The following is a 72,089-nucleotide window of genomic DNA, read 5'->3' as shown; positions in this document are numbered from 1 at the left end:
AGGACCTTGGGCCTTTCCCTTGCAGCCTGGAGGAGCATCCTCAGGGACACATCGCTAAACTGTATGGCCACCCAGTGTCTTGCCTTGGACATGGTCCCAGTTGGCTCCGCTCTGTTCGTTCAGTCTGCAGTCCTGGTGCAGGGACACAGGGACGTCCATCAGCAGCAGAAGCAGTGTGGTGGGGGGTGTGGGGGTCCAGCAGCAGCATCAGCAGCAGAGGGGGCATCCAGGGGCTACAGCAGCAATGGGAGGCGGGGGTGAACAGGAATAACAGCAGCAGTAGAGGGGGGCAGCAGCACTCCATATTCACTGCATCAGCGAGAGGCAGCAGTACAAGTAGGGCTGCCATCAGTGCCTCAAAGCCCGCACCCGTCCGACAATAGGACAGGCCTCCTGCCTTGGTTATATTAATTGAACAACAGCCTGCTTCCGGTGCCGTCACCGGGACCTCCAATGGGCTGACAAAATTCAGCCCAATGGCCCTGAACTTGAAGGGGAGAGGGGTGAGTGCGGCATGCGTCAGCCCCGAAGTGGGTGAGAAACCTGGGACTCCATCAATATGGAGATCTGGCCAATATTAACAACTGGGCCTCGGTTGCATAAGTTTTGCTGGAGTCCTGCCTGAATCCAGCCAGTTCTGCTGCCTGCCTGGTGGGCAGGGGCCAGAAATTCGGAGGCAGAAGGTACCAGACAGCGACCCTTGGGAACATTCCTTCTCCCCTCCACCCCACCTGGCACACAAGGAAGTCTCAAAAGAAATGTAAAACTTATTGACTGGGCCTGTCCTGACCCACAACCTAGCATCCAAGAGGTTTGGTCATCGATCAGACCTCCATGTCCCATTGACGTCATCAGACCCATCTGTGTATTTAATCTACTTATTTAAAAAAGAACCCGCTGCCTTCCTGCTGGTGTCCCATTACCTTGCTCTGAAAAGAAGGTTAACATCGGACCACGATGGGATGGAAGCAGCATCAGAAAGGTGGAAGACACAGGCCTTATTTTAAAATAGGGGCCAATGCATGACGATTCATTTGCAATGTTTATTTTTTTTTTAGTGAATCTACATGTTTGACAAGTCAGGATACTTAAAAACATAAAGGCTTGAAATGAAATTCTTGCATAAAGAATTTTAAGTCGTTCAGGCATTCAGTGCTAAAAAGTTATCTGTAGAACAGGGACCTGTCATTGGCACAGAGGATGTCAAACGTCTGAAATGTAGAATTTCAAAGGAAAAGTTAAACAGCTGTTTGAGTAATCAAGTAAATGCCAAGCTCGTTGATCAAATCCCTATTAATTAAATTGTTTAGTAGAGAATGAAGAAAAACTTTGGACTGCTACCAGCAGTCAGGTCAATTTAAAAGGCCAACTAAATTTACCCATAATTGGTAGTTTTATGACCAGACTGATCTGTCAGTCCTTGATTCTGACTGAAACATTAAATATTCTGAATGCATAAATGGCATATCTAAAATATTATGAGGCTCAACTGTTGAATTTTAGAAAGTGATGTCTGCTCTGAATTATCAAGAATGGGCACTACAATGATGTTTAGTGTATTTCTTTTATTGAGACCAGTTTCAGAGAGTATGCCAGATGTATTCTTATTTAAACACTTTAAATAAGCTGCTGAATATGTTTAACAAACATTTTGAAATTCCCGTATGTTTCTGTAAGTATCTTTTATTTTATTAACCTGCAACCTTTGACATGGGTGACCATGGTTGACCACACCATCCTCCTCCAATGTTTCTCTGCTGTCATCCAGCTGGGTGGAACTACACTCACCTAGTCCCATTCTTAGCTATCCAGTCATGGCCAGAGAATCACCTCCATTGACTTCCCTTTCTGTTCCTGCACCATTGCCTTTGGTGTCCTCAAGGATCTATCTTTGACCGCTACTCCCTATTTCTCATCTATATGCTGCCCCTCAGCAATGTCACACAAAAATATGTCAGGCTCCACGTTTTTTTTTGTTCATTCAAGGGATTTGAACATCGCTGGCAAGGTCAACATTTGTTGCCCATCCCTAATTGTCATTGAGAAGGTACCTTCTTATTTAACCACTGCAGTCTATGTGGTGTAGGTATACCCACAATACTGATAGAAAGGCAGTTCCAGGTTTTTGACCTAATGACAGTGAATTTCCTTAATTTCCTCACTCTTTTTAGCCCTAAGTTACTGTCTGTTTCTGGTATGAAACTTGTCTCTTCTACTGTGAAGACAGACACAAAATATTTGTTCAATGCCTCTGCCATTTCCTCATTCCCCATGATAATTTCTCCTGTCTCTGCTTCTAAGGGACCGATGTTTACTTTAGATACTCTCTTCCTTTTTATATACCTATAATAGATCTTACAATCTGTTTTTATATTACTGGCTAATTTACTCTCATATTTAATTTTCCCTTTTTTATCAACTTTTTGGAGGCCCTTTGCTGGTTTCTAAAACGCTCCCAATCCTCAAACTTGCTACTCTTTGTTCGAAATGTTGTAAGCCTCTTCTTTTAATCTCATACTGTCCTTACGTTCCTGAGTGAGCCATAGATGGGTCTTTCTTGCTGAGTTTTTGTTTTTCAATGGAATGTATTTTTGTTGAACATTTTGAATTGTCTCTTTAAAGGTTTCCAACTGTTTAGTTACTGTCATACCTTTTAGTCTATTTACCCAATTACCTTAGCCAGTTCTCCCCTCATACCTATGTAATTGGCTTTGTTTAAGTTTAAGATTCTTGTTTGTGATTGGAGTATGTCACTTTCAAACTTAACATGGAATTATTATGATCTCTATTTCCCAATGGCTCTTTTACCATGACATTACTGATTAAACCTGCTTCATTATATAATACTAAATCTAAGATAGCTTTATCCATAGTCGGTTCCACAATGTACTGAAATACTTACCTGCTCCCCCCTCTACGCCTGTGTCCCGCATCGGTTCTCCGAATGGGTATCCAAAGGCATGGGAGTGCCAGCCACCGGCAGCAATATTGCTGCGGAACACAGGGCAGGAGTGAGTAAGTAATTAATTCATTTATTTAAATAAATTAACATATTTAGATTTGGCACCTGTCGCTGAGCGACAGGTAGAACCACCACAAGGCCTTGCGCTGCTAGCGCCAATATCGGCCAGGCCTTCCCCATGGTGGGCCTCTTCTGGAGCCATTTTCCGGCCCCCCCCCTCAATCCCCCCCGCCATGAACCCCGACATCGGGAGGGGGGGGGGGCGGGAGTGGGGGCTGTAAAATTCAGCCCCATGTCTCTGTAATGGCAATTAGATCTAAATCATTTACCTCTATTTGTGTGATTAGTTCATCTACCTTATTGCAGATGCAGATAAAGAACCTTTTATTTCATTTTTTTAACATCTATTCCCTGCAAATACATTATTCGCTGATGTACATTTTTTGTCAAACTCTCCTTCCCTTCCTGTCCCATTCTGCTTGTCTTTACCAAAACGCTGTATTGTTCCCATGCCTCGACCTTTCTCTTTGGATTTCGTAGTGGTTAGCACCGCAGTGGCGCAGTGGTTAGCACCGCAGCCTCACAGCTCCAGGGACCCGGGTTCGATTTCGGGTACTGCCTATGTGGAGTTTGCAAGTTCTCCCTGTGTCTGCGTGGGTTTTCTCCGGGTGCTCCGGTTTCCTCCCACAAGCCAAAAGACTTGCAGGTTGATAGGTAAATTGGCCATTATAAATTGTCACTAGTATAGGTAGGTGGTAGGGAAATATAGGGACAGGTGGGGATGTTTGGTAGGAATATGGGATTAGTGTAGGATTAGTATAAATGGGTGGTTGATGTTCGGCACAGACTCGGTGGGCCGAAGGGCCTGTTTCAGTGCTGTATCTCTAATCTAATCTAATCTTCACCCGAACCCTCCTGTGGGCAAAACTCAGGGTACTAGCTGATGGAGGGAATGGTCACAGTCATGGGGGCAGTTGGATTTGGCAGGTCTAGACTCAGGGTTGGGTATTCGATGGAATCATAGGGAGGTGAACAGGACTCGGCAATGAAATTGAGGTGGAGAACTGAAGGATCAAGGGTGAGGGTGGGCATATCAATGGTGACTGGTGGAGGAACAGGGGGGAGAGATTGCATGTATAAGTTAATAATGATCCAGTCCAAGGTAATTGGGGGAGGTTCAAGCTTCACATAAGGAAGATGCAATGTAACTTTGGACGGGTCAAGGGTGATGGGCGCAGGCTGGAATGTGGCAGGAGGAGGGTGGAAGATGGGAAAACCCGCCTCGATTGTAACATGCACCAGTTTTCCGAATGAGACTGCAAACCATGTGGCCTTCCTAGGAATGCAAATCGAAGTGAGAGCAGATTAATGGTAGGTGGGTGGATTTTAGACGGTGTACAATGTTAGGTGCATACAAGCTTTCTGCTCATTACTTCAATGGTTGAACTCTGTGACCAAACAACACTGAATTTTAGTGCTTGTCTCATTACAATCATTGCAAAGCAAGGATATGGGTCTCATAAATCCAATATTTTTCTACCTCGGGAAGAAGAGCAGAGGATGTGACCGAGGAGGGCTCTTGCTGCTCAGCAGCTGATGCTGCAATGCCAGCAGTGGGCAGCACAAGAAGTGGAGGCAGCTATGAATTATGCCAAACAAGGCAGGCATCAGAGAAGACGGATGCTGGCGTGTCAGCACATCCTCAGGACTAGGACAAACTATCTTCAGATGTCTGATAGGCAATGCCAGAGACATCTGAGGATGTCACGTGAGAAGGTCATTGAAATTTGTGGGATCATTCAGCATGACCTGCAACCATGTGGTTTTGGTGGGAACCCCATGCCAGTTTCCCTCAAGGTGACTACTGCAATCAATTTTCTTGCCAGCGGTGCTTTCCAGAGCTCAACAGGCAACATATGTGGCATCTCACAGGCTGCCACTTACAGGCACATCAAAGAGGTGACCAATTCCCTTGTCCGCTGTGTCAATGATTTCTTCTATTTTCCAGTAGTCGAGGAGAGCCAGGCATCAACGTTAGTGGCCTTCAGCACCATCACTCATTTCCTTGGAGTGTAAGGGATGATCGGCACTCATGTGGCCATAAGAGCTCCATGGGGTCAGCTAGTTGCATTTGTTAATTGTAAAGGCTTTCACTCTTTGAACGTTCAACTAGTTTCTGACCACAGGTGAAAGATCATGCAGGCCTCCGCTCATTTCACAAGGAGCTGTTACAACGCATACATATTGCGAAACTCACAACTGCCAGAAGTTTTTGAAGCCCAAGTTGATGGCTGGATCCTGGGTGACAAGGCCTAACCCCTTTGGGCATGGCTAATGACACCAGTGAGGAATCCCCAAAGCGCAGGAGAAGAGCAATACAATTCTGCTCATGCATCCACCAGAGCCATCATCGAACACACCATTAGCTTATTGAAAATAAGGAGGGACTCTTCAGTATGAAGCACAGAGGGTCTTGTGAATAATCATAGTCTGCTGTGCACTGCACAACCTGGCAATTCCATGCAGACATATTTTGCATGAGGAAGAACGAGAGGAGCTGCAGTCCTCCTCAGATGAGAATAAACTTGAAGAGCCTGAGGAAGAGGCCAATAATGTGAATGAGAATTTAATGGATGCAAGGGCCATGGAGAGATGTGCAAGGGACATCAGAGACAACCTTATCTTTGGACGGTTCAGCCAAGAGTGAGGCACATACATGATTAACGTTCAAACTCCAAAAATACTTTACCTTCCTGGAATGTTCACATGCCCCTGTGAGATTAAACATTGCTGCAATCTAAAAGATAGTGTCATATACAACAGCAATTGCACCTGCAGTGGAGCTGTGCTGAATGCCCTGGCTGTACGAAACTGCATTTGAAACAACCTGTGGCTCACTGCATCCAGGCATTACCCCTTGATCAGAAAATGTTACACCTTACATCACTATGAATAGACCTGCACCTTCTAACTGATTTGGGTTGTGATAGAGCCACAGCAGCTCCTATACAAGGACATACATTTGAAGGCATGTCCCTATGGAAAACTGTTACAACACTTCAAGTTACAACCAGCTGTCAGTGAAGACTGAAGGATCAAATGTCAGCATGGACAAAACAATGGCCATGTCTGAAAACCCTTTGTAAGCGTCAAAGCATGCCAGCCATAAGGAATCCATGATCATTATCCTTTTTCTCTTCAACAACTTTTAATCAGATACAAGAATGCTCAAAGAATAAATCAAGTAAATGTATTGAAAAATAGTAACATTTGCACGGAAACTATTTTGAACACCCATGCCAACTTCGTGCTCATAGTTCCTTCAGTTTCCATTTCCTCCCAGTACGTCTTGGTACTATCCCGACATTAGCAGCTGAGGTGGAGGCAGCCTACTCATTGTGCTGCCCTGTTGCCCTGGATGACCATGGTGGGTGTCCTCTGGAGGTATGGGGCCTTGAAGGCTCCATACTACTGGGGGGCTTTGGCACTGATTTTTGAGCATCAACTTGGGCTCGTCTGCTGGAGGTAGGGGGGTTGATGTCAGATTGGTGGGGGGGGGGAGATGAGACACTGCTTACCTTGTGAGTCTCCTGAGAGGAAAGTTCCGGGACAGTTGGCATATGCTCCTCTCCATCTGGGTGCACAATGGCACCTGCTTGACTCCCTGAAGAGAACGGTCACCCGGAGGGAGGTCCAGATTCCTCTTCCCCTCTCACTTAGACACAGTTGCATAGAGCCCATGGCTACAGCGATGGAGTGCAGGTCAGAGCGCATATGGATCAGGTAGTCAACCAGACTCGCCACAGAGCTTTCCATACTCTCCATGGAGGAACCCAAACACTCATATGCCTGGGGTAAAAGCAGAAATTGCTGGAAAAACTCAGCAGGTCTGGCAGCATCTGTGGAGAGAGAAGCAGAGTTAACGTTTCAGGTCAGTGACCCTTCTTCAGAACTGGCAGATATAAGAAATGTAAAAGATTTTAAGCAAGTAAAGCAGGGGTGGGGCAAGAGATAACAAAAGAGAAGGTGTTGATGGGACAAGGTCACAGAATAGCTGACCAGAAGGTCATGGAGCAAAGGCAAACAATATGTTAATGGTGTGAAAAGGAAGACATATCAGAAGTGCTGTCATGGAAGGTTGTATCATCAGAGCAGATGCGTCAGAGACGGAGAAACTGGGAGAATGGAATGGAGTGCTTACAGGAGGCAGGGTGTGAAGAAGTGTAGTCGATGGGTTTATAATGGATATTAGTAGACAGCCTATCCCCAGAGATAGAGAAGTCGAGGAACAGAAGGGAAGTGTCAGAGATGGACCATGTAAAGGTGAGAGAATGGTGGAAATTAGAAGCAAAGTTGATAAAAGTTTTCCAGTTCGAGGCGGGAGCAGGAAACGGCACCAATACAGTCATCAATGTACTGGAAAAAGAGTTGGGGGAGGGGGCCTGAGTAGGACTGGGACAAGGAATGTTCGACATACCCCACAAAAAGACAGGCATAACTAGGGCCCATGCGGGTCCTCACTTGAAGGAAGTGAGTGGAGTTGAAGGAGAAGTTGTTCAATGTGAGAACAAGTTCAGCCAGGCGAAGGAGGGTGGTGGTGAAGAATGGTCAAAGATGCTGCCAGACCTGCTGAGTGGTTCCAGCATTTCTTGTTTTTATTTCAGATTTCCAGCATCCGCAGTATTTTGATTTTATTGGGCCTTTGCTAAAGGAAGAAGCAGAGAGCCCTCAGACTGTCCTGGTGGGGGATGGAGGTGGAGAGAGATTGGACGTCCATAGTGAAGAGGAGACGGTTAGGGTCAGGAAACTGGAAATTGTCAAAATGACGTAGGGCATCAGAAGAATCACGGATGTAGGTGGGAAGAGACTGGACATGGCCCACGTAAAGATGGCACATGGCACACCTGGCAGACGTCATGGTTTGCATGGATTCCTCCGTGACACACGTAAAGTCAAGCATGACCTCAGGCATCTCTGACCTATTTTCTCCATGAAATCGCTGCATTTCCAACAGATTTCTTGTAGTCTCAAACAGAGGATTATCATCAGCTTGGGGCTGACCAGGCACCTGGTCCCCAGCGGTCCTCTGACTGTCAGGGGACCAGGAGCCCAGAAGCGTGGTAGGAGTGAGAAAGTGAGTGTTCGGGGAGTCCAAGAGTGTTCTAGGTGTGCCCAAGTGTGTTCTATGTGTGCTGGAGGGTGTGCTGCAGGACGGCATGTGTGTGATAGGAGTGCCCAGAAAATGTTATGTGTGCCCATGAGTGTGATGGGAATGAGCAAGAGTGTTCTGGTGGTACCCATGAGTGTACAAGTGTAAGAGAGGGGTGCAAAGAGTATATTAGGGGTGACCAAAGTGTGATAAGGTCAGGGGACCGGACTGGCAAATGCTCCCTTAGCTGCTGGGTCGTGTCTGTGCTGTGCCCACCAGATTGTGACCCTGATTCTAATCGAAAGCCCCCGCAGACCATGTGGATGTATCTGTGCTGGCAATGGTGAAAGAAGAAGCAGGCGACAGTGCACTCTCTGGGGCATTGGCATCATCTCTCCAGAGGCAGTGTCTTCGTGTTCATGGTGTCTCAACAGTCGAGTGTAGGCACAGAAGCACATTAAGCATCATCACAACATGAGGTCATCACATTTTCACATGATCCTCCTGTGTGCACAGATGACTACAACAGTAAAGTTGACACTTCATCCTTGCGCCGTCATGATCCTGCCTCGTCATCTGCTATTGCTGTTCCTCCTTCCTGTCTAGCTATCTGTGCTGCTTCCTTCTCTGTTAGGGTCAGGAAACAGAGAGTGGGGACACCATTCCCTGTCTTGGTCCACTCCCTTTTGTTGTGGGTCTGCTTGTCCTGCAGGAGAATATTCTGATTTAATGACATGTCAAAAGTGGCTTAATACCCATTGTCTACATGCATCGAAGACAGTCATTCTGGCCTGTCAGTCGCAGACCGCATCCAAGGGCAAACAGATACCAGACATAAATATTCTCCAGAATTAATTGCAATATGGCACCAGGGCTTAACATGCATCTGAAACAAGGCATGGCTGCCCACTGACAGATGTAAAGCTTCACGGAGTCCATGAGATAAATATTTGTACAGCTTTGGCCACATCACTTACGCTCACCGATCTGAGCAAGTCATTCACCTGTTTCCGACACTGAACTCAGCTTTACGAGTAACCCCAATGTTTGTCACCTCCTACGCAATCTCCATCCAGACCACCTTGGTCGGGCGGGAGGAACTTCTGAGTCCATTTTTTTAATTCATTCATGGGATATGGGCATCGTTGGCGAGACCAGCATTTATTGCCCATTCCTAATTGCCCTTGAGAAGGTGGTGGTGAGCTGCCTTCTTGAACCGCTGCAGTGCATGTGGGGTAGTTACACCTACAGTGCTGTTAGGAAGGGAGTTCCAGGATTTTGACCCAGCAACAGTGAAGGAACGGCAATATAGATCCAAGTCAGGATGGTGTGTGGTTTGAAGGGGAACTTGCAGATGGTGGTGTTTTCATGCATCTGCTGCCCTTGTCCTTCTAGGTGGTAGAGGACACGGGTTTGGAAGGTGCTATCTAAGGAGTCTTGGTGCATTGCTGCAGTGCATCCTGTAGATGGTACACACTGCTGCCACTGTGCATCGGTGGTAGAGGGAGTGAATGTTTGTGGATGGGGTACCAATCAAGCGGGCTGCTTTGTTTTGGATGGTGTCAAGCTTCTTGAGCATTGTTGGAGCTGCACCCATCCAGGCAAGTGGAGAATATTCCATCACACTCCTGACTTGTAACTTGTAGATGGTGGACAGGCTTTGGGGAGTCAGGAGGTGAGTTACTCACCGCAGAGCTCCTCGCCTCTGACCTGCTCTTGTAGCCACAGTATTTATATGGTATTATAACCAGATGAGAAAGGGGTCTAGGGGTTCCCTCTCAGCCTTTTCCTGGTTTGACCGTAAAAGGGTTTAATTTTTAAAATACCGTGTTTTAACTTCCGCTCAGTGAATCCTTGTTCACTGCTCTCCAATTGTAATGGCAAAGGAATCAACCAGACAGGTTTTCTTAGATTTAAACAAGAAAGGTGTAAGTTTATTAACCTTATAACTCTAATTCGGTTAAAACTACTAAAAATACGCGATGCGACCATGCTAGCATGCATACGCAATAAACACACAGGCAGATAGAGATGGAAGAGGAGAAAGAATAAAGGGGAAATGTGAAATGTTTGAAGCAATAGCTGGAGTTCATTTACTGTCTTTTGAGTTCGATGTAGAATCTTTGATTGCAGTTAAGGTACTATAGCCAAATTTTCAGATGACACTAAAATAGGTGGGATAGTAAGTTGCAATAAACAAATAAGACATTTACAAATGGATATGGATAGGTTAGGTGAATGGGCCAAAATTTGGCAGATGGAGTTTAACGTGGATAAGTGTGAGGCTATCCATTTTGGTTGGAAGAATAGAAAGGCAAATTATTATCGAAATGGAGAGAAACTTCCGAGTGCTTCGGTGCAGAGGGATCTGGGTGTCCTTGTGCATGAATTGCAGAGAACTAGTATGGAGGTACAGTAGGTAATAAGGAAGACAAATGGAATTTTGGCATTTATTGCTAAAGGAATCGAGTATAAAAGTAGGGAAATGTTGCTGCAACTGTACAAGACATTAGTGAGACTGCATCTGGAGTATTGCGTACAGTTTTGGTCCCCTTACTTGAGGAGGGATGTAGTTGCATTGGAGGCAGTTCAGAGGAGGTTCACTAGATTGATTGCAGAGATGAAGGGTTTGGGCAGATGAAGCAGATTAGGCCTTTACTCTCCAGAGTTTAGAAGAATGAGAGGAGATCTAATTGACGTATATAAGATGATGAAGGGGATTGACAAAGTAGATGTAGAGAGGATGTTTCCTCTTGTGGGGCAATCTAGAACAAGAGGTCGTAGTTTTAGGATAAGGAGTTGCAGATTTAAAACAGAGATGAGGAGAAATTACTTCTCTCAAAGTATCGTGAGTCTGTGGAATTCATTACCCCAGAATGTGGTGGATGCCGGGACATTGAGTAAATTTAAGGAGGTGATAGACAGATTTTTAATTAGTAAAGGGTTGAAGGGTTATGGAGAATGGGCAGGAAAGAGAAGTTGAGGCCGAGATGAGATCATCCATGATCGTATTGAATGGCAGAACAGGCTTGAGGGGCTGAATTGCCTACTGCTGCTCCTAGTTCTTATGTTCTTAAATCTTGCCATTTTGTTGGGGCCCAGTGCACACTTTCAAACTTATTTCAATGTAGAAGTCTTCTCTATTGAGGTTTAAATGGCTTCAGTGGATCTGGAAATTTGTGTGAGAGAGAGAGAGAGCCAGGGAAATACCTTCCTTCCCCTTTGTCTTCACACTGCAGTCTCTGTCTTCAAACTGTTCTGTGAACACAATTCAAAAACCCTGGGCCAGCAGGTTGGTCATGTGACTAGATTTTTTCAAGAAACTCTCCTGCATTTTTTTGTGGATTCTCCATCTTAGCAGATACTCTCAGTGGTTGGGGGAGGGGGGGGGGGGTGGAATGGAATGCTGGCTTGTTACACATTCAAAGCCTGGTGATCAAAATCCATTTGGGTTAATTGGATCAGGGAGCAGTTCCATTGTCTCCTCCAGGTAACTGTCTCTTAGAATGCAAATGTTTCCTGCCACTGCTGTGATCTCTTTAAACAAGTCATCTTTTCAGTCCAGCAACAGTTTAAAACTAATGTTCCATATGACAAAATTAATATGCCTCATTCTTGGCAGGCAGGGTTTTCATGACACCTCCACCCCTAGCAGAATGAAATGTGATTTTTAGAAGAGCATTTCATTAAAAAAGACTAGAGAGAAGATTAAGTGCAGAAAAACACATATGCATCTCTTTCATATATTCTCATTAATTCAGAAATCCTGAAAAATGTTACCACCTCTCTTTTCTTGGCAGCAGTGCTACTTTAAACTGCCCATTTGGCATCCCATTTAACATGTGATATTTGGGGAAGTTTTTCAGCTTCCACATTTCCATGACTGCCGAGGGTGTCTTTATTCCTGTTGAGGTCTGCAGGGGTAGGGTTAGATTTAATTAGCCATAAGTTGGAGCTCTGCTCAGGAGAGTCAGTAGTGGGTGGATCCATTCTGAACTCTGTGCTTTGATGAGTCATGCAAGAGGTTTTCACCTTAGAGGATGGTTGTTTCCCTTTTCTCCTGACTGTGAGGGTGGATAGGCCTAGGTCGCGTAGTGGTATTGTCACTGGATTAAGAGCCCAGACACCCAGGGTATTTCTCTGGGGACATGGGTTTGAATCCCACCACAGCAAAACATGAAATTTGAATTCAATTAATAAGTTTGGACTTAAAAGCTAGTCTAATGATCTGATGATGGCCATGAAACCATTGTCGATTGTGTAAAAACCCAGCTGGTTCACTAATATCCTTTATGGAAAGAAATCTGCTGTCCTTACCTGGTCTGGCCTACATGTGATATCAAACCCACAGCAATGTGGTTGACTCTTAAATGCCCTCTGATATGGCCGAGCAAGCCACTCAGTTGTATCTAGCCACTACAAAGTCAATGACACAGAACGAAACAGGACATACCACGCGGCATTGACCTGGGCAAGGGAAACGACAATTGCAAACCCATCCCTGTCGACCCTGAAAAGTCCACCTGACTAACATCTGAGGGCTTGTGCCAAAGTTGGGAGAGCTGTCCCACACGCTAGTCAAGCAACAGCCTGACATAGTCATACTCACAGAATCATACCTTACAGACAATGTCCCAGACACTGCCATCACCATCCCTGGGTATGTCCTGTCCCAGCAGAGGTGGCGGCACAGTGGTATACAGTTGGGAGGGAGTTACCCTGGGAGTCCCCAACATTGACTCTGGACCCCAGGAAGTCTCATGGCATCAGGCCAAACATGGGCAAGGAAACCACCTGCTGATTACCACCTATTGCCCTCCCTCAGCTGATGAATCAGTACTCCTCCATCTTGATCACCACTTGGAGGAAGCACTGAGGGTGGCAAGGGCGCAACATGTACTCTGGGTGGGGGACTCCAATGTCCAACACTAATAGTGGCTCAGTAGCACCACTCCTAGCCGAGTCCTATGGGACATTGCTGCTAGACTGGGTCTGCAGCAGGATACCCTCCATTGTGTTGTGTGGCACTACCACCGTGCTAAATGGGATAGATTTCGAACAGATCTAGCAGTGTAAAACTGGGCATTCATGAGGCGCTGTGGGCCATCGGCAGCAGAAGAATTGTACTCAACTACTATCTGTAACCTCATGACCTGCCATAATCCCCACTCGACCGTTACCATCAAGCCAGGAGATCAACCCTGATTCAATGAAGAATGCAGGAGGGCATATCAGGAGCAGCACCAGGCATACCTCAAAATGAGGTGTCAACCTGGTGAAGCTACAACACAGGACCACTTGCATGCCAAACTGCGTAAGCAGCATACAATAGACAGAGCTAAGCAGTCCCGTAACCAACAGATCAGATCTAAGTTCTGTCACATCCAGCCGTGAATGGTGGTGGACAATTAAACAACTAACTGGCGGAGGTGACTCCACAAATATCCCCATTCTCAATGATGGGGGAGCCCAGCACATCAGTGCAAAAGATAAGGCTGAAGCATTTGCAACAATCTTCAGCCAGAAGTGCCAAGATGATGATGCATCTCGGCCTCCTCCTGAAGTCCCCAACATTACAGATGCCAGTCTTCAGCCAATTCGATTCACTCCGCGTGATATCAAGAAATAACTGAAGGCACTGGATGCTGCAAAGACTACGGGCCCTGACAATATTCTGGCAATAGTACTGAAGACCTGTTCTCCAGAACTTGCCGCGCCCCTAGCCAAGCTGTTCCAGTACAGCTACAACACTGGCATCTACTCTACAATGTGGAAAATTGCCCAGGTACGTCCTGTGTATAAAAAGCAGGACAAGTTGAACCTGGCCAATTACCGTCCCGTCAGTCTACTCTCAATCATCAGTAAAGTGATGGAAGGTGTCATCGACAGTGCCATCAAATGGCACTTGCTTAGCAATAACCTACCCAATGAAGCTCAGTTTGGGTTCCGCCAGGGCCACTCAGCTCCTGACCTCATTACAGCCTTGGTTCAAACATGGACAAAAGAGCTGAATTCACAAGGTGTGGTAAGAGTGACTGTCCTTGACATCAAGGCACCATTTGACCGAGTATGGCATCAAGGAGCCCTAGCAAAACTGGACTCAATGCAAATCAAGGAGAAAACTCTCCGCTGGTTGGAGTCATACCTGGAGCAAAGGAAGATGGTTGTGGTTGTTGGAGGTCAATTATCTCAGTTCCAGGACATTACTCCAGGAGTTCTTAGGTCCAACCATCTTCAGCTGCTTCATCAATGAACTTCCTTCAGTCATAAGGTCAGAAGTGGGGATGTTCGCTGATGATTGCACAATGTTCAGCACCATTCGCAGCTCCTCAGATACTGAAGCAGCTGGTGTTGTAATGCAGCAAGACCTGGACAATATCCAGGCTTGGTCTGATAACGACAAGTATCATTCACACCACACAAGTGCCAGGCAATGACCATCTCCAACAAGAGAGAATCTAACCATCTCCCCTTGACATTCAATGGCATTACGATTGCTGAAACACTCACTATCAACATCCTCGAGGTTACCATTGACCAGAAACTGGTCATTGTCTGTAGGTATGACTTGGTGCATATGACTATGTCAGTCTGTTGCTTGACTAGTCTGTGTGACAGCTCTTCCAACTTTGGCACAAGCCCCGAGCTGTTAGTAAGGAGGACTTTGCAGGGTCGGCAGGGTTGGGTTTGCTGTTGTCCTTTCTGGTGCCTCGGTCTGGTTTTATTCCTTATTGACTTCATAGCAGTTAGATACAACTGAATGGCTTGCTAGGTCATTTCAGAGGGCATTTAAGAGTCAACCACATTGCTGTGGGTCTGGAGTAACATGTAGGCCATACCAGGTAAGGACAGCAGATTTTCTTCCCTAAAGGACATTAGTGAACCAGATGTGTTTTTACAACATCAACAATGGTTTCATGACCGTCGTTAGACTAGCTTCTTTTTTAATTCTAATTTTTTATTAATTGAATTCAAATTCCACCTTCTGCCATGGTGGGATTCAAGCCTATGTCCCCAGAAAAATAGCCTGGATTTCTGGGTTACTAGGTCCAGTGAATATACCACTATGCCACCGCCTCCCTTGAATTACCTGAATCTCATCTTGAGCAGATCAATAGCCTGCTTGATGGTCACTCGTGCTGACCTGTGGCAGGTGTTATACCTCTCCTCCTCATCCGTGTGGAGTTTCCTTACAGGCATCAGTAGCCATGCCCTCAGTGGTGAGCATTTGTCTCCAAGGATCCATCCCTGGAGGTGCATGGGGGAGGATAAATGTCTGGCACCAGGGACTGGCAAAATATGTAGGCATTGTTCCTGCTTCCCAAGAATCATGCACACACCTGTATGATCCATTTGTGATGGTCACAGACCAGTTGTACATTGAGAGACTGTAAGCCCTTGCAGTTAATGAAGGCAGTAGGCTGGTCAGTGGGAGCCTTGATGCCATATGTGTGCAGTCAATGATCCCCTGCACTTAGATGAGGGGAGCGATGGCATGGTAACTAAATTTACAGATGACACAAAGATAGGTGGGAAAGTATGTTGTGAAGAGGACATAAGGAGGATACAGACCGATATAGGTAAGTTGAATGAGTGGGCATAAATCTGGCAGATGGAGTACAATGTGGAAAAATGTGAAGTTGTTCACTTCGGCAGGAAGAATAAAGCAGACTATTACTTAAATGGAGAACGACTGTAGAATTCCGAGGTGCAGTGGGATCTAGGTTTTCTACTGCACGAGTCACAAAAAGTTAGTTTGCAGGTACAGCAAGTCATAAAGAAGGCTAATGGAAGAAGAGGAATTGAAAAAAGTAAGGATGTTATGCTTCCATTATAAAAGGCATTGGTGAGACCTCATTTCGAATACAGTGCGCAGTTTTGGTCTCCTTGTTTGGATGTAAATGCGTTGGAGGTGGTTCAGAGGAGGTTTACCAGCTTGATACCTGGAGTGAGTAGGTTGTCTTTCGAGGAAAGGCTGGACAGACTGGGTTTGTTTCCACTGGAGTTTAGAAGAGTGAGGGGAGACTTGATTGAAGTTTATAAGAGCCTGAATGATCTTGACAAGATGGATGTGGAAAGGATGTTTCCTCTTGTGGGGAGTCCAGAACTAGGGGGCACTGTTTTAAAATTAGGACAGAGATAAGGAGAATGTTTTTTCTCTCAGAGGGTTGTGCAACTTTGGAACTCTGCCTCAGAAGATGGCAGAGGCGGGGTCGTTGAATATTTTTAAGGCAGAGGTAGATAGATTCTTGTTAGGCAAGGGAATAAAAGGTTATCGGGAGTAGATGGGAGTGTGGAATTTGAGAAACAAACAGATCAGCCATGATCTTATTGAATGGTGGAGCAGGCTCGAGGGGCCGAATGGCCTACTTGGGCTCCTAATTCATATGTTCATATGCAGCTGGGAGAATCCACCGATGGCTTTCCAGTGAGGCTGACCCTTCTGTGTGCCCTTAGATGGCGCGGTGTCCCTGCTGGTTCATGCTCCTCCCTCCCTCTCTGCTGCTCCTCCTCCTCAAAGAGAGCCTTGAAACCAAGGTGAATGTGATCCATGGGAGGTTGCCTCTCCCAGAGCGCAAGGCCTTCAAGATAGTTGGACCCTTCCCCCCTCCCCTCACATGATTTCCAAGGAGGTGGCACAGCCCCAGTAGCACACTGCTATTGGCTCCCCCACAGTCCTGCCACCTCAGCCCCCATTCCTGACAGTCTTTCCTGATGCCCTCTCCCCACCCTTTTTGCCAAGTGATGCTGCCTCACGCAATTGCTTCCCAGTGAAGCCAACACTAAGCGTCCACATCCTTATCGCCCCCTTTCACCAGGCGAGGTCCTGAAGCCCCGTGGTTCCCGAGCACCATACGGAAAATTTTAAATGAACTTATTAGCGAGAGACAGCATGGTTTTGTGAAGGGGAGGTCGTGTCTTACTAACTTGATTGAGTTTTTTGAGGAAGTGACGAAGATGATTGATGAAGGAAGAGCAGTGGATGTTATCTATATGGACTTTAGTAAAGACTTTGACAAGGTCCCGCATGACAGACTGGTACAAAAGGTGAAGTCACACGGGCTCAGAGGTGAGCTGGCAAGATGGATACAGAACTGGCTCAGTCATAGAAGACAGAGGGTATCAGTGGATGGGTGTTTTTCTGAATGGAGGGATGTGACTAGTGGTGTTCTGCAGGGATCAGTGCTGGGACCTTTGCTGTTTGTAGTATATATAAATGATTTGGAGGAAAATGTAGCTGGTCTGATTAGTAAGTTTGCGGACGACACAAAGGTTGGTGGAGTTGTGGATAATGATGAGGATTGCCAGAGGATACAGCAGGATATAGATCGGTTGGAGACTTGGGCGGAGAAATGGCAGATGGAGTTTAATCCGGACAAATGTGAGGTAATGCATTTTGGAAGATCTAATACAGGTGAGAGGTATACAGTAAATGGCAGAACCCTTCGGAGTATTGACAGGCAGAGAGATCTGGGCGTACAGGTCCACAGGTCACTGAAAGTGGCAACGCAGGTGGATAAGGTAGTCAAGAAGGCATACGGCATGCTTGCCTTCATCGGTCGGGGCATAGATTATAAAAATTGGCAAGTCATGTTGCAGCTGTACAGAACCTTAGTTAGGCCACACTTAGAATATTGCGTGCAATTCTGGTCGCCACACTACCAGAAGGGCATGGAGGCTTTGGAGAGGGTACAGAGGAGGTTTACCAGGATGTTGCCTGGTCTGGAGGGCATTAGCTATGAGGAGAGGTTGGAAAAACTCTGATTATTTTCACTGGAACGATGGAGGTGGAGGAGCGACATGATAGAGGTTAACAAAGTTATGAGTGGCATGGACAGAGTGGATAGTCAGAAGCTTTTTCCCAGGGTGGAAAAGTCAGTTACTAGGGGACATAGGTATAAGGTGCGAGGGGCAAAGTTTAGAGGGGATGTGTGAGGCAAGCTCTTTACACAGAGGGTGGTGAGTGCCTGGAACTTGCTGCCAGGGCAGGTGGTGGAAGCAGATACGATAGCAACGTTTAAGAGACATCTTGACAAATATATGAATAGGAAGGGAGTAGAGGGATATGGGCCCCGGACGTGCAGAAGGTGTTAGTTTAGGCAGGCATCAAGATCGGCGCAGTCTTGGAGGGCCGAATGGCCTGTTCCTGTGCTGTACTGTTCTTTGTTCTTTGAATAAAATTGCTGACATTTGGACTCTTCAATAACTTAATTGCCTTCCCGCCTCATGAGAGTGCAAAGTCCGCCCTCCATGAGGGCCACCGACAGTAAAATCTGGAAGGGACGTCACGATGTCGGACTTCCTATCTTCCGTCAGTATTTTATGCCCCGAGCCTCCACTTCCATCTCAACCCGTCCTGTAAAATTCAGTCCAATAACTCCACGCTCCCGAAGAAGTAGCACAGGAGCAGGAATAAGCCATTCAACCCCTCAATCCTGCTCCGTCATTCAGTTAGATCATAGCTGATCTATAACCAACTTTATTTACCTCCCTTAGCTTCATTTTCCTTGATAGCCTTACCAAACAAAACTCTGTTGATCACAATTTCCACAGTCTTTCAGGGCAGGGAACTGCATATTTCTACTATCCTTTGTGTGAAAATGTGTTTCCCTCTTAAATGGCCTAGCTCTAATGTTAAGATTATGTTCTCTCCTTCTTGATTCCACCACCACAGGAAATAGAGGAGGAGAATCACTCGTGCTTCAGTGATGTGTCCTATCTCCAACTCATGCTTTCATCAAAGACAATCACCGACTGGGAGCATCGAGTTGGTGAATTTACCCAATGAAGCTTGTGTCACCGGTGGAAATTAATTTACAGCCTCCTGGATCCTATTATCTTTCTATATGTATCACATATTACATGGAAAAGAGCACAAGTCTGTCAATCTGGTGGGACGAATGTGAAGTATTGTAACTGGGGCTGATAACATGAACCGAGATGAAACCAGATCAACTGGAAAAGGCATTGACTTTCTGGCCGATGAAGGAGCCATCTGTAGCTAATTAGAACAGGAAATTGCACTCCATAGGCGAAATGCTGCTTACTGATGTTCAGATTATCTTCATGAGCTAATCTAAAACCTGCTCTTCAAATCTGGTGCCAAAGAGTAAACACATCCCAGGCAGTGTTAATGAATTCATATGTCACTCACTTCTCATAAAGGAAGACTTCTAGACAATCGGATTATTTAATTTGTGTACTCAGCCCTCAGCACAACTTATTTTTTCATTAGGGCCAAGACACAATTTGCTTTCACATGATAAGGGCAACTGAGTTTATGCGTTCACATCCTGGATTGTGTTCACGTTCCGCTCCAGAGGCCTGAACACATAATCTCAGCTGATATTTCATTTCGGTTTTGAAGCAGAATTGCATTGCTGAAGAAACCATTCTTTAGATAAGATAATAAACTGAGGTCCTGTCAATCTGTTTAAATGGACATTCCACACTTCAAAAGAGAAATGCAAAGAGCTCTCCGACTGTCCTGGCCAACATTCACCACTGTCCCCTTTTGCCAAACCAATGCCACCACAAAACAAATGAGCTGGTCATTTATCTCATATGCTGATTGTGGGATCTTGGCATGTGCTAAATGGCTGCCATATTATCCACATTGTGATGGCACTTCAACCTAATTAATGATACATGAAGCTCTTTGGGACAGGCTTGTGGCATGCCTTCTGGTGGTCAGCCAGAGGATAGCACCTACAAAGAACAAAGAACAAAGAAAATTACAGCACAGGAACAGGCCCTTCGGCCCTCCAAGCCTGCGCCGATCCAGATCCTCTATCTAAACATGTCGCCTATTTTCTAAGGGTCTGTATCTCTTTGCTTCCTGCCCATTCATGTATCTGTCTAGATACATCTTAAAAGACGCTATCGTGCCCGCGTCTACCACCTCCGCTGGCAACGCATTCCAGGCACCCACCACCCTCTGCGTAAAGAACTTTCCACGCATATCCCCCCTAAACTTTTCCCCTCTCACTTTGAACTCGTGACCCCTAGTAATTGAATCCCCCACTCTGGGAAAAAGCTTCTTGCTATCCACCCTGCCTATACCCCTCATGATTTTGTACACCTCAATCAGGTCCCCCCTCAACCTCCGTCTTTCTAATGAAAATAATCCTAATCTACTCAACCTCTCTTCATAGCTAGCACCCTCCATACTAGGCAACATCCTGGTGAACCTCCTCTGCACCCTCTCCAAAGCATCTACATCCTTTTGGTAATGTGGCGACCAGAACTGCACGCAGTATTCAAAATGTGGCCGAACCAAAGTCTTATACAACTGTAACATGACCTGCCAACCCTTGTACTCAATACCCCGTCCGATGAAGGAAAGCATGCCGTATGCCTTCTTGACCACTCTATTGACCTGCGTTGCCACCTTCAGGGAACAATGGACCTGAACACCCAAATCTCTCTGTACATCAATTTTCCCCAGGACTTTTCCATTTACTGTATACTTCACTCTTGAATTGGATCTTCCAAAATGCATCACCTCGCATTTGCCCTGATTGAACTCTATCTGCCATTTCTCTGCCCAACTCTCCAATCTATCTATATTCTGCTGTATTCTCTGACAGTCCCCTTCACTATCTGCTACTCCACCAATCAGTGTCATCTGCAAACTTGCTAATCAAACCACCTATACTTTCCTCCAAATCATTTATGTATATCACAAACAACAGTGGTCCCAGCACGGATCCCTGTGGAACACCACTGGTCACACGTCTCCATTTTGAGAAACTCCCTTCCACTGCTACTCTCTGTCTCCTGTTGCCCAGCCAGTTCTTTACCCATCTAGCTAGTACACCTTGGACCCCATGCGACTTCACTTTCTCCATCAGCCTACCATGGGGAACCTTATCAAATGCCTTACTGAAGTCCATGTATATGACATCTACAGCTCTTCCCTCATCAATCAACTTTGTCACTTCCTCAAAGAATTCTATTAAGTTGGTAAGACATGACCTTCCCTGCACAAAACCATGTTGCCTATCACTGATAAGCCCATTTTCTTCCAAATGGGAATAGATCCTATCCCTCAGTATCTTCTCCAGCAGCTTCCCTACCACTGACGTCAGGCTCACCGGTCTATAATTACCTGGATTTTCCCTGCTACCCTTCTTAAACAAGGGGACAACATTAGCAATTCTCCAGTCCTCCGGGACCTCACCCGTGTTTAAGGATGCTGCAAAGATATCTGTTAAGGCCCCAGCTATTTCCTCTCTCGATTCCCTCAGTAACCTGGGATAGATCCCATCCGGACCTGGGGACTTGTCCACCTTAATGCCTTTCAGAATACCCAACACTTCCTCCCTCCTTATGCCGACTTGACCTAGAGTAATCAAACATCTGTCCCTAACCTTAACATCCGTCATGTCCCTCTCCTCGGTGAATACCGATGCAAAGTACTCGTTTAGAATCTTACCCATTTTCTCTGAATCCATGCATAACTTTCCTCCTTTGTCCTTGAGTGGGCCAATCCTTTCTCTAGTTACCCTCTTGCTCCTTATATATGAATAAAAGGCTTTGGGATTTTCCTTAACCCTGTTTGCTAAAGATATTTCATGACCCCTTTTAGCCCTCTTAATTCCTCGTTTCAGATTGGTCCTACATTCCCGATATTCTTTCAAAGCTTCGTCTTTCTTCAGCCTCCTAGACCTTATGTATGCTTCCTTTTTCCTCTTAGCTAGTCTCGCAATTTCACCTGTCATCCATGGTTCCCCAATCTTGCCATTTCTATCCCTCATTTTCACATGAACATGTCTCTCCTGCACGCTAATCAACCTCTCTTTAAAAGCCTCCCACATATCAAATGTGGATTTATCTTCAAACAGCTGCTCCCAATCTACATTCCCCAGCTCCTGCTGAATTTTGGTATAGTTGGCCTTCCCCCAATTTAGCACTCTTCCTTTAGGACCACTCTCGTCTTTGTCCATGAGTATTCTAAAACTTACGGAATTGTGATCACTATTCCCAAAGTAGTCCCCTACTGAAACTTCAACCACCTGGCCGGGCTCATTTCCCAACACCAGGTCCAGTATGGCCCCTTCCCAAGTTGGACTATTTACATACTGCTCGAGAAAACCCTCCTGGATGCTCCTTACAAATTCTGCTCCATCTACCGACAGCTTCAAGCATGTTTAACTGTATATCCTTTTGTTGGCAAATATCCTGCATGATGGAAGAGTCTATGAAGGGCAGAATGTGAAAGTAAAATGGATACAAGTAGCCAGGATGGTACTAACTATATAAATAAAGGCAATATACTGCGGATGCTGGAAATCTGAAATAAAAACAAGAAATGCTGGAAATACTCAGCAGGTCTGGCAGCATCTGTGGAGAGAGAAGCAGAGTTAACGTTTCAGGTCAGTGACCCTTCTTCAGAACTGTATAACTCCTGATCTGCAACTAATGTGCATGTGTCATGGTGTCATTAATAAAAAAGGCATAATGTTCTAATGCAGTTTTCACTGGTAACGGAATTCAAAACTAGGAGTCATAATTGTGATGTCACTATAAAATCCAAAAGAGAATTCAGGAGAAACTTCTTTACTCAGAGAGTGGTGAGAATATGGAACTTGCTACCATATGTAGTAGTTGAAGCAAATAGAATAGATGTATTTAAAGGAAAGACAGATAAGTATTGGATGGAGAAAGGAATAGGAGGATATGCTGACAGGCCGAGATGAATTAGGGTGGGAGGAGACCTATGCAGAGAATAAATACCAGCATAGACCGAATGGTCTAGTTCTGTGCTGTAAATTCTACATAATTCCATCGAAATGTAAGAACTATGATGAGGTGATAGATTATTGCAAGCTTTATTTCTGTAAGCTGGTTTGAAAGAAAAACTGTCATACTTTGAGATTTTTACCTGAGGAAGGAAGGAAGGAAATTTGTTTTATACTACTGAAAATCTTTGTATTTATTCTTCATACTCAGGTTTTGGATGCTGCTGGCTAGTTGCCCTGAGAAGATGATGGTTGGCCACTGATTGCAAATTAATGCAAATCGTTGCTCGTCTACTTCAGAAGTTAGTTAAGAGTCAACCAAATTGGTATAGGACTGCAGTCACATAGGCCAGAATGGGTAAGGAAAGCGGGATTGCTTCTCTAAAGGACATACGTGAACCAATTGGGTTTATTACAGCAATGCAACAGCATCATAGTCATCTTTCTTATACCAGTGTTTTATTTCTAGATTATACCTTAGAGAAGAGAGATTGAAGACGATAGAGACTGCAACCAATTTGGAAAAAGCATGGCAATATTCCTCTAATTTCCTAAGCAATAAAACAAATCTTTAGGAGTTTTGAGGGGCGAGCTGGCAAAAATAGATAGGAAATTAGATTAAGATTAAAAGATATGACAGTAGATAAGAAATGGCAAACATTTAAAGAAATTATTTCAATTTTTCTCAATGGATTCCCCTGAGAAATCAAAAACTTTGCTGGAAAAGTAGTACAACTATGACTAACTTGAGAAGTTAAGGATAGAATTAGATTAAAAGAGGCTTACAAGGTTGCCAAAAATGTATTAGGAGGATTTTAAAAATCAGCAAAGGATCACCAAAAAATTGATAAAAAGGAAGAAAATAGAATAAGTAAACTAGCAAGAAATATCTCAACTGGTTGTAGTAGCTTTTGCAAAAAGGTAAAAAGGAAAACTAATATGAGTAAAGAAAATGTACTGGAAAAATTCATCACACTAAAAGCCAGCAAATCCTCTGGACCTGATGGCCAACATCCTAGGGTTTTAAAAGTGGTGGCTACAGAGATAGCGGTGTATTGGTTTCAATCTTCCAGAAGTCCCTAGATTCCAGAATAGTGCCCGTAGCTTGGAAGGTTGTAAATGTAATCCTGCTGTTCAAGAAAGGAGAGAGGGAAAAAACAAGGAACTATAGGTCAGTTAACCTGACATCAGTAGTAGCAAAAATGCTAGAATTTATTACTAAGGACGTGACAATAGGCCACTTGGAAAATCATAATATAATTAGGCAGTGTCACCAAGGTTCATGAAAGTGAAACTGTCTTTGACAAATCTATTAAGAGGTTTTTGGGTGTAACTAACAGGGCAGAGAAAGGGGAACCAGTGAATGTAATATGTTTGGATTTTCAGCAGGCATTTGATAAAGTGTCACACCATACATTCTTGCACAAGATTAGGGCTCATGGGGTAGGGGATAATATATCAGCATGGACTGAGGATTGGTTAATGGACAGAAAACATAGAGATAAATGGGAAATTTTCATGGTGGCATAGTGGGGCACTGCAAGGATCAATTCTTGGGCCTCAGCTATTTACTATCTATATCACTGACTTAGATGAGGGGACTGAATGTAAAATATCCAAGTTTTCTGATGATGCTAAGCTAGGTGGGAAAGTAAGCTGTGAGGAAGATGAAAAAGACTGCAAAGGGATATAGACTGGTTAAGTAATTGGGCGACATAGTGGCAGATGGAGTATATATTTTTAAAGTGTGAGGCAGTGAATATTGGAATTCAGAGAGATTTGGGTTTCCTTATACATGAATCACAGAAAGTTAACAAGCAGGTACAACAAATAATTAGGATGGCAGATGGTATGTAAGCCTTAAAGGGGTAACAATATAAAAGTAATGAAGTCTTGTTGCAATTATATTATTATTATTGGCTATCCCTCGCAGGCGAGGATGATTGTGTTCTGTGAGTCTGAAGATGGCTGATGAGACCAATTCAGGATCTACAGACTTTAGGGCACGTGGGCCATTTGTTGTCATGTGGGATGTCTGGTCATGTATTATTAGTTCGGGTCATGGCTTGTTCTTTTCGCCACTCTTGCTTTTCCTCTTCATTTTGTTGTTGTTAGGTCGCAGAATGCTGGGATCCTTCCCACAGACTCTGACTCCATCTGGTTCGGTCCAGAGTGACAGTCTCCCAGGAGTTAATGTCACTGTGTGCAGCCTTTGGCCACCTGAGGAAGTGAGTGTTTGAAGATTGAGACATCAAAACTGAAACCAAGCTCATGGTCTACCATGCGAACGTGATCCCTACCTTACGATACAGGGCTGAAACATGGACAATGTGCAGGAGGCACCTCAAAGCACTGGAGTCATATCATCAACGCTGCCTGCGGAAGATCCTACATATCAAGAGGGAGGACAGGTGCACCAACATCAGTGTCCACTCACAAGCAGGCACCACAAGCATCGAGGCCATGGTTATCCGCCATCAGCTTCGTTGGGTTGGTCATATAGTTCGGATGCCAGATACCAGGCTCCCAAAGTAGGTCTTCTTCTCTCAGCTCAGTCAGGGCAGACGTACCAGAGAAGGACAAAAGAAGCGCTTCAAGGATGTGCTGAAAGCCAACATTGAGAAATGCATTGCAATTATATACGGCTTTGGTGAGATCACACCTGGAGTATTATGTACAGCTTTGATCGCCATACTGAAGAAAGGATGTACTTGCCTTTGAGGGGGTACAGTGAAGGTTTATTAGATTGATTCCTTGAATGAGAGCGTTGTTGTATAAGGAGAGTGAGTAGAATGGGTCTATATTCTATAATCAATATTCTATGTTGAGTTTGGAAGAATGAGAGGTTATCTGATTGTTACGAACGACCACTCCTGTCAAAGCCCCCAATCAAAATATACGATTCTGATTGTGGTGGGACCAACGCACTGTTAATTCAATCCCGTTGCTCCACAGATCAGTTAACATATCATTTAAAACTTTCCAAATTAAAGAAAGACCCAGCCAAATTGTACCATCTATTAACCCTGAATGAGGCTAACCAAACCAAGTGTCTTTAAATCAACAAGTTAGCTCTTTAATTAGAACTAAATTCTTAAACACTATGAAGATATAAACAACATTTAATATAGAAAAAAATTAGAGTCCTTGCAAATTTTCAGTCCAATGTTGCTTGAAGTCCTCACAGGATGTTGCTCGAAGTGCTCACAGGATGCTGCTTGAAGTCCTCACAGGATGTTGCTTTCCTTCTAAGGTAAATTTCAACAATTAGCGACTTGCAAACACTTTCAACAGAATCAATTTGACTTTAGAGTTTTTGAGAGATAAAAGATTGTCACAGTCTAACTTCCCTTTGTTCAATTTAAATTACCAGAGATCTCTGTCTTTAGAATTTTGAGAGATAATAATTAAACAGACTAAATTCATACTCCTTGAGTTTAAATAGTTGAGAGCTCTTTTTCAGGTGTGCTCATCACAGCTGTCTGTGACTTCTGTCTGTGTGTTCTGTTAGGACAAACTGTCTTCAACTCATAAGCAAGTTCAAAACTGAATTGTAACAAATGTATCGCATCAGACTCACTCCCAGTAGCTATATCTATGGTAACGAGAATGCACCCTTTGAATTGCAGTCTCCAAATGGCTGTTTCTAACGGCAACCGAAAATGTACCTTTCTATAACTCCTGAGGCTTGCCGGCTCTTAAAGCAATACTGATCACTTGCAAGCCTTAAAGGCAAACTGCATATTCCCGAAAAAACTACAGGACTGTGACATCATTGAAACGTATACAATTCTTACAGGGATTGACAGGGTAGATGCTGAGAGGCTGTTTTTCCTGGCTAAAGAATCTAACACTAGGGGGTCATTGCCTCAGGATAAGTGGTCTGCCATTTAGAGCTGAGATGAGGAGAAATTCCTTCACTCAAAGGTTGTGAATCTTTGGAATTCTCTACGCAGAGGGCTGTGTATACTCAGTCATTGAATACATTCAAGACTGAGATCAATAGATTTTTCGGCATAAGGAATCAAGGGCTTTGGGGAAAGTGAGTTGATGCAGAAGTTCATCCATGATCTTATGAAATGGCAGAGCAGCCTTGAAGGGCCATATGGCCTACTCCTGCTCCGATTTCTTATGTTCTTTCTTATGTTCTTATGAGTCTAGAGTAACCCAAAAATATTTCTAAATCCTGCAACCTATCCCCTATGAATGGAAAAATCCTTCTCTTGTTTAGCTCCCCTTTTGAAAGCTTGCAGGGAATGCATACTTCCCACGAGCTGTGGTAATCCAGAGGGTGATGGCTCTGGAAAAGAAATACTTCATAATGTCTCACCTGACTTCATCCCTAAGGATTTCACATCCATGCTCCTTATTCTGATCAATCCCATCCATTTCAAATAACATATCCCACTAGTCAGAACCTAATGGCCTCATCATTTTAAAAACCTCAAACTTATCCCCTCTAAGCCAATATTTCTTTAATGGAAATATGCCATCTATTCCTGGAGCCTCTTCTGATAGCTAAACTGTAGGTGTCAGTTTTGGTTTGCCTCCTTTGTACCTCCTCCAAAACCTTGGTATTTTTGCCATGTGTGATGACCACAATTGAACACAATACTCAAACAGCAATTGTTGTATGGTTGCCTTTAAGAGTGATGTCCCTTTAAGATCTCAGTATGCTAATGAGCTAAGTATCAGGATGCAGTCCTGTGATTACAAGCCAGCGTCACTCTGCAACTGCAACACCCAGATAAAGGTTCTGCAAATAGTTTGCTTTGTACTGTATATAGTAGTTTAACTGTTAATAAATCTGTTCGAGATCTTCAACATAACTGGACTCCACACATCTCACTTATGTTGCAACAGACAACATAAAGAATGCATTACAGCAGTGTTCTTAGTTTTGTAATATGATGTCCAAGCAATACAGCCTAGCACCTTATTCACCTCTCCAATGGCTTAATTACACTACATGTGGACCTTTAATGATTTATCAATTATGATCTTAAGTCCTTCCTTGATCTGTACCCTTTAGTAGGGACCCATTGTTGAAGGCTCTGTACTTGGAAAGTTAACCAACCTTTTCACTGTACAAATGCTGACTGGCCAACTGGAAATGTAAAAACACAGAAGTGGCTGTTCATCCCTTCTTGTATGTGTGGAATTTAGATCCTTCTTTGGAACTGGTTTTACACAATCCCATTTCCCTCCTGTCTCCTTTGTATCCCTTTTACAGTATATGCTTCTTAAGTAATTATCCAGTGTTTTTTAAATTCCTTAAGCAATTTAACATTGATCACCAAGTGATTTGCGTTCCAATAACTCTCGGCGTGATAAAGCTTCCTCTAAATTCCAGCCTTTCATGTTTCATTTCAGGTTTCCAACAACTGCTGCCTTTTTCTCTCTCTGTGATTTCAATAGCCAACAGTGGCACAGTGGTTAGCACTGCAGCCTCACAGCTCCAGCGACCCGGGTTCAATTCCAGGTACTGTCTGTGCGGAGTTTGCAAGTTCTCCCTGTGACCGTGTGGGTTTTTGCCGGGTGCTCTGGTTTCCTCCCACAGCTTGCAGGTTGATCGATAAATTGGCCATTATAAATTGCCCCTAGTATAGGTAGATGGTAGGGGAATATAGGTGATGTGGTAGGAATATGGGATTACTATAAATGGTTGATGGCCATCACAGACTTGGTGGGCCGACGGGCCTGTTTCAGTGCTGTATCTCGAAATAAATCAATTTTGTGACCAAACAATTATCTTTCTCTTTGGCCTCCTTATCTCGAGAGACAATGGGTAAGCGCCTGGAGGTGGTCAGTGCTGTGTGGAGCAGCGCTTGGAGTGGCTATAAAAGCCAATTCTAGAGTGACAGGCTCTTCCACAGGTGCTGCAGACAATTATATAGTTCAAACATGTTGTTCTTTTGTGAGACACCCCATTATGCTTTGTTTTCAGTAAGTCATACAGTGAATCACTGCTAGGTTATGACTATTCATCTGCATTGCTGTGTCTGAAATAGTTTCAAGTTATATGCTGCATTAAGAAACTGGCTTGAAAATATACTCAGTGTCGATTGCACAAAAAATAAACATTGATCTTGAGCTATGCCGATCTCTGTCATTCCGAGCATAGTTCATGAATTCAGAGAGGAGGGTTTAACTGTAAGACCTCTGCTTATATAATATAAGCAAAGGTACAGCTGGATACTGCTGTGCGTTCTTCATAGCTATGGTTTTTCCACATCAGTCTAATTGCAAACTCCCATCTGAATGAGTAGAGCTGCTCTGTAATGCATCTAGCTTGCCATTGTAGATCTTCTCCTTGGAGCAGCTCCAACTTCATGCACGAAACCAAAATGGGAAGCGCCCATGGCAGGAAACATAAGGAGATATTGAAGTTACCTCTTATCTGTTACCTCATTCAATTCGGAAAAAACATTTTGAACAATGTGACAAAAAAGATACTAAAAAAGGACAAAAAAAAGCTAAAGTCACTGAGGCCTCGGGGATGAATTTCCTCAGACCTGCTCCCACTCTGCTGGTCTAATTTTGGCAGAAGCATGGAGAAAACCTTTGTCAGTCTTTATTACAAAATGGCTGACCATGGAATTGACCTGGACTGTTAGAAGTTTAAAAAACAAAAATAGGTGAGAGAATGTACAGATAATAAAAATGTATTTTGAAAGAGGAATATTTGAGATGTAGCCTGATCCTGGAAATGCCCATCTGGAATTTCCATTGCTTTACAAAACCTTATCAATGAAGTCATCTGGTGCCAGTTGTTTTTAACAGACCATGACCAAGTTAATAAAACCAGTGGAAAATTTAGGAAAAGAAACTTTAAATTAAATCAATAGAGAGCTCACAGCAATTCCTGTTCATCTATCATTCTTGCTGTTAAATAGTCCTTTGCCGTACTGAACAACTGCTGCAGTGAGAAAGAAAAAAAGACTTGCATTTATATAAGATCTTTCATGACCGCAGACATCCCAAAGCACTTAACAGCCAATGAAATACTTTTGAAGTGTAGTCACCATTGTAATGCAGGAAATGCAGCAGTCAATTTGCTCACAACAAGGTCCTACAAACAACAATGTGGCAATGATCCAATAATCTGTTTTTGTGGTATTGATTAAGGGATATAAATTGGACAGGACACTGGGGAAAGTCCCCTGCTCTCTTCAAAATAGTTCCATGGGATCTTTCGCATCTATCTGAGAGGGCAGATGGGGTTTTGGTTTTAAATTTTCATCCAAAAGGCAACACCTTTTGGTGGATGTAAGGTGTCATTGATAGTGCTATGAAACGGCACTTGCACAGTAATAACCTGCTCAGTGACACTCAGTTTGGGTTCCGCCAGGGCCACTCAGCTCCTGACCTCATTACAGCCTTGGTTCAAACATGGACAAAAGAGCTGAACTCAAGAAGTGAGGTGAGAGTGACTGCCCTTGACATCAAGGCAGCATTTGACTGAGTATGGCATTAGGGGGCCGTAGCAAAACTGGAGTCAATGCGAATCAGGGGGAAAACTCTCTGCTGGTTGGAGTCATACCTAACACAAATAAAGATGGTTGTGGTTGTTGGATTTATCATCTCAGCTCCAGGACATCACTGCAGAAGTTCGTCAGGGTAGTGTCCTAGGTCCAACCATCTTCAGCTGCTTCATCAATGACCTTCCTTCTATCATAAACTTGGATTGTTTTCACTGGAACGATGGAGGTGGAGGGGCGACATGATAGAGGTTTACAAAATTATGAGTGGCATGGAGAGAGTGGATAGTCAGAAGCTTTTTCCCAGGGTGGAAGAGTCAGGTACTAGGGACATAGGTTTAAGGTGCGAGGGGCAAAGTTTAGAGGGGATGTGCAAGACAAGTTCTTTACACAGAGGGTGGTGAGTGCCTGGAATGTGCTGCCGGGGGAGGTGGTGGAAGCAGGTACGATAGTGACGTTTAAGAGGCATCTTGACAAATACATGAATAGGATGGGAATAGAGGGATACGGTCCCCGGAAGTGCAGAAGGTTTTAGTTTAGACGGGCATCAAGATCGGCGCAGGCTTGGAGGGCCGAATGGCCTGTTCCTGTGCTGTACTGTTCTTTGTTCTTTGTTCATAAGGTCAGAAGTGGGGATGTTCGCTGATGATTGCACAATGTTCAGCAGCATTTGCGACTCCTCAGATACTGAAGCCGTCTGTGTAGAACTGCAGCAAGAACTGGACAATATCCAGACTTGGGCTGATAAGTGGCAAGTAACATTCGCGCCACACAAGTGCCAGGCAATGACCATCTCCAACAAGAGAGAATCTAACCATTTCCCCTTGACTATCAATGGCATTACCATCGCTGAATCCCCCGCTATCAATATCCTGTGGGTTACCAATGACCAGAAACTGAACTGGAGTAGCCATATAAATACCATGACTACAAGAGCAGGTCAGAGGCTAGGAATCCTGCGGCAAGTAACTCACCTCTTGACTCCCCAATAAATGCTGGCCTAGCCAATGACGTCCATATCACATGAACAAATAAAACAAAGCTCCGTGATGCAGCACTCCCTCAGTACTGCACTGGAGTGTCAGCCCTGATTTCTGTGTTCAACTGCTGGAGTGGGACTTAGAACCCACAACCTTCTGACTCGGAGGCAAGAGGGCTACCAACTGAGGCATAGCTGACAACAGTGGTGAACATTTCAGATGAGACAAGAGATTGAAGCTCCGTCTGCCTGTTCTGGTGATGCTACTGAGTATTGAACACTCCATGGGGCTATTCAAAGAAGAGCAGCGAGTTCTCCTGATATTTTCAAAGAAAGTAAGAAAGACTTATGGCTCTGGGATGGGATGGAGCCGAGGAACCGGCATGCCGGCCAGCGGCGCAAATTTTCACATGTGCCTGCCCCCATGGGGGCCTAAAAATTCAGCCCAAAGTATTAGTTTAATGTCTCTGCCAGTTCCTTATTCCCAGTTATAATTTCCCTTTCTCTGCTTTGAAGTGACTCACCTTTACTTTCGCTAATTTCTTCCTTTTAAAAACTGCGAACCTCCCTTTTCCATCTTGCCTATCTCTTATAAAAGTTAACTATCCTGGAATGTTTGGCTCGCAACCTTGGTCATGCTGCAACCATGGGCCAGATTTTCAAAGCTCACTAGGAGCGGACGTAAGTGCTCGCATGATTTGTAGATCGCATTCTTGAAGCTTGGCACCGGGTCCCGCTGCTTCTGAAACGTGAAGATATTTTTCAAGGGACACTGGAAGGGAGGAACGGCAAGCTTGCACACCTCCAATTAATTGTCTGTTGAGCTAATTGTGGAGTTTATTAACTGGCATATCAGCAGCAATTTGTGATTTTCAAAGGAAGGGCACGGGGAGAATGCCATGTCTGGAACATGGCAGGGTGTAAAAGACATGAACAATGCGGAGGGCCATGAAGATTTTGGGAAGGGCTGATTAACATGCTGCAGAGGTCCAAACTAAAGCTCAGCTGCTCCAAAAGGTGCCATAGATTAGCCATTGATGCAGCTGTAAGACTTGTTTTTCTCAGTGGTGAGTGGTAAGAATCTGGAGAGGGAAATGAGACTGCTAGCATCACTAGGGAAATTGAGTTTAGCAGGGGAAGGCCTGGTGGATGAACAAAGACCAGATGAGGGAGTTTAAATGGTAACAAGCAACTCTGACATTGGACAGAGCAGCCAGGATGAGCTTCAGCACTTGCAACCTACTGGACATCAGGAAGCCAGAAGAGCAGAGCAGGGGGTTGCAAGGGGAAGGAAAAGCTACCCTAGACATTGGATCTACTGGCCAAGAGTCAGCTACCTGCAAATGGCAAAACGCCAATGCCGTAGGAGGTTGCGCCTATCCAAGCAGATGGTCTTGTGTGCTCTGATCCCAATGATCCTCAGAGACCCCCACAGCAGTCCCTTACCTGGAGCTGTCAAGGTTTCCATCGTCCTGAATTGCTATGCAACCAGGTCGTTCCAGGGATCAGCTGTGGACCGAGGTGGCACCTTTGTCGGTAGCTCATTACACTACCAGGTAGGTCATGGATGCCATCTTCAGGAGGGTGGGAGATTACATCCACTTTGACACAGGCGGGCTGCATAGACACAGAGGGCATTGAGTTTTGCCGCCATCCCTGGATTCCCCAGGTGCAGGGCATCATCGATTGCACCCATATGGCCATCAAGGCACCCAGTGACTGGCCAGTGAGATCCAACAACAGAAAGTGCTTCCACTTTCTCAACATCCAACTGGTCTGTGACAACAGCAAGAGACAACAACAAGAGCTTTCTCCATGTGTGTGCTCACTTTCCTGACAGCTGCCATGACTCCTTCATCTTCCACCAGTCCAGGCTGCTTCGAATCTTCACTGCAAACCCCAAAGCGTGTGGATGGATCCAAGAGGGCAAGGGAAATCCCTTGAAGAGATGGCTATTGACCCCTCTACTGGAGCCCGAGACAGAGGCACAGAGGCAATAAAATCAATGCCAACCATTGAGCAGGGTTTGTGAAGATGTGATTCTGGTGTCTGGATCAGTCAGATGGCACTCTCCAATACCCCCCTGCAAGGTTCTCAGTCATTGTGATGGTCTGCTGCGCTCTCCATATCATGACCCTCCAGAAAGGTGTCGACCTTGAGGTCGGTGAGACCCTGGAAGGCGACAGCTCATTGGGGGAGGAGCAGGAGGTAAGAGAGGAGGAGGAAAAGGAGGAAGAGGGGGTGGAGCGGGATTACACTGAATAGAGAGGTGCCCCTGCTGCATGACGAGGTGGCCTCCGCCTGCCACCCTCTGGGAAGAGGTCCTCCCTCCTCTTCCTCCCAGCCTCTAGCATTAGATCCAGGTTGGCATTGATGAAGCAAGTGTTTGCCCTGCTCCGCCAGGCCTCCAGCTACCCTGTGACACCTTGCTTCTCTCTGGTGTAGTGGAAGGCTTTGGCACAAACCACAGATCTCTCCCTCAGGACAACCAGCTGCCTCAGTAATGACTGCCATGGAGTGTCTACATGAGACCCACACCTCATCTGACCCACCTCCATTCCTGGACCCACTGGCTCGAAGTGGACAGGAAACCCATCTCCACGTCAATTAGGGGCTTATCCATTTGAAACTCTGAACCTGAATTAGTTTCTAACCAAAAACCGGACCTGTTTCCCACCCTTGTAATGAAAAACCAACCCCATGAATCTGTAATTACTGTTAGATAAGCTATAAATTCATATATTTTGTAGCAAATGTTTTGTGCATTCAGTTATAGTGCCTTGAGCTTTAACTTTTCCCTACTTTTCCCTGATGTCATCTTAGTCTGCAATGCCTTATTACCTTGAACTCTCTGTCCCTTCCTTATTTTTACCCAAATCAATACTCTGCTCTATAACCTTGACATTTCTTCTTTACCCTTTCCTGATTCCTCTCACTCTATTACTTCATCAGTTTAAAGCCTTAACTACTGCTCTAGTTTTTGATTTGCCAAGACACTGTACCCAGCCTGGTTTTCGTGGCGCCTCTCCCAATAGAGCAACTCCCTCTTTCTTAGGACTGGTGCCATTAATCGAAACCGCTGCCACCCACAACACTCTTTCAGCCGTACATTTATCCTTCTAATCTGTTTATCCCTGTGCAAGTTTGCGTGTAGCACAAGTAACAACCCAATTTTTACCTGTGAGGTTCTGCATTTTAATTTGGACCCCAGCTCCTCAATCTCTCTCAGCAGAACTTCATTCCCCATTCTACCTATGCCATTGTTTCCTACATGTACCATGACAACAGGATGCACTCCCTCCACTCCAAGTTCTTCTCCAGCTGGGAGGAGATGTCCTAAACCCTGGCACCGAGCAGGCAACACAGTCTTTCATGCTCCCAATCATGGCTGTAAAGCAACTCACCAAGGCTCCTTTGAAACCTGCGAACTCTACCATCTAGAAGGACAAGGGAAGCAGATGCAAGTTCCTCTCCAAGCCACACACCATCCTGACTTGAAACTATATCACTGTTCCTTCACTGTCACTGGGTCAAAATCCTGGAACTCCCTTCCTAACAGCATTGTGGGTGTACCTACACCCCAAGGACTACAATGGTTCAAGGAGGAGGCTCACCACCACCTTCTCAAGGGCAGTTAGGGATGGAAAATAAATGTTGGCCTAGCCAGCGATGCTCATATCCCATGAACAAATCTAAAAAAAGTATCTGCCTCCTTGACTATGCTATTCCCTATCATTCCACATTCCTTTCCATTCCCCCTATTTGAATGGCCTCCTGTACCACACTACCATGGACAGTTTGCTCATCCACCCTGCAGACTTTGCCCGCAAACACACAGGCAGCACAAACCTTGTACCTATTGGATAAGGGTAAAAACTGTGGGTTCTCCAGCACGACACCTGAGGTGCATTTACCAGCCTGATTTGACACGTTTATCTGCTGACTGCTGGCCTTCAGCCAAGATCAGCTCTGAAGTCTGTTTTAGATAGTTCAGAAAGTATGTCAGATGCTGACTTTAGCTTCACAGTTGTGGTCTTCTGGTGGTGAATACCTTTTATCGACTTCCGATCAGCATCCACTCATTGGAGAATTCAGGGCTGATGTCAGCTAATCATCAGCTTGACCTGTGAATAAGAGTATGCAGAGTTAGATACCAAAATATTGGATTATTAATAAGTCATGAACAATGAGAAATGTAGGTATACACTTCTTCATCCAGTACCATACTTTGAAAAATAAGTGTGGTTAGTATTGGGCAGGACTTGGGAAAACCATATGTGGTTCCCAAAACCTTGGGAAATTGGTCCCTTGAAGCCCAAGCAACTGTGTCCTATTTGTATTTGTATTTATATTTGCTGAGTTGTTCTGTTTAAATTTTGTAGTTTTAGAGTTTTGGAAAGGGTTGCTATCACTGAAGTCTCATTGGCAGTTAGGATCTTCTTAGTATTAGAACTTAAGATATATGCAAAATAATGGGAAGATGGGTTTAAACTAAAGTGAAACCCAAGGCACCTATGCTACCCTCAAAGAAAATAGCTTGTATAAAGCAGGATTAAAGTATAATGTTGTGACAGACCAGGCCCACCTCTGTCTATGTTGTCTCTAGCCTTGAAGTATTTGATGCCAGTGTTATGGTCTTAGTAGGTTGGGCATTTTTTTTGTAAGGCAACCTGTTCGCATGAAAAAAAGGGATGGAATTCAGTGTGCAACCTCAGAAATGAGAGTCAAAAAAATTCCAGGAGCCTATGTAATAATATAGATTATTACTTACTGGGGTAGATGATCCTCTTTAGCATTTGAGTGTAAAGTATTACTTGGGTAGGATTGCATTGCCTGGAACCAAACTTGTTTTCTGTCTTTTCATTTAATTTTTGAATACAAATAGGTCAGAGTGGCCAAGAAATATCTCAAATGTAGGAACATGGGAACAGGAGTAGGTCATTTAGCCCCTTGAACCTGTTCCATCATTCAATGAGAACATGGCTGATCTGTGACCTAACTCCATACAGTGTAATCTCTGCTACAGGACTTGTTTACCCCCCTGAGCTCTGTAGGAATGCCATATATTGAAAGACTGTCTGGCACTGATATACCAAGGTTGGGCATTCAGTAGGACTCACAGCCATAGTTGTAATTACAGTAGGAAAAGAGGTCAATGAATGAGCCATTGTAGATGGCTCTGGAATGTGTGAAAGCTCCAGGACTACAGGTGAAAATAACTATGGTGTAGGTTGTCCTATCAGGGTTTGGCTGACAAGTTTGCACACAATTTATGTTAAATATAACTAACTAGCAACTCAAGAGTTTTAAGCTCCTCCTGTCAATAGCTAAAGATAAACAAAATTGCATTTACATATCAATTTGTCACATATTGACTGGAAATACTATAGTTCGAGTACTTTAGATGGGTCTGTTTTTGTCCAATGTGTGCAGGAGGGTTTTCTGACACAGTATGTGGACAGGCCAACCAGGGGCGATGCCACATTGGATTTGGTACTGGGTAATGAACCCGGCCAGGTGTTCGATTTAGATGTAGGTGAGCACTTTGGCGATAGTGATCACAATTCGGTTAGGTTTACCTTAGCGATGGGCAGGGACAGGTATATACCGCAGGGCAAGAATTATAGCTGGGGGAAAGGAAATTATGACGCGATTAGGCAAGATTTAGGATGTGTAGGATGGGGAAGGAAACTGCAGGGGATGGGCACAAACGAAATGTGGAGCTTATTCAAGGAGCAGCTAATGCGTGTCCTTGATAAGTATGTACCTGTCAGGCAGGGAGGAAGTTGTCGAGCAAGGGAGCCGTGGTTTACTCAAGAAGTTGAAGCGCTTGTCAAGAGGAAGAGGGCGGCTTATGTTAGGATGAGACGTGAAGGCTCAGTTAGGGCGCTTGAGAGTTACAAGCTAGCCAGGAAGGATCTAAAGGGAGGGCTAAGAAGAGCAAGGAGAGGACACGAGAAGTCATTGGCGGATAGGATCAAAGAAAACCCTAAGGCTTTCTATAGGTATATCAGGAATAAACGAATGATAAGAGTTAGAACAGGGCCAATCAAGGATAGTAGTGGGAAGTTGTGTGCGGAATCAGAGGAGATAGGGGAAGCGTTAAATGAATATTTTTCGTCAGTATTTACAGTAGAGAAAGAAAATGTTGCCGAGGAGATTACTGAGATACAGCCTACTAGGCTAGATGGGATTGAGATTCACAAGGAGGAGGTGTTAGCAATTTTGGAAAGAGTGAAAATAGATAAGTCCCCTGGGCCAGATGGGATTTATCCTAGGATTCTCTGGGAAGCCAGGGAGGAGATTGCAGAGCCGTTGTTGTTGATCTTCAAGTCGTCATTGTCGACAGGAGTAGTGCCGGAGGACTGGAGGATAGCAAATGTTGTCCCCTTGTTCAAGAAGGGGAGTAGAGACAGCCCTGGTAATTATAGACCTGTGAGCCTTACTTCGGTTGTGGGTAAAATGTTGGAAAAGGTTATAAGAGACAGGATTTATAATCATCTTGAAAAGAATAAGTTCATTTGCGATAGTCAGCACGGTTTTGTGAAAGGTAGGTCGTGCCTCACAAACCTTATTGAGTTTTTCGAGAAGGTGACCAAACAGGTGGATGAGGGTAAAGCCGTGGATGTGGTGTATATGGATTTCAGTAAGGCGTTTGATAAGGTTCCCCACGGTAGGCTATTGCAGAAAATACGCAAGTATGGGGTTGAAGGTGATTTAGAGCTTTGGATCAGAAATTGGCTAGCTGAAAGAAGACAGAGGGTGGTGGTTGATGGCAAATGTTCATCCTGGAGTTTAGTTACTAGTGGTGTACCGCAAGGTTCTGTTTTGGGGCCACTGCTGTTTGTCATTTTTATAAACGACCTGGATGAGGGTGTAGAAGGGTGGGTTAGTAAATTTGCGGATGACACGAAGGTCGGTGGAGTTGTGGATAGTGTCGAAGGGTGTTGTAGGGTACAGAGGGACATAGATAGGCTGCAGAGCTGGGCTGAGAGATGGCAAATGGAGTTTAATGCGGAGAAGTGTGAGGTGATTCACTTTGGAAGGAGTAACAGCAATGCAGAGTACTGGGCTAATGGGAAGATTCTTGGTAGTGTAGATGAGCAGAGAGATCTTGGTATCCAGGTACATAAATCCCTGAAAGTTGCTACCCAGGTTAATAGGGCTGTTAAGAAGGCATATGGTGTGTTAGCCTTTATTAGTAGGGGGATCGAGTTTCAGAGCCACGGGGTCATGATGCAGCTGTACAAAACTCTGGTGAGGCCGCACCTGGAGTATTGCGTGCAGTTCTGGTCACCGCATTATAGGAAGGATGTCGAAGCTTTGGAAAGGGTGCAGAGGAGATTTACTAGGATGTTGCCTGGTATGGAAGGAAGGTCTTACGAGGAAAGGCTGAGGGACTTGGGGTTGTTTTCGTTAGAGAGAAGGAGGAGGAGAGGTGACTTAATAGAGACATACAAGATAATCAGAGGGTTAGATAGGGTGGATAGTGAGAGTCTTTTTCCTCGGATGAGGATGGCAAACACGAGGGGACATAGCTTTAAGTTGAGGGGTGAAAGATATAGGACAGATGTCAGAGGTAGTTTCTTTACGCAGAGAGTAGTAGGGGCGTGGAACGCCCTGCCTGCAACAGTAGTAGACTCGCCAACTTTAAGGGCATTTAAGTGGTCATTGGATAGACATATGGATGTAAATGGAATAGTGTAGGTCAGATGATCGGCGCAACATCGAGGGCCGAAGGGCCTGTACTGTGCTGTAATATTCTAATTCTAATTCTAATATCTCAGAAATGTTTCAAGGTTCTTGACATACAACACTGGCAGACAGGTTACATACAGCAAGATCATATCAATGAGATAAATGGCCAGCACATAGTGTCTGTGGGATCTTTAATGTCAACTTCAATAAGTAAAAAGGATCGTGTTTAACATATTATCTTCTTTCTTTGGCCTCCTTGTCTCGAGAGACAATGGGTAAGTGCCTGGAGGTGGTCAGTGGTTTGTGAAGCAGCACCTGGAGTGGCTATAAAGGCCAATTCTAGAGTGACAGACTCTTCCACAGGTGCTGCAGATAAAATTGGTTGTCGGGACTGTTACACAGTTGGCTCTCTTCTTGCGCTTCTGTCTTTTTTCCTGCCAACTGCTAAGCCTCTTCGACTCGCCACATTTTAGCCCCGCCTTTATGGTTGCCCGCCAGCTCTGGCGATCGCTGGCAACTGACTCCCACGACTTGTGATCAATGTCATAGGACTTCATGTCGCGTTTGCAGACGTCTTTAAAGCGGAGACATGGACGGCTGGTGGGTCTGGTACCAGTGACGAGCTCACTGCACAATGTGTCCTTGGGGATCCTGCAATCTTCTATGCGGCTCACATGGCCAAGCCATCTCAGGCGCCGCTGGCTTAGCAAGCAAATGGACCACTGGGTGGAATACTACCTAGAACTGTACTCCAGGGAGAATGTTGTCACTGAGACCGCCCTCAATGCAACCCAGTCTCTGCCAGTCATGGATGAGCTGTTCGTACAGCCAACAAAATCGGAACTCAGTGATGCCATTGATTCTCTAGCCAGCGGAAAAGCCCTTGGGAAGGATGGCATTACCCCTGAAATCATCAAGAGTGCCAAGCCTGCTATACTTTCAGCACTGCAGAACCGCTTTGCCTGTGCTGGGACGAGGGTGCAGTACCACAGGACATGCGCGATGCCAATATCATCACCCTCTATAAGAACAAGGGTGACTGCGGTGACTGCAACAACTACCGTGGAATCTCCCTGCTCAGCATAGTGGTCGAGTCGCCTGAAACAGGCTCCAGAAACTGGCTGAGCGTGTCTATCCTGAGGCACAGTGTGGCTTTCGAGCAAAGAGATCCACCATTGACATGCTGTTCTCCCTTCGCCGGCTACAGGAGAAATGCCGTGAACAACAGATGCCCCTCTACGTTGCTTTCATTGATCTCACCAAAGCCTTTGACCTTGTCAGCAGACATGGTCTCTTCAGACTACTAGAAAAGATTTGATGCCCACCAAAGCTACTAAGTATCATCACCTCATTCCATGACAATATGAAAGGCACAATTCAGCATAGCGGCGCCTCATCAGACCCCTTTCCAATCCTGAGTGGCGTGAAACAGGGCTGTGTTCTCGCACCTACACTGTTTGGGATCTTCTTCTCCCTGCTGCTTTCACATGCGTTCATGTCTTCAGAAGAAGGAATTTTCCTCCACACAAGATCAGGTGGCAGGTTGTTCAACCTTGCCCATCTAAAAGCGAAGACCAAAGTACGGAAAGTCCTCATTTGGGAACTCCTCTTTGCTGATGATGCTGCATTAACATCTCACACTGAAGAGTGTCTGCAGAGACTCATCAACAGGTTTGCGGCTGCCTGCAATGAATTTGGCCTAACCATCAGCCTCAAGAAAACGAACATCATGGGACAGGACGTCAGAAATGCCCCATCCATCAATGTTGGTGACCACACTCTGGAAGTGGTTCAAGAGTTCACCTACCTAGGCTCAACTATCACCAGTAACCTGTCTCTCGATGCAGAATTAAACAAGCGCATGGGAAAGGCTTCCTCTGCTCTGTCCAGACTGGCCAAGAGAGTGTGGGAAAATGGCGCACTGACACGGAACACAAAAGTCCAAGTGTATCAAGCCTGTGTCCTCAGTACCTTGCTCTACGGCAGCGAGGCCTGGACAATGTACGTCAGCCAAGAGCGACGTCTCAATTCATTCCATCATCGCTACCTCCGGAGAATTCTTGGCATCAGGTGGCAGGACCCTATCTCAAACACAGAAGTCCTTGAAGCAGCCAACATTCCCAGCATATACACCCTACATATTATCTGAAGGATGGCCAATCCAATAAAGCAGCACTACCTCAGTACTGCATGAGATTGTCAGCTGAGATTATGTGCTCAAGTTTTAGCATGCCAAACCCAGAACATTTGACTCATGTTTACGTTTATAGAGACATCTTTCACATCTTCAGAATGTCCCAAAACACTTATCACTGATGACTTAGCGTGACTGGCTGTCTTCCATCTTGAGAGACAATGATTTGTGCCTTGGTGGTCAACTCTGTGTTCAACATCGTCTGGTGTGTCTCTGGAGCCTCACTCTGGCATGGCACTTTCTGCTGCACTTGCTGCAGATCAAGGCACTGGGCTGAGATAGTGCAAGATTCACTGGTCTCTGTTTTCTCTGGGCCCTCTTCTCAGCCAGCTGAGCTTTCCGTTTCTCCTTGCTTCCAGAGGTCCCAGACATCGGCAGCTGTCTCCCAGTTGGCTGTGTCGATGTCTGTCATCTTGATATCCCACTTGCAGGTATCCTTGTAGTGGAAATATAGGTATCCAGCAGGTCATGACCCAGTAGCCAGTTCACCGTACAGACGGTCTTTGGGTATACCATCCATCCATCTGATGAACGTGGCAGAGCCCTCACAGACATTGTTGGCTTAGTAATGAGTGCATGCTGATGGAATTAGTTCACTGCAGGACCTCTGAGCTGGTGACCTTGTCTTGCCAAGAGATGCTGAGGATACATCTGAGACAGTGAAGGTGGAAATTGTTCGGCATTTTCTCCTGCCTAGCACATGTTGTCCAGGTCTCACTACTGTAGAGGAGTGCACTGAGGATACAGGCTTGGTAGACTCTCAGTTTTTGGCATTCTCTGTTAGGTTGCTGTTGTTCCACACTTCCTTACTCAGCTTGGACATAACAGTTGCAGCTTCTGCAAGGCGTGTTTTGAATTCAGCATCAACTAACGGATTGCTGATGATTCCAGAGCCGAGATATGGGAAGCTATCAACAACGTCCAGCATCACATTGGACCATGACATTCATCTTCCTAATACTGATAGTCAAACCAAACTCTTCAGAGGCGTGAGAGAGTCTGTCCATTTGCAGCTGAAGGTGCTCCTCAGTATGGAATGCGAGTGTGGCATCATCAGCATAGAGCAACTCTCTGATGAGGAATTGTTTTGGATTTCAGGTGAGCACGGCTGAACAGCTTTCGTCAGCTTTGATATGTATATAGACACCCTCTGTTGGGTCTCTGTTGGGTTGGGGCCGACCATGACTCATGGCCCTCCTGCCTTGGGCGCTATGGCATTGGAAGGATAAATGAGAATGGACAGAGAATGCTGGAGCTGTGTACCTATCACAACCTCTGCATCACCAACTCGTTCTTTCATACTAAACCCTGTCACCAGGTTTCATGGAGGCACCCAAGATCACGTTGTTGGCACCAGCTGGACCTCATCATCACAAGGAGAGCCTTTATAAAGCCAGTGTCCAAATCACACGCAGCTTCCACAGTGTGGACTGCGACACCGACCACTCCCTGGTGTGCAGCAAAGTTAGACTCAAACCAAAGAAGCTACATCACTCCAAGCAGAAGAGCCACCCATGCATCAACACTAACAGAATTTCTTATCAACAGCTGTTACATAAGTTTCTAAATTCACTTGAAAAAGCCCTTCAAAACACTCCTGCAGGGGATGCAGAGACCAAGTGGGTCCACATCAGAGATGCCATCTGTGACTCAGCACTGACCACCTATGGCAAATGTGAGAAGCAGAATGCAGACTGGTTTCAATCTCACTTTGAAGAACTGGAACCTGTCATAGCCGCTAAGCACACTGCACTGTTGAACTACATGAAAGCCTCCAGTGAGTTAACATCCGTTGCACTTAAAGTAGCCAGAATCACTGCACAAAGAACAGCCAGGTGCTGTGCAAATGACTACTGGCAACACCTATGCAGTTGTATTCAGCTGGCCTCCGACACCGAAAACATCAGAGGAATTTATGATGGCATTAAGAGAGCTTTTGGGCCAACTATCAAGAAGATCGCCCCCTTCAAGTCTAAATCAGGGGACACGATCACTGACCAAAACAAGCAAATGGACCGCTGGGTGGAGCACTACCTAGAACTGTACTCCAGGGAAAATGTTGTCACTGATACCGCCCTCAATGCAACCCAGTCTCTGCCAGTCATGGATGAGCTGGACATACAGCCAACAAAATCGGAAATCAGTGATGCCATTGATTCTCTAGCCGATGGAAAAGCCCCTGGGAAGGACGGCATTACCCCTGAAATAATCAACAATGCCAAGCCTGCTATACTCTCAGCACTCCATGAACTGTTTTGTCTGTGCTGGGATGAGGGAACAGTACCATGAACAGTGCGATGCCAATATCATCACCCTCTATAAGAACAAGGGTGACCGCAGTGACTGCAGTGACTGTGGAATCTCCCTGCTCAGCATAGAGGGGAAAATCTTCGCTTGAGTTGTTTTAAACAGACTCCAGAAGCTGGCTGAGCGTGTCTACCCTGAGGCACAGTGTGGCTTTCGAGTAGAGAGATCCACCATTGACATGCTGTTCTCCCTTTGCCAGCTACAGGAGAAATGTCGCGAACAACAGATGCCCCTCTACGTTGCTTTCATAGATCTCACCAAAGCCTTTGACCTTGTCAACAGTCTCTGACAAAGATCGGATGTCCACCAAAGCTACTAAGTATCATCACCTCATTCCATGACAATATGAAAGGCACAATTCAACATAGCGGTGCCTCATCAGACCCCTTTCCTATCCTGAGTGGCATGAAATAGGACTGTGTTCTCGCACCTACATTTGGGATTTTTTTCTCCCTGCTGCTCTCACATGCGTTCACGTCTTCAGAAGAAGGAATTTTCCTCCACACAAGATCAGATGGCAGGTTGTTCAACCTGGCCCGTCTTAGAGCCAAGACCAAAGTACGAAAGGTCCTCATGAGGGAACTCCTCTTTGCTGACGATGCTGCATTAACATCCCACACAGAAGAGTGTCTGCAGAGACTCATTGACAGGATTGCAGCTGCCTGCAATGAATTTGGCCTAACCATCAGTCTCAAGAAAACAAACATCATGGGACAGGATGTCAGAAATTCTCCATCCATCAATATCACGCTCTGGAAGTGGTTCAAGAGTTCACCTACCTAAGTTCAACTATCACCAGTAACCTGTCTCTCGATGCAGAAATCAACACGCGCATGGGAAAGGCGTCCACTGCTATGTCCAGACTGGCCAAGAGAGTGAAAATGGTGCACTGACATGGAACACGAATGTCCAAGTGCATCAAGCCTGTGTCCTCAGTACCTTGCTCTACGGCAGCGAGGCCTGGACAACGTACGTCAGCCAAGAGCGACGTCTCAATTCATTCCACCTTCGCTGTCTCTGGAGAATCCTTGGCATCAGGTGGCAGGACCGTATCTCCAACGCAGAAGTCCTCGAGGCGGCCACCATCCCCAGCATATACACCCTACTGAGCCAGCGGCGATTGAGATGGCTTTGCCATGTGAGCCGCATGGAATATGGCAGGATTCCCAAGGATGCATTGTACAGCGAGTTCGTCACTGGTATCAGACCCATCGGCCGACCATGTCTCCACTTTAAAGACGTCTGCAAATGCGACATGAAGCCCTGTGACATTGACCACAAGTCATGGGAATCAGTTGCCAGTGATCGCCAGTGCTGGCGGACAGCCATATTGGCGGGGCTAAAGAGTGGCAAATCGAAGAGACTTAGCTGTTGGCAGGAAAAAAGACAGAAGCGCAAGGAGAGAGCCAACTGTGTAACAGCCCCGACAACCAATTTTATCTGCAGCGCCTGTGGAAGAGTCTGTCACTCTAGAATTGGCCTTTATAGCCACTCCAGGCGCTGCTTGTCAAAACCATTGACCACCTCTAGCCGCTTACCCATTGTCTCTCGAGACAAGGAGGCCAAAGAAGATAGACACCCTCTGTAGATGGACGAAGGCCAATGATATCAGCAAAGAGAAGAATATGCCAAAGAGTGTCGGCATCAGAACGCAGTCCTGTTTGACCCCACTATGGATCTCCAAGGGTCCCCAGTTGCCTGTCATAGCTGATCTTACCCCTCATGTAGTCATGGAAGGAGGAGATCACACTGAACAGCTTTGGTGAGCTGCTAATTTTCTTCTGCAGCTTAAATGGACCACCTCCGCTAACTTGATCAAATGCCTTGGTGAGGTCGATGAAGGTAATTTATAGTTATCTTCTTTGTTCACGGCATTTCTCTTGCAGCTGCCAGACTAAGAAGATCATTTCGATTGTGGATCCTCCAGTTCTAAAACCACACTGGGATTCAGGACAGATGCGTACAGCCAAGACCTTTGGTCTGACAAGGGCGTCACCACTGATGACATAGTGTAGTTGCAGATATTTTCTGCTAACAGCTTGAACACAGCAAGACCCCACCAACAGCAATGAGATGAATGACCAACTAATCTGTACTGCTGCTGTTGGTTGAGGGATAAATGTTGGCCAGGACAATGGTCGGATTCTCTACTCTTCTTCATAAATGTACCCCGGGATCTTTTAATCAACCTAAACAGACAAATAGGGTGTCAGTTTAACATTTCATTCAAAATACTACAATGCAGTTCTGAAGTGTCAGCTGGATTCTGTGCTCAAATCCAGGAGTGAAGATTTTCTTATGCAACCAGTGAACCCAGTTAACAACTGAAGGGCAATTTTCCAAATTTGCATGGAGCTCAGTGCACACTGCAGAAGTTTCTGTCCCGCAAAATCAATGAATGAAAAGTCCTGTGGATCCACTGACCTTTGTAGATGAATTTCTGATGAGCGTTCCCAGTGGGAAAAACTTCACACATACGTGTGAATTTGTAAAATGATCCATTGTGAATTAGCATCAGGAGCAATTTCAGCTGTTCAGTCTCTGTAGCTTTCACTCTTTGTACTAACTGAAAGCATGTGTACTGTTTCAAGATGTTATATTGTGAAACACTATAGCAAACAAGTTTACCTACATTAATGACACTTCAAATGTGCTTAAATGGCTGTAAAGTGCTTTGGGATATCCTGAAGTCATGAAAGGTGCTACATAAGTGGAAATCTTTCTTTCTCTCTTAACTGATAATGGCGTTGCACATAAAATGGTTTGAATTTAGTTCATGGATTTAACTCTGCTTTTATCAGCTTTATGCATGTGGGGCTTGCGAAAACAGTCTGCGTTATGTCTCATTTTTTTAATCGTTCCTGAGATGTGAGCGTCACTGGCAAGGCCAGCATTTATTGCCTATCCCTAATTACTCTTGAGAAGGTAGCGGTGAGCCGCCTTCTTGAAGTGCTGCAGTCCATCTGGTGTAGCCATTAGTACTGAAAGTGCTGTTTAGAAGATAGTTCCAAGTTTTTGACTCAGCAACAGTGAAGGAACGGCGATATAGTTCCAAGTCAGGATGGTATATGTCTTGGAGGGGAACTTGCAGGTTGTGGTGTTCCCATGCATCTGCTGCATTTGTCCTTCTAAGTGGCAGAGATCACAGGTTTCGAAGGTGCTGTCAAAGGAGCCTTGGTGAGTTGCTGCAGTGCATATTGTAGATGGTACACACTGCTGCCAAAGTGCGCCGGTGGTGGAGGGAGTGAATATTTAAGGTGGTAAATGGGGTGACGATCAAGCAGGTTGCTTTGTCCTGGATGGTGTCAAACTTCTTGACCGTTGCTGGAGCTGCAACCATCCAGCAAGTGGAGAGTAGTCCATTACACTCTTGACTTGTGCCTTGTAGATGGTGGACAGGCTTTGGGGAGTCAGGAGGTGAGTTATTCACCACAGAATTCCCAGCTTCTGACCTGATCTACTTATATGGCTGGACCAATTAAGTTTCTGGTCAATGGTAGCCCCCAGGATGTTGATGGTGGGGGTTTCAGCGATGATAATGCCACTCAATGCCAAGCGGAGATAGTTATATTCTTTCTTGTTGGAGATGGTCATTGTCTAACACCTATGTAGCGCGAATGTTACTTGCCACTTATCATCCCAAGCTGCATGAGGGCACGGACTGCTTCAGTATCTGAGGAGTCACAAATGGTGCTGAACATTGTGCAATCATCAAGGAACATCCCCACTTCTGACCTGATGATTGAAGGAAGGTCATTGATAAAGCAGCTGAAGATGGTTGGGCCTAGAACACTACCCTGAGGAGCTCCTGCAGTGATATTCTGGAGCTGAGATGATTGACCTCTAACAACCCACAATCTTCTTCCTTTGCGCTAGGTACGAATCCAACCAGTGGAGAGTCTTCCCCCTGATTCCCATTGACTCCAGTTTTGCTCGGGCTCCTTGATACCACACTCAGTCAACTACTGCCTTGATGTCAAGTGCAGTCACTCTCACTTTACCTCGGGGATTCAGCTCTTTTGGCTATGTTTGGACAAGGCTGTAATGAGGTCAGGAGTTGAGTGGCCCTGGTGGAACCCAAACTGAGCATCAGTGAGCAGGTTATTGCTGAGCAATTGTCGCTTGATAGCACTGTCGACAGCACCCTCCATCACTGAGCTGATGATTGAGAGTAGCCTGATGGGGCAGTAATTGGCTGGATTGGATTTTTCTGCTTTTTGTGGACAGGCCATACCTGGGCAATTTTCCACATTGTCGGGTATATGCCGGTATTATAGCTGTACAGGAACAGCTTGGCTTGGGGTGAGGCTAGTTCTGGAGCACAAGTCTTCAGTACTACATCTGGGATGATCTCAGGTCCCATAACCTTTGCTGTATGCAGTGCCTTCAGCGATTTCTTGCTATCATGCGGTGAATTAAATTGGTTGAAGACTGGCATCTGTGGTGCTGGGGACCTCAGGAGGAGGACGAGATGGATCATCCACTTGGTGTTTTTAACTGGAGATGGCTGTAAATACTTCTGCCTTGTCTTTTGCATTGATGTGCTGGGCTCCCCCATCATTGAAAAATGTTTGTGGAGACTCCTCCCATTAGTTAATTAACCATCACCATTCATGACTGGATGTCACAGGACTGCAGAGCTTTGATCTGACCTGTTGGTTGTGGGGCACATTGCAGAACTTACACATTACACAATGCAGAACTTGTGAGTGAATTAAGAATGATGATAGTGCTGCCATCTGGAGAACAACTTGCTGTAGTCACTGCTAAACTGCTCCTGCATCCCAAAATACTGGTTTTGCTTTACTGTCTGCTCTGGGAATATTTAGGATTTGGGAATGGGAAAAAAAAGTCTAGCTCCAAGAGCCTGTGAGGCAATAGTTCCTATGTTGCACTGGCAATGGTATAAATGATTTTTGATTCGCGAGCAATAGCATCCCAAAACAGGATAAGCATAGAAACAAAATATTGGAAAATACTTTACTATCCTCCTGCAGGCTAATCTAGCCATTTTACTCAACAAACTTGTTGGATCAAGTCCAACTCTAGAGACTTTGGCACAAAATCTAGGCTGATACTCAGAGTGCAGCACTGAGGTGCTGGGCTGAATTTTACAAGTGCTCCACAGTTTGCACTCTGATGGTGGTGTGCATCCCGTGCGGATGTGCCGTCCCTGAGCCCCCACGATATTTTGTGTGGGGGCTCATTCAAATGGAGGGGGCGGAGCAGCCTCCCCCGATGACAGAGAGGGGGCGACCGCTGTGTCCCCAGCAGCGGCATCCGGTGCCACCGTGTAGGCCCTGCCTCCATTTTTAAAGGGCTTCAATCCCTTCAGTTACATTCACATCTTTAAAAGTCCCACTTTGATAAAGATTTCAATAAAAGTTTAATTTTACTTTGAATCCCCTCTCCTCCTGCCCCCCACTGAGTACTCAATACATAAATTGACCAATCCCCCCCAAAAAATGCTTCTTGAAATTCTGAACTTTCGCCCCCAAACTTCAGGTTCTTTGACCATCAACCCCTTCCCACGATATCCACAACCAATAGGAATAGTTTTCCCCACTCCCCACCTCCCGCCCTGATAATTTTACTCCTCCCCCCTCCCCAGCAGTGTCTTGCCTCGGAACTTTGTACGCAGTTCCAAAGGCGAGTGATTTGCAGCCGGCGCCCATAATAACACCATGAGACGGCCACCCGGTCCACGTAAGTTCATTGCCATTTATTTTAATGCGTTTTAATATTTAAATGAAGGCATTGCCGCTAAGTGGCGAGGGGGGGTGGTGGAGGGCCGCACCGAGGGCTCGTCGCCTCTGGTAGTATGTGTCAGGGCCTTCTCGGCATCATTGGTCGTGGCTGGCCTCTCCCACAAGTATTTTACAGGCCCCCCCCCCCCCACCACCCCGCCACAACCCACAGTGTTGAGGGCCTGGTAAAATCCAGTCTGCTGTCTCTCAGATGGACCATGAAACTGAGGCCCTGACTGCCCTTTGTGGTGGGCTATTCAAATATGAATATGGCACAATTCAAAATAGAGCAGGGATATTCTCTCTGTTGCCCTGATCAATAAAATAACATCATAAAAAAAAAGATTTTCTGTTCATTATCGCATTACTATTGGGCTGCTTATAATTTGAATGCTGCATTTCCTACACTACAACAGTGAATGTATTTTCTTTAGAGATACAGCACTGAAACAGGCCCTTCGGCCCACCGAGTCTGTGCCGACCATTAACCACCCATTTATACTAACCCTACACTAATTCCATATTCCTACCACATCCCCACCTGTCCCTATATTTCCCTACCACCTACCTATACTAGGGGCAATTTATAATGGCCAATTAACCTATCAACCAGCAAGTCTTTGGCATGTGGGAGGAAACCGGAGCACCCGGAGGAAACCCACACAGACACAGGGAGAACTTGCAAACTCCATACAGGCAGTACCCAGAATTGAACCAGGGTTGCTGGAGCTGCGAGGTTGCGGTGCTAACCACTGCGCCACTGTGCCACCCTTCATTTTATATGCACTTCTTTTGCAGTAAAGCATTTTGAGACATCTTGTGATTGTTGTCATGCAGGCCCCCACCTGCTAAGACTGAGGCACATATTATTTCGCCACATGAACATTAAAACTTACAATTGTGGCTGGGAAGAAAAGAGGGCCTATCACAAGGAATTGCCAGGCCCTCACTGGAAAGACCTTTTTTGCATACTAGCAGACAGTGTTGGAGCAAAGGACCAGTCTCTGCTTCCCCAATACACAGAAGACCTGGTCAGACCAGTTTAGTCACATGACTTACTGATGGTTGGAGGTTTTTTGAATTTGAACTTGCCACAGAGTTTTAAAACTCAGAAAGTTCTTTGCTCCTGGACTGAGAACATCTTTCTCCTGTCTGCTTTCATCTCTCTCTCACAGAGCTGAGAACCCACTGAAGACATATGAACCCCAAGAGAGAAAAGACTCCTACAGGGAACAAGGTTTAAGAAGAATACTGGGCCCCAACGAAAAGCAAGAATTACCTGCAAAAGGACTACAGTGAGCTCGAAGCACAGTAACAAGAAACTCTTCTGATATTGCCTCAAACCTCTCCATTTTATTTTTCTTCTGCTCTTTTCTGTGCCTATTTGCATGTGCGTATCACATATGCATGCTAGAGTGGGACACGGCGTGTATCCGTAGGCATTAACTGAATTAGAGTTTAAGTTTAAGGTTGAATAAATTTCATTTTTCTTCTTTAAACATAAGAAACCCTGTTTATGCTCATTTCTTTGCCTTGTAATTGGAAAGTGGTAAACAAGAATTCACCAAGGGGGAGCTCAAAACACAGTGTGTTTAAAAATTAAATCCTGTTACAGTAAGACCAGGTGAAGGCTAAAAGGGAAGCCCACACACCTTTCTCAACTGGTCATAATGTTGTGAATGCCACTAAGTAAATGCAAGGTTTTATTCTTTCGCTTGCTGTGCAATTTTTAACATCGCCTGAGCAGAACAATTCTGCCAAGTTAAGCATCTGGCAATGCAGCAGTCCCTCAACACTATAGTGGAGTGTGAGCCTAGATTATGTACTTAAACCCTGGAGTGGGATTTGAACTTCCAAAGTTCTGAGTCAGTGGAGAGTATTACCAACTGACAAAAGAAAAACACGTCTACGGACACTGTTTGCATTCAGCATAAAGAAGGGTTTGAAATTGGCTTATATAGCTCAGTGCCAGACTGGGCGGGCCAATTAGCCACAGGCTTTGAACATTATAAACAGCAGGGTTATTTATCATTCAAGTCCTTTGACTGTCAGATACAATAAAAAAGGGTGTTTATTTGTGGGCTGGTGTCTGATTATCGGTCCCACTTGTATTGATAGATCATCTGCACCAGTCACCAGATTGTGATTATTTTTTCTGCAGGACAAAAGCCTTTTCAATGTGTGGAAAATTATTGTCCTGCATGTGACCAAATAGTCATCAACATATCAATTTAGTAAATTCCCTCCCTCAATCAATGAGAAGCCTATCTTTTAAACACTGCACTCTGCAACTTATAATATGGATTCTTTCATGCAGCATTGATTTTGTGCCAAGAACTAGTTGGAAAAAATTATGCTGAGGATTTCATTTTGACCTTGACATTCAGTGGAAAGTTTGTGCTTGGGCAGTGTCTGACAGACAGATTACTTTCCAGCCCCCAGACCTGCTCCGTCTATTTTTTCCCCATTGCTTTTAGTCAGCTGCACATCTGTCAAGCACTTAAGCCCATCACTGTGCTTAAAACTCACCAATACAAGCACTCCTGTTTGATATAGCAGCTTTGGAACAGGAGTAGGCCATTCAGCCCCTTCAGCCTATTTGCCATTCAACTAGATCATGGCTGAACTGTACCTTAACTCCATTTACCCACCTTTGCTCCATATCCCTTGATACTCATACCTCACAAAAATCTATCAATCTCAGCTTTTACATTTTCAATTGACCCAGCATTCATAGCCTTTTGAGGGAGGCAGTGAAAATTTTAACTACCCTTTTCATGAAGGAGTACATCCTGACTTCACTCCTGAATGTTTAACTTTGGGTGGGACCATACGGCCTGCTGCGGTATGGCCACTGCACCCCCAATTCTGGCTCAAGTTAAAATCAGTCCTATATACTCAGAACTGTCATATCCTGGTAGCATCCAGGAGTATATTGACTCTTAAACTTAACTGGAATCTGGGATGATTTATTTTGCATCAGGATGTCTGATATAGCTCTAACCCATAATTCTCTTACAAATGTCAGCATATAACAAAACATCTTTCTGCTACTGCAAACAATCTAAATGTGTGATGACAAATGTTATACTAAATGTTTATAATTTTACCTGTGATAGCACCAATAGTCATCAATTCCAACATTCGCTCAGTCATCAGGTTTTGGTTGGTCAGAACTGATGAAAAGTCAACGACCTGAAATGTTAACTCTGTTTCTCTCTCCATTGATGCTACCTGAGCTGCTGAATGTTCCCAGCACTTTCTATTGTTATTTCAGACTTCCAGCAACCATTATATTTTGCTTTAGTTTTAGTGATTTTGCTTAATTAGAAAATGTGGCTTCACAATGCGTTGTAACAGGATTATAGCTGAAGCATGGTATGACTCATAGAGGGTAAATGTGTAAATAATCAAGTAATTTCCAAATGCATAAGGGTGCTCAGGGTTTAAAAGGATAGCCTGGATTGCTGTCACGACAAAGCAGACTCCTGACACAAGGTATATGCATGTTGCGTGTTCATACCTTCAATTAAGGTGGCTGCTGGCTTGGAAGTGTGAGGTTATTCACTTTCATAATGAGAATAGAAAAAAGCAGTATATCTTTTCAGAGGTGTGAAACTTTTAAATGTTAATGCTCAGAGAGCTTGGGCATACTCGTACAAGGAACATAGAAAGTTAGCATGCAGATACAGCAAGCAATTAGATAGGCAAATTGCATGTTGGCCTTTATTGCAAGGGACCTGGAGTACAAGAGCAAGGAAGTCTTCCTACAATGTATAGGACTTTGGTGAGACCAAAGATTACTGTGTGCAGTTTGGTCTCTATATTAAAGGAAGGATATACTTGCCTTGGAGGCAGTACAGCAAAGGTTCACTAGATTGGTTCCTGTGATGAGAGAGTTGTTCTATGATGAGAGACAGATTAAGTTGTGCCCATAATCCTCTGGAGTTTAGACGAAAGAAAGGCAACCTCATTGAAAAATACAAGATTTTGAAGAGGCTTGGCAGGGTGGACACCGAGACTGTTTCCCCTGGCTGGGGAATCGAGAACACTGGGGCACAGTCTCAGAATAAGGATTTGATTATTTAAGACTAAGATGAGGAAAGTTTCTTCACTCAGTGGGTTAGGAATCTTTGGAATTTTCTACCCCAGAGGGTTGTGGATGCTCCATCATTAAATATATTCAAGGCTGGGTTAGATAGATTTTTGGTCTCTCAGGGAATGAAGAGAAATGGAGAGTGGGCAGGAAAGTGAGCAGAAGATCAGCCATGAACATATTGAATGGCAGAGCAGGCTCAAGATCTACTCCTGCTCCTATTTCATACGTTTTTCTGTTAATTGTATGAAACGCATCTTCTATCAGCTAGGGCCTACTAAATTCATGACCATGAAAAATATGTCATGGACCATGAAATCTCGGGTCCTCCGCGAAATCTCGGGTCTCCATGAAATCGGCCACTTTGCAAACTTTGTGCATTTTATTCATTGACACAAGGCTCACCTCGCTGATTGCTGCTCATGTTACAAACATTGCGCGCTTTGGTGATTAACACAAAGCTCAACTTGCTGATTGGGAGATGAGGGAGGACTTCTGGTACAGTTTTGAGGGAAACAGTCTGAAGTATTAGCAGAGAAATGAGAATGCCAGAAGGACCAAATCAAAAATGGCCACAATCAGCACATTGAGGGAAACAATTTGGAAGACATTCTGCATGCCGATGGTGGCATACTGTTTTGTACAAGCTGCAGTGTTTCATTGGATCACACACAGCGGACAACAGTTCAGTGACACTTAGAGTACGAAAGCCATCGCAGCAGAAAGAGAGCATCTGACACTGCACTGCTGGAAAACGAACACGTAAAAAAAAACAAGGAACGATTTCAACTCTTTTTAAGAAGTCGACAGACAGCTCAGAAAATTGTCAGTTGGTTACAATCGAACTTGTGGATGCTTTTGCAAGTGCCAACATAGCATTGGAAAAACTTGATCATCCAAAGCATTCAACGTAATGTGAAAAATGGTGGTTGCTTGTCACGTGCAAATAAACTGCGACAGGACTGCCTACCAAAGGTTTCTGCTATACATTGTGAGGAGATGCAGTCTCAGATTAACGCACGTGCGTTTTTTGCAATTATTTGTGATGAGCCCACTGATGAGCTATGTGCATGCAAGTTTTGTTTGCTTTTATGTATGATAGGGCCAAAGACGTACAGTCAGGAAAGATAACAACACTGCTCACAGACTGCACCCACTTAGAAGCTGTTACACCACAGTTTCCAAAACAATATTCAAAACCATTTCAAAATACGGTGCAGATTTCAACAAAAATCAATGCTATTTTCATTAGCGAGAATGCAATTTACATGACAAAATCTTTCAAATCTGCACTCCAAGGTGTAATGCTGAATGCTGTCCATATTACATGTAATGCGCATATAATTTCTCTTGTCAGTGAGTTGTGGAAAAGCAAGATTGGTCAAGTCAAAAAACTGGTCAGCTACATTAAAAAGATCTTCAAACACTGTCCTAGTGTTATGAAAATGTTTCTTTTTAAGTATTTTTTGAGGATTCGTGTGTTAAAATTATGGACATTGGTTTATTTGGGAAAAATGAAAAGACTCCATGGATTTTTTTTTTTACAAGGGTCACTGAGAGGTCTTGTTTGAAAACAAACCTTTCTTGGATATCACGTGCCTTAAGCTCAATAAACAACAGAAACCTTGGTGACTTGGGGGAGATGTTTACAGAGAATGGCAGCACAGTGGTGCAGTAGTTAGCATCACAGCTTCAGCAACCCAGGTTCAGTTCTGGGTACTGCCTGTGTGGAGTTTGCAAGTTCTCCCTGTGACCACGTGGGTTTCCGCCGGGTGCTCCGGTTTCCTCCCACAGCCAAAGACTTGCAGGTTGATAGGTAAATTGGCCATTGTAAATTGCCCCTAGTGTAGGTAGGTGGTAGGGAATATGGGATTAATGTAGGATTAACATAAATGGGTGGTTATTGGTCAGCGCAGACTTGGTGGGCCGAAGGGCCTGTTTCAGTGCTGCATCTCTCTATGAGTCTAGAAGTGACAGGTCAAGATTTATGAGGGTCAGGAGTTGATTTCGCTTCTGAGATATTGTTTTGGTTCAGTTAGGCTGTGGACTGTGTTTGAAAGCAGTTGGCGATCAACCTGCCAAGAGCAGGTTGTCTTGTCTCTGTGAAATGCTATGCATCAAGTATGTGGGAGCTAAAACACCTGATGCCGTGGTTCTCCTGAGGAGCTCCTGGAAAGCTTTCCAGATTAATTCTCGATGCTGCCTGAAAAGGACTGCTCTAGAAAAGATCCCGGTGACCCATCTACATGTTCTCGGATGCCAGACTGTATGCCATTTTGGGATGCAACATATCTCATCCGTTTTCTGGAAGAATTAACAAGTATTTGGCAAAAGTATTCATTATTTAATGTTGGGGGCTTTTTTGTAAAAGATCTCTGAACTGAGAATTTCTTTATTTTTCAGTTAACCAGTGTGTGGGTAAGTGTGTGTGTTGGGTATTTAAAAAGGGAAAATTCGTATTTCAATCTGTTGTTAATGCCTTGCATCTTTACTGGATAAGTCTTGTTTCATAATAAACTGATAGTTTCATTGTTTATTAAAGAAATCTGATTGGTGTATTTTATTCTGGGATAAAGAGTAGAGTATATGATTGACTGTATCGGCAACTGGGTTAATATTTAAATTTGTGTTGTGACCATTGGAGATGCAGAACTAGAAAAAACAGAGCACTCCTCCCACCTTGGTCGTAACACATAATCGGGGGCTTTGTGCTGGATAATCCAAAGCTGACAACATGCAATTGTAATTGGGGTAACAATAATTGAAAAGGAGAAAATAAAAAAATAGTTTCTTGCACATTAGAATAAAGGTTATACTACCAGAATGTCTTTGTCAGTTGCTGTGACCTTTCTAGGGAAGGAGGATTTATCCCTGAGAGATTTAACAAACTTAACCAAGGCTAGGCTAAAGGAATTGATGGAAGTGTTGGCGTTAGAGTTTAAACCAGAGGCGAAGAAAGCAGACATAATTGCGGTAATAGCATAGCATTTGAAATTGGAAGAAGGCAATCCAGTTGGTAGTTCAGTTGAATTAGCTAAAATTCAGTTGCAGGTGAAGCAGCTTGAACTGGAAATGGAAAAGGAAGAGAAAGCAATTCAAAAGGAAAGAGCATTGGAAATGGAAAAATCTTGAACTACAATTTCAAAGGGAGCAGCAAAGCAGCAGGGAAGACAAAGAGAAAGAGGAAGAGAAAAGGAAGAAAGGGAATTCAAGTTAAAAAAGCTAGAACTAAAAAAAAATGGGTGGCCTTGACTCCACTGAAAATACTTGTGAGAACTGCCTCCAGCCCAGGACCCAGCAGAAAGCTGTTTAAATTTGTGCAAGCCCTCCTGACGTTTGAGGAAAGGGACATAGAGGCATTTTTCATTTATTTTGAAAAGATAGCCAGACAGATGAATTGGCTGAAGGAAAGCTGGACACTGCTTATGCAAATGAGATTGATGGGCAGAGCTCATGAAGTTTATGCTATGCTTTCTGAAGAGGTTTCTGCAGATTATGAGATGGCAAAAACCGCTTTTCTCACTGCTTAGAGTTAGTCTCTGAAGCGTACCGGCAGAAATTGCGGAACCTCTGTCAACCATCTGGGCAGACTTAAATAGAATTTGAGAGGGTCAAGCAACTTAACTTTGATCATTGGATCCAAGCACTAAAGGTAAAGGACACATATGAGAACCTGAGGGAAATAACGCTCCTGGAAGAATTTTAAAACTCACTCCCTTCGTTCATAAGAACCCATTTAGAGAACCAGACAGATTCAACAGCCAGACAGGCAGCTAAGAGAGAGCGCTGATGATTATGAGCTTGTTTACAAGCTGAAAACCTTTGTCCGTCACCCCCACAAACCCACGAAGGATAGAAGGTGGGGGGGGTGAAAGGAAGGCAAATAGCCAGGGACAAGAAGGGACAGCTGGGAGGATCTTCTCCTCAGGTCAGAAAGGAAGCTACTGAGGGTAGAAGTGAGGTCCAAAAGCTTAAGTGATGCCATTGTCACAGGTGGGATACCTTCATGCAGAATGCTGGAAGTTGCGGGGTAAACCCATGGGACTTATTAGGGTATACAAGGCCAATGCAGAGAATAGGGCATCTGACCGAGAGTACAACAGATCAGGTTGTAACTCTGACTGCAGCTGAAAGGCCAAGTACAAAAACCAGTGTGAGTGCGGGGGACATGAACAAGGTACCTGAGAGTTGTAGGGAATTCTTGACAAAAGGTAAAGTAACTACTTATCCCTCAAGTGAGGCAGATGAACCTGTAGTTATACTTTGGGATACAGGAGCCACCCAAATGCTTTTGCTGGGGAAAGGCATAATTTTTCCACCAAAGAGCACACTGAATATCAAGGTTTTAGTGAATGTTTTCGGCGGGAAGTATATGCCCGTAACTTTGTATCGGGTACACCTGGAGTGTGACCTAATTTCTAGAACGGTAACTAAAGGAGTTGTCCATAGTTGTCCGTAGACGGAGTTGACCTACACCTGGGGAATGATTTGGCCAGAGTGAAGGTGAGAGCTTCTCCAGTAGTTACGGAAAGACCAAGTGAAGTCAAAGATATAGAACAGTTTCAGGAAAATGTTCCAGGAATTCTTCCTTCATGTGCAGTGATCCGAACAATGGCTAAACAAGTTCCATTATCAGAGATATATTTGGCACCACAGACAGATAGCTGAATATCTGAAACTTTGCTGAAAATAGAGACACGTTGTCGAAGCTTTTCATCTTGCACTCATCAGGACAACACGCAAGAATAACCATTGTAAGGGATAACAATTACTTATACTGCATGAGAAAAGAGTAAATGAGGAAAGTAAATTATTTGATTGACACCCCAGATCGCCGGAAAAAGAATCAACTGTGTCATATCAATATGTTGAAACAATATCATCGCTGGGATGAGTATAAACAAGCATAGGCGCAGGTATGTCAGGTAGTAAGAACTGTCAAGGATGAAAGGGAAAGTGAGGATGAGGCAGAAGGAGGCCTCGGCAATTCTCAAATTGATCGTCCTAATATCCTGTTAGCTAATATTAAATTGTTAGGGAGATTAGACACTATGGGATGAATTTTATAAGCCCCCCGACATCGGGTGTCGTGGTGGGTCGGGCCTGAAAAATACTTCTGGGGGATGCCCGCCATGGACCTCAACATGTGGAAGACCACATCACATTTTACCAGTGGCGGTGAGGCCTTGGGACGGTCCCCCCGTAATTTAGCGGTGGCGAGACTCAATGGTGGAACCTTCATTGAAATATTTAAATAAATTTAAATGCATGCAAAAGCACTAACCTTGTCCTGACAGCCGTCCCACGCCGATATTCCAGCCGGTGGCCAAAACTCCCGTGTCTTCGGATCTCCAAATGGAGATCCAAGGTTTAACACTGGTGGGGAGAGGGGAAAAGTGAAGTTTTCAGGGTGGGAGTGGTGGGGGGGGAGCAGGGAAAACTGTTCTTATTGGTTGTGGGGATGGTGGGAAGGGGTTGAGGGTCAAAGGTGATTACGCTTGGGGGGGGCGAGGTTCGGAACCTGAAAAAACGCTTTTTTCAGGGGAAAAGGGCCATTTACAGAGTGTAGGAGAGGGAATTGAAAATGTGAATAAATGCAGATCTTCATTTTTGAGCATTCTGTCACACTGAAGGGCATGAAGCCCTTTAAAAATGGCGCTGGCGCCTGCGCGGTGGTGGCGGACATTGTTGTCAGGGACCGAGCAGCTACTCCCTGTGCGTCATCAGGGGCGGTCGTTCTACCCCCTCCATGCAAATGAGCCGCTGCTCAAAATTCAGCCTTATGCTTTCATATTTAGATGTAGAACAATGAGAAGACCTAACAAGGCTACTCACAGCATTTAAAGGAGTCTGTATGGACAAACCAGAATGTACAACCTTAGCCATACATGATGTGAATGTAGAGGAATCCTTTCCTATAAAACAGCATCCCTATCACTTAAGTCCAGCGAAACAGGCCCAGGTAAAAGCAGAAATCCAATACATGTTGGAAAACCACCTAATTTAACCCAAAGCAGATGGAGTTTCCCAGTGGTGTTAGCGCCTAAACCTGATTGTTCAACTAGATTCTGCTTAGACTACAGAAAAGTTAATGCAGTAACAAAGGCAGACTCCTACACAATTCCTCACTTGGAAGACTGTATTGACAGCGTGGGCAGTGCCACATTTCTTACATAAATAGATTTGTTAAAAGGATACTGGCAGATTCCTTTAACACCCCGAGCTAATGGAATATTGACCTTTATCACATCCAACGGGCTTTTCCAATGCTGAGTGATGCCACACAGGCTAAAAAATGCCCCAGCTACTTTTCAGAGATGAATGAGACGTATTTAGCCAGTGTTCCTAACTGTGATGATGAATGTGTCCTAACTTGATTATGTGCTGGTATAAAGTGACACTCGGAAGAACCATTTGGAATAACTAGAAACTCTGTTAAGAAAATCACAGTCAGCTGATTTAGTGATAAACCTTGCTAAAAATGAATTTTCAAAAGCAAGGGTAACCCAGCTTAGGCATATAGTAGGGCAAGGACATGTGTTGCCAAGAACAGCAAAAGTACAAGCATTGGTGGAGTTCCCTACCCCTAAGACTAAGTGAGAAATCATGACTTTTTGGGGATGTGTGATTTCTACCGCAAGTTTGTACCAAATTTTAGTACTATAGCTGCTCCACTGACGGATTTGCTTCAAAAAACGAAAATCAAGGTAATGTGGTCAGGGGAGTGCCAAACATCCTTTGAGAGGCTGAAAGCCATTTTGATTGATGAACCAGTGTTGGCTGCCTCAAATTTCACTAAGCTCTTCAAGGTAACAATTGATGCTAGTGACCTGGGGGTTGGTGCAGTCCTTTTACAAAATGATGAATCGGGCATAGAAAGGCCAATGGAATACTTTTCCAAAAAGCTAAACTGACACCAAAAGACATACTTAACTGTCGAAAAAGAAACCCTGGGCTTATTACTACTGTTAAGCATTTTGAAGTCCATGTCTGCCATGACTACAGAGAGACACTGATATATGCTGATCATAACCCCTAGCCTTTGTGGAAAAATTTAGAAACCAGAATGTCAGACTATTCTGATGGAGTTTACTATTGCAACCTTATCACTTAAAAATTATCCGCACTGTGGGGAAAAATAATGTAATTGCGGATGCTTTGTCTAGGCTTTGGGTTATCTGAGTGCAAAGATGGTTAAAAAGCAAAACTGTATTAGGTACAGGTAAAGAGTGAATGAGAATGAGTGTGTAAATGTGTTGTAATATGTATTTCATCTTCTGTTTTTCCATAATTTATAATTAAGCGCATTTAAAAATGGCATTTCATTCCTCCAAGGATGGAGATGTTATGAAAGTGCTTCTATTTTTTTTTGAGTATTCATGTGTTAGAATTATGGACATTGGTTTATTTGGGAAAACTGAAAAGACTCCATGGTTGTTTTTTGCAAGGGGTCACTGAGAGGTCTTGTTTAAAAACAAATCGTTACTGGGTATCACATGCCTTAAGCTCATTAAACAACTGAAACCTTGGTTACTTGGGGGAGATGTTTACAGAGAAGTGACAGATCAAGATTTATGAGGGTCAGGAGTTGGTTTCGCTTCTAAGATATTGTTTTGGTGCTTTAGTTCAGTTGGGCTGTGGACTATGTTTGAAAGCATTTGGAGAACAACCTGCCAAAAGAGAAGCACCCAGCTTGCCTCCTTCCTTTTGTTTCGGTGAAATGCTGCATATAGAGCATATGGGAGCTGATGCCGCATTACTCCTGAGGATCTCCTGGAAAGCTTGCCGGATTCATTCTTGATGCCGCCTGAAAAGAACTGCTCCAGAAAAGATCCCAGTGGCCCGCCTGCGTGTTCTCAGGTGCCAGACTTAATGCCATTTTGGGACATAACGTATCTCATCTGTTTTCTTCAAGAATTAACAAGTATTTGGCAAAAATATTCTTCTTTGGGTTTTCTTGGTACTTTAGTAAAAGATCTTTGCAGCGAGAATTTCTTTATTTTTCGATTGACCAATGTGTGTGTGAGTGTGTGTTAGGTATTTAAAAAGGGAACATTCGTATTTCAATTTGTATGTTAATGCTTTTCTTCGTTACTGGATAAGCTTTGCTTTATAATAAACTGATAGTTTTGTTGTTTATTAAAGAAACCTGGTTGGTATATTTTCTTCTGGGATAAAGGGTAGAATATATGATTGACCATATCGGTAACTGGGTAAACATTTAAATATATGTTGTGGCATGTGGAGAAGTCAAACTAGAAAAGAGATTGCAATCCTCCCACCTCAGTCATAACACTAGCCATAGCTTCAATACAGGCAACACATCGCAAATGGGGGCGGCACAGTGGCGCAGTGGTTAGCACCGCAGCCTCACAGCTCCAGGGACCCGGGTTCGATTCCGGGTACTGCCTGTGTGGAGTTTGCAAGTTCTCCCTGTGTCTGCGTGGGTTTTCTCCGGGTGCTCCGGTTTCCTCCCACAAGCCAAAAGACTTGCAGGTTGATAGGTAAATTGGCCATTATAAATTGTCACTAGTATAGGTAGGTGGTAGGGAAATATAAGGACAGGTGGGGATGTTTGGTAGGAATATGGGATTAGTGTAGGATTAGTATAAATGGGTGGTTGATGTTCGGCACAGACTCGGTGGGCTGAAGGGCCTGTTTCAGTGCTGTATCTCTAATCTAATCTAATCTAATGTGGCTGAAATGGCTGAAATTGAGGAACAAAACATTGCCCTTCCTCCAGAGCCAGTAATTAAATGTTAGAATTCTTGGTTTTGGGCAATACAGTATCATGCAACTCAGACTTTGTCTCAGAAGGGCTCACACTGACATCAAAAACATAGGTTTGAACAGATGTTGTAACCCTTCTACATGATGATCAGCTTAATGAGGAGGTTAAGTTTGTTGCCAAGAATGCTACCTGACTGATAGATTTGGGTCACTGACCTGAAACAGATGCTGCCAGACCTGCTGAATATTTCCAGCATTCCTTGTTTTTATTTTGGATTTCCAGCATCTGCAGTATTTTGCTTTTATTTATGATAGATTTAATCACTTGGTTTGAATTTCGACACATCATTATCCACAAAAATTACACTTAAGTAGTGGATGTACTGTTCCGGGTTGAAGCATAGTCAAACAAACAACACTTTGATGACACTGAATTAAATGCCTGTGCTCAGCAAGTGCTTTCTTGCATGGCAAAGAAGCTCAAACAATATTATTGCTATGGGAGAGAGTCAAGCAGTGAAGAAAAAACGCTCAGAAGTTTCAGCAACCTTCTGCGGTAGTCCTGAAAGCTGTGGATATCTTTGACCCTGCACAAATGCACATTTGATGGTGGATATAAACTTGTTTGATGCGATTCCTGGCTTTGACAAAAACTGTGGGCTGGAGATTCCTGCTTCCAAAGCATTGTAAAAGAAGAAGATTGTACTTTGCCTGTTCTGCAGTTTTGGAACTCTATGGAATGAAGAATCTACCACCTTACAAGGCTAACATTGTGCTTTCTGACAATTCCAACAATCTCTGTGGAAGCAGAGAGAGCTGTGTCTAAATGTAGACAGGTGTACACAGTGCAGGTACAGGAAATGAAGGAAGAGACAATTGCCGGTTGTTCCATGCTCACATTCAACCACTTCAGTGAGTAAAGAATGTTACCTATCTATAGTCAGCTTTTTATAGTAGTTTTTGAGTATAAAATAAATACCATTTGCAACTAGAAATCTTCTTTGCTTTTTTTGGTTTTAAATAGATCATTTTCATGGTTTGTTGTGACACCGTGAAATTTATGATTTAAATGCATGAAATCATGAAATTCACGATTCTTAAAATGCTGTGCCTGTGAAATTTGTAAATTTGGCCTATCATGTTCCAGCATATGTCCCTTTTCTACTTCCTTGTAAGAAGGGCTGCATGTAATTGGCACCGCTGTATGTTAACCGGGGAGGGGGGGGTGGCGGGTTTATGGAAGTGCATGGTGTTACGAATGCTTCCATCTTTTTGTTAATTTTGTTTTGAGTACTTGGGTTTTAAAACAGAAAAGGATCCCATAGATGCTGGAATGTTGTGTTTTTTTAAAAAGAGGTCATCAGAAGGTCTTTTGGTCTGAACTTGAGTTGGAAGCAAATAATTACTGGAAGAATCAAGGAGTACTAAAAACTTACTGGAAGGCTTTAGTTAATTACCCAGCAGGGTTTTTTTTGACCTGGGGAAAAATGTTTACAAAGAAGTGACAGGTCAAGAGACTTGACTTTTGTGACATTGTTTTTTGGTTTCACTTTGGATAGGCAGTTGGGATATGAAAAGTGTTAAAAAAGACAGTTGGAGAAAACTTGCCAAAGGAGAAAACCCCAACTCAGCCTGTTCCATCTCTTTAAAAAAGACTGTCAACTTTTCCATCTCTTTAAGAAGCACTGAGAAGCAAGTGTAAGAAACTGCCTGAAACCCCTGTTGGTTCATTTTTCCTGGAAAGCCTGCCCAAACTGATCTTCAACATCGCCTGAGAAAAACTGTTCCAGGAAGATCTCAGTGACAGCTGTTTACGAGTATTTGAGATGCCAAACCAAAACAAAGGACATCTGACATCTTTCCATATCTTCTCTTTTTTCTTCAAAAATTAGCAAGTATTTGGCCAGAGTATTCTATGTGTCTGTTTTTTTTTTGTAATAGACCTCTAAAGAGTAAATCTCTTTATTTTTTCAATTAACCGGTGTATGTGTGTGAGTGTGTGTGTCTGTGTGTGCGTGTGTGCGCGCATATGCGTGTGTGTGTGATGGGCTAAGGTAAAAAGGGAACTTTTATATTTCAATCTGTGCATTAATGCTTTGCATCGTTACTGGTTAAGACTTGTTTTATAATAAACTAATAATTCTGTTGTTTATTAAAGAAACCTGGCTGGTGTATTTTATTCTGGGATAAAAATAGAGTCTGTGATTGACCTTATCAGTAACTGGGAAAAAATTTTAATATATGTTGTGACTTATATAGAAGTGGAGCTGGAAAAACAGTGCACTCCTCCTGCCTTGGTCATAACAATGGGGAGCACGAAAAGAGCTGTACAATTGTGTGAGGGCTTGGGATGGAAGAGCAAAACATATGGAACAAGTTAACAGGAACATTATTTGACATGCAAATCTATCTGGTAGAGGACACTACTGGTTATCTTGCCAGATTCCTCAAAGTGTGTCTTCTTCTCCCTTACTTTTTCTCAGGTGTTTGTTAGGCAGCTCCAACCAGCACTGCCGGCTTGTAAAGAAAGTACCCTGAGCAGTCAAGCAGAGCTAAAATTCCTCACTGCACCCACTTTATAGAGCAGCTCATTCACTTTGCTAGCCATCAAGCAGGTGTCATTGGCCCTGTCGCTCCATAGACTACTCACCTATTATGCAGGGACCCATTCATTTGCTTGTTTCCTCATAATTCTTCTCCATAATCCCTTTGTAAAAGTTGACAAATATTTCTTCCTTTTTAAGTTAAGATATGAGTTTGACCCCTCTCCCCCCCCCCACCCTGCAGAGAGAAATTTACCTGCTCCCTCCCCCCCCAGCCCCACTCCCGACCAGTGGGGATCACCCGCATGGGGATCCGAAGACGCGGGAATGCAGGCCACCAGCAGGAATATTGCACCGGGACAGACAGCAGGAACATCAATTTACATTTATTTCAATATGTTCATTGTGGTCCCGTCGCTGAGCGAAGGGGAGGGGAGGTGTTGCAATGAGGCCTCGCCACCGCTGGCAATATCAGGCCAAGCCCTCATGGCATCGGGGTGCGTGGTGGCCCTTTACCGGAGGCATTTTCCGGTGCCCTTGCCACGACCCTGGCGTCAGAGGTCTGTAAAATTCAGTCCAAGATACCATTATAGTAAATCTATGCTCTATTCTTTCCGAGGCCAATATATCCTTCCGAAGGTGTGGTGCCCAGAACAGCTCACAGTACTCCAGGTGTGATCTAACCAGGGCTTTGTATAGCTGAAACATGACATCTACCCCTTTGTGTTCCAGTTCTCTAGCTATAAAAGCCAGATTTCAATTAGCATCTTTATTATTTTCTGTACCTGTTCATGACATTTTAATGATCTGTGTATCTGGAACCCCAAATTTCTTTGAACCTCCACTGTTTCTAGCTATTCACCATTTACATATACCCTGTTCTATTCTTTATAGGTCCAGAGTGGATGACTTTACATTTGCCTACATTGAAATCCATCTGCCACAATTTTTTTCCATTCACTTAACCTATCAATATCTCTTTGTAATTTTATGTTTCCATCTATACTGCTTACAATACTGCCTTTCTTTGGATCATTGGCAAATTTGGATATGTATCTTTTTATCCCATCATCTAAGTCATTAATAAATAAGGTGGCTAGTTGTGGTCCCAACAGGATACCACTCACCACATCCTGCCAATTAGAGTGCCTGCCTATTATCCCAATACACTGTCTACTTCCGCTCAATTTCCTAACCAGGTCAATAATTTCAATTCCATGATCATCAACTTTAGCAAACAATCTCTTAAGAGGAACTTTAACCAAATGACTTCTGGAGGTCCCTATCAATAACATGTGTGGACATTTGTCTATCCACTACTTCAGTCACTACTTCAAAAAATTTAATCAGATTCATTCGGCATGACCTACCTTTAACGTTCCAGTTCTCCCTGAACAGCTGAAAATTTTCAAGGTGTTCAGTCACCCTATCCTTAATTACAGACTCCAGTAGTTTTCTGACAGCAGATATTAAGCAAACTGGTCAATAATTCCCCGGTTTTCCCCTTTCACCTTTCTTAAATAGCGGAATGGCATACGCAATTTTTTAATTTAAAGGAACAGTTCCCGAATCGAGAGAACTTTAGAAGATTATAATTAGGGAATCTGCAATGTTCTCTATATTCTGCAATTTACTTCCTTTAAAAGACTGGGATGGAATCCATCTGGTCCTGGGGATTTGTCGCTCTTTAGTGCCATTAATTTCTTCATTACTATTATCTTGCTTATATTAAAATAGTTGTGTCCCTGTCCTTGATTCAATAATAATTTCCTTGGAATGTCTGACATATTGACCTCTTCCTCTAGCATAAATATGAACACAAAGTAATATTTCAGCACGTCCACCATTTCCTTATTTTCATTGACTGTTTTGCAGCCATGTCTCAATAATAACTACCATGTCGTACCTCCAAGTTGAATCTCTGCCTGCAATTCATTCAACTTGTTTTTGCAGGCCACATACCCTAACCTTCTGCACTAACATTTTTTTCACACGCTTCCCATTTCGCTCTCTTGGTTGTGCTACTGTACGTCTTCATATGTTCCTATGTTCCTATGGTCCACAGAGGGAGGAGACATCTAACAGGGAAGCATTGTGGGTAAGTGGGGAGCAAAGGCAGGAAAACTGTCTTTCCAGAGCGAAAACCAACAAACTCAATGGGGGAGGGGAGGGTCTAGTAAGCCACCTGTTATCCTCCAGGCAGCCATATTGTACCATTGTTGGAGGGAGTGAATATGTAACCAGGTGGATATCCTGCCAATCGGGTAGGCTGCTTTGTCCTGCATGATGTTGAGCTTCTTGAGTATTGTTGGAGTTGCAATCATGGAATCATCCAAGTGGAGAGTATTCTATTATATTCCTGACTTGTACCTTGCAGATGATGGAAAGGATTTGGGAGTCAGGAGGTGACTCACCGCAAAGTACCCAGCCTCTGACCTACTCTTGCAGCCATAGTACTTACGTCACTGGTCAAGTTAATGTTTGGTCAATGGTGATCCCCAGGATGTTAAAGGTGGGAAATTCATGATGGTAATGCCATGCAATATCATGGGGAGGTGGCTAGACTCTTGTCGGAGATGGATATTGTCTAGCACTTGTGCAGCATGACTGTTACTCTACACCTATTAGCATACGCCTGGATGTTGTCTAGGTCTTGCTGCATGTAAGCATAATCTCCTTCATTAGCTGAGGTATTGTGAATGGTATTGAACACTATGCAATCATCAACGAACATCCCTACTTCTGACCATATGATGGAGGGAAGCTCATTGATGAAGCAGCTAAAGATGGTTGGGCCTAGGACACTGCCCTGAGGAACTCCATCAGCGATGTCCTAGTCTGAGATAATTGGCTGCCAGTAACCACATCTATCTTCCTTTGTGGTAGGTATGACTTCAGCCAGTCGAAAGCTTTCACCCTGATTCTCATTGACTTGAATTTCACAGGGCTCCTTGGTGCCACACTTACTGAAGGTCAGAAGTGGGGATGTTCCCAGATGATTGCATGGTGTTCAGCACCAGTAACGACTCCTCAGATACTGAAACAGTCCATGCCCGCAAGCAACGAGGCCTGGACAAGATTCAGGTTTGGGCTTATAAGTGGCAAGTAACATTCACACCACACAAGTACCAGGCAATGACCATCTCCAACAGGAGATAATCTAACCATCTCTCCTTGACATTCAATGGCATTACAATCGCTGAATTGCCCATCATCAACATCCTGGGGTTACTATTGACCAAAAACTGAACTGGATCAGCCATTTAAATACTGTGGCTAGAAAAACGGGTTAGAGAGTAGGAGTACTGTGGCGAGTAACTCACTTCCTGATTCCGCAAAGCCTGTCCAGCATCTACAAGGCACAGGTCAGGAGTGTGATGGAATACTCTCCACTTGCCTGGATGGGTGCAGCTCCAACAACACTCAAGAAGCTTGACACCATCCATGAGAAAGCAGCCCACTTGATTGACATCCCATTCACCACCTTCAACATTCACTCCCTCTACCACCAGCACCCATTGGCAGCAATGCGTACCATCTACAAGATGCAATGCAGCAACTTGTCAAGGCTCCCTCCACAGCACCTTCCAAACCCGCGACCTCTACCACCTAGAAGGACAAGGATGTCTGGGAACACCACCACCTGCAAGTTCCCCTCCAAGTCACACACCATCCTGATATTCCTTCACTGTTACTGGGTCAAAATTCTGGAACTCCATTCCTTTTAGAAATGTGAGTGTACCTACCCCAGATGGACTGTAGTGGTTCAAGAAGGCGGCACCACCACCCTTTCAAGGGCAGCTAGGGATGGGCAACATCCTAGGGTTTTAATGGAAGTGGCTGCAGAGATAGTGGAGACATTGGTCAAAATATTCCAGAACTCACTGGATTCCAGGAGGGTCGCAGTGGATTGGAAAACCGCTAATGTGATGCCCCTGTTCAAGATGGGAAGGAGACAAAAAGCAGGAAACTATAGACCAGTCAGCCTAATATTGGTCATTGGGAAAATGCTAGAGTCCATTATTAAGGAAGAAATAGCAGGACATTAAGAAAAGCTTAAAGCAATCAGAGTCAACATGGTTTTGTGAAAGGGAAATCATGTTTGACAAATTTGCTAGAGTTCTTTGAGGATATAGCAAGCAGAGTTGATAAAGGGGAACCGGTCGATGTAGTGTATTTAGATTTCCAGAAGGCATTCGATAAGGTGCCACATAAAAGATTATTACACAAGATAGGAGCTCACGGTATTGGGGCTAATGTATAAGCATGGATTGAGGATTGGTTAACTCACAGAAGACAGAGAGTCGGGATTAATGGGTCTTTTTCAGGTTGGAAAGACATAACTAGTGCAGTGCCATAAGGATTAGTCCTACGGCCTCAATTATTTACTATCTGTATTAATGACTTGGAGGAGGGGCCAGAGTGTAATATATCCAAATTTGCTGACGATACAAAAATAGGGGGGGCATGCATGTTGTGATGAGGACATAAGGAATCTTCAAGGGATATAGATAGGTTGAGTGAGTGGGCAAAACATGGCAGATGGAGTTTAATATAGGAAAGTGTGAGGTCATGCACTTTGGTAGGAAGAATCAAAAGGCAGACTAGTATTTAAATAGAGAGAGTCTTCAAAAAAGTGCAGCACAGAGGGATCTGGGTGTTCTTGTGCATGAAACACAAAAAGTTAGCATGCAAGTGCAGCAAGTAATTAAGAAGGCAAATGGAATTTTGGCCTTTATTGCTAGGGGGTTGGAGTTTAAAAATAGGGAAGCCTTGTTACAACTGTACAGGGTGTTGGTGAGTTCTGAAGAAAGGTCACTGACCTGAAACGTTAACTCTGCTTCTCTCTCCACAGATGCTGCCAGACCTGCTGAGTATTTCCAGCATTTCTTGTTTTTATCCCACTAAAAATGTAGCTGATAGCACAAGTGAGCAACCCAATCAATGAGGCCCAGGAGGGATACATTGAAAGTTATATATCAACGGGATGTGACATTTAGCAAGCCATCAGCATGCTGAAGATATGTCTCAGGTGCCTGGACAAATTTGGATTAAATAGGCTTGAGAAGGAAGAGTGATGGGTATATGTTGTTATGCACATCAGGATGTAGGTGAATGTGTCACTGTACTCACCTTTCCTGACTGCTTAGGACATTAAAAGCATGTGGCATTAAATCCACGAGTATGGTGCCACACTTCTGCTACTGACCACATGGACAACCTCCAGCCTCACCTTCTTTGTTTCACTTGCAGGCTTCTTCCTCCCATCCATAGGGAACAGTATGTCCCTGTGGGCCCTTGCAGCCCCCCAGCAACACATCCGGGGATTTGTCACTAAAACGAGGCACAGTCTTTGAACTCCATTAACTCCATTCTGCCAATTCCTGCTGTTATGCTCCCAAATCCAAAATCCATCAAATTGCAGTTTGGAGTGTCCCATTAAATACTAGAGTGGAAATCAACTCATAGGGGTCATCATCACACCCATTCACATTAATTGGTGAAATGATATGGTAATACAGTAACTGGGTTAAAAAGCCACTGACAGATGTACGGCACTTACTTCTGGGACACCCCCAACACCACCCCCCCCACCTCCAAATCCCCGCCACCTCCCCACCCATTCCCAGGGCATCAGGAACTTAAAATCCACTCAATGGGCTGAATTTAGTGAAGCAGGCAGGGGTCCTGATAATGGGCTGAAAAGGCAAGGGGAACCCTGTCTTGGCACTTCAAAGCCCGTCCGGTGTAATGCAACAGCAATTAACTGCCCGGTGCCAGGATCCCCATCTCTTGAAGCTCCAACAACTGTTGGCCAATCAGAGGGCTGGAAGCTCAATGATATCGGCAGTGCCATGGGGAGCAGTGGCCACTGCCAGTACTACACCAGGCCGAAAATGAGGCCAATTGCTGGAGCCCGGGACCCCAGGTAAATGAGTTGGGGTCACCAGGGCCAATCCAGCAGGCCCTGGCGAGGGGGGCAGAGGGTGGTCTTTGAGGGCGGGAGAGGGGTAAGCATAGGGTTGGCCATTGCCGATAGGGGCCCTCCGTGGGCCACAGATTGCCCATGGAGGAGGCCCCGCTCCCCTTCAAGCCCACAAGGAGGCCGCCTTATTTTACTGGGTGGCCTCCCCACATGGCGGAGGCCCCTCCTTCCGCTGGTTTAATTCCAGCAGAGGCAGGAAGAGGCCCTTAAGTAGCTGGTGATTGGAGACTTAAGGGCTTCAATTGGCCTCTGGGCTGGAAGGCTGTCTTCAGCCTTTCCTGCCCTGACTTAATTGTAGTGCAACCTGAAGACGACATGCCCTCTACCCCCGCCTTCCGTTGTGACTATATGAGACCCGTTGCCTCCTAGCCCATCTCCTGGCGGCCCATTAAATTCCGCCCAATGTTTTCAATGGAGGCTGACCTGCCAGAAGCCTGTTTCAATCATCAAAAGCTAATCTATTAAAAGGGTTCTTCAATGTGCATCACAGCCACCTAAAATATGAACCTAAATGTTTAGCAGTGGCACAAATGCCTGCACAGTTTGGGTCATTCCATTGTTAAATAGGAATGCCTTATGCCTAATTTAATCCTGGGAAACAGATGCAAAGCATACCAATTTCCAACCCTAAAAGTTTAATGCACCTACTGTCCATTTTTACATGGTGTTGAGCTGTAGTCCACATCCTGGAAAATATCCAAATACTTCCCTAGCTGCAAGTTTCTTCAAGAGAGTTGCGTGAGGCACCAGGTTCAGAGCCTTAGGAAATTCAATTAAAGGAATGTAAGTGTGTTTCCCCTGAGCCTCACTACATTTCAAAACTCATATAAATCTCCTTGAATAGTCTTTTCTACTCAGGCAGGCTAATTGGCAGGCACACCATATATAGTAATAGAAAATAATTGACAATCCTACCCATATATGAGATTGTGAGACTGACAGTCAGATCCATTGTTTACCTTGGCTTTTTTTAAAGATAGACTCTTGCTTTTCCACATCATGGCAAGAACAATTTGACTCCTGCATTTGATCCTATGTTTAACAGTGCTTGTCAAATTGCATAGGGTATTTCTCTGTTCCCTCAGGATATCGCAACATTCTGAAGGGTCTCATCTGTAAAGTTGACTTTCTACACATTATCCTCCCATCAGCATTGCAATTGGTATACTCTGCAGCTGGATTTACATATAAGTATCATTTACAGTATTTACATGCCATCTCAGTGGATTTATCAGAAGATTTAATGCCAGTAGTGTCGGACTTTACCTTACTTACAGCTCAGTTATGCATTAGTTAGGAAGCGTCCAAGTTCTGAGAATGTACAATGAGTAAATCTGGTTAAAAAAGAAATATTATTAACTGTCATTTAATGCACAATCACTGCACTGAGCAAATTGGATCCAGAAGATTTTGAACTGCCAGAGGCAAGAGTGCATTGTAGGGCAAAGAAAATCAACTCCTGCTGTGAAATTA

This window comes from Heterodontus francisci, chromosome 5, assembly GCF_036365525.1.
Source record: "Heterodontus francisci isolate sHetFra1 chromosome 5, sHetFra1.hap1, whole genome shotgun sequence".
In the NCBI taxonomy this organism is placed as follows: domain Eukaryota; kingdom Metazoa; phylum Chordata; class Chondrichthyes; order Heterodontiformes; family Heterodontidae; genus Heterodontus; species Heterodontus francisci.
Note: the sequence above shows the minus strand (reverse complement) of the source record.